Raw genomic sequence first — 72,089 nt, 5'->3', positions numbered from 1 at the left:
TTGAACAGAACAAGGCTATGACAATAACTCTCCATATGTTATCACTGCACTTTCAACCACTTAAAAGCACAACAGTTCAAATGGGAATACAATGTCAGCTTTTTGTTGTATGTATACAACTGCTTCAATCATTATCAATGTGCTTCATCTAATAGCACAACCGAATGACCTGGATTGTATTTGTATTACATTAAAAGTACATAGTGATCAATGCTGTTTCAGATTTTGAACAGATATTTATATTGTGAAGATCTCCACAGAGCTGGGATCTTGAACATGCATGCTTTCTATGATTACATAATGAGACTTTTATAGTCACAGTAACCTCAACATGTGGCCATGGATGTGTTACTCATTTTAAGGTTGAATAAAAACTGTTACATTAGTTTGTAAGATGGCCTTCATTTTAGGCTATTTACTATATTACACAAGTCATATTGAATTGTGTTAGGTTGGCAAGCAACCAAATATCAACATTTATAGGAGACATATCTAATGCTGGGATAGTTTCAACTGAGCCACTGGCTTAATCATATTCTTTCACTTTATTTTTGGTTTAGTTGGAGATGTGAATTCAACATATATTTGTTAACAAGTTAATATGCTATTTACTGTATTGTAAAAGTGATATTGAATTGTTTGGTTGTGAACACAACCAAATAACATTTGAAGGAGATGCATATTTTGTGCCACTGACTTAGTCTGACTAATTAATTCCAGTTGGTTTACAAATTAATAATGAATATGTTGGATTCATGACACCATCTCTACCAAAAATCTAAGTTAAAGAATAGGACTAAATCAAATTAAACTTTACATGCACTTTAAAACAGATTTGATCCTAGTCTTTAAGTTAGATTTTTGGTTGAAATGGAGAAGTGAATCCAACATATTCATTATTAACTTCAAGATTCAATTTGACAACAACCAAAGCTTTAAATCCTAGGCCTATTTATTGTCTATTTTTAGTTGAACCCTGTGTTGAATTGAAACAATAGCTGTTGATGACTTCACAAATGCTATATAGGCCTAAATAGTTTCATTGATGATGTATGACTTATAGAAAGTATGGTTACATTTAATTTGCTCTAATTACCATTCAGAATGACTTCAATAGCAACAGTTTCTATATTTAGTTAAGATACATCTCAATAATCATTATCACTATAGCACATTGGTAGTAGTCAGTGCCAAATATAAATATGGATTTGGTTAAAACCCTGGATGGGAGAACAAAGGAATAGTTGTAGATCAACTCTCCAGTAGGAGGTGCTGCCCAGCCTACAGTTTCTTTCTGATAGTGGATATAATGTTGAAGATCTAATGTTGTTTCAAAAGGTACAAATTCAACATATTTTATACAAGGTTTGTCTATGTTGAAAATTGGTTACCATGATGACAATTATGGTAACCCGGTAACCCCTTTATATAGCCTCGTTATTGTTATGTTATTGTGTTACTTCTTATTCTTTTTTACTTTAGTTTATTTGGTAAATATTTCTTTAACTCTTCTTGAACTGCACTGTTGGTTAAGGGCTTGTAAGTAATCATTTCACGGTAAGGTTTACCCTTCTTGTATTCTGTGCATGTGACAAATAAAGTTGATTTGAATTATGTGGTTGAAATTTCACTCTCAAATCAACTGTTTATGTTCATGACTTTTTGCAAATCCAATGTATTTTCCAGGTAGATTCAACGTCACAATATGTTGACAAATGACTTTGAAACAAAGTTGACTCAACCAGTTTGAGCCCAGTGGGATATGGTGAATTCGTTTTCTTCATGGTAGATGTGTGCGCGTCCTGTTTTAGCCTATATACCGTGGGTAGTGTCCTCGGTATCGTGGGACATTGGAGTTACATCGCCAAAAGGACTCCCCTCTCCCTCGCCTTCACTCACACCCGCGCGCGCCTTGGAGGTCCAGCAGCGAGATCTTGCCAAGTAAATTAAAAAGTCGTAGAACGCGATTCTATAGTGCTGTTGATTGCATAAAAGGGTGGGGCCCCTCAACTATACCGTTCAGATCAATGTAGCGGCCCAATGAGCGCAATCAGCGGTCTGCTAGCAATCCAGTCCTTTCTCATTCACATAAACACCAGTTGAACAAAAATATACACGGCCACCTACCGCGCCAGAGAAAGTGGTGAGGGGGGTGCACACACCTCGACATTATACTGTTTTCAATTAAAACGACAACGCTAGATGGCCTAAGCGACGCATGAGACAGAGATCTCTAGTTTCAGACCATTGGAAATGGAAATCTGCACTAATGTATATACTGATGATGCATTGTTCCGAAAATAGTCAAGAGTGTAAAAGGGAATCAACATTGTTTGTGTTATTGGGACAATGACAGGTGAAATGTCCTCCAAAATTGCTTAAAATTCAACTTTACATTCATATGTATATTTTATATTGTGTATCGTCCATTAAAGTAGATCAGAATATTACTGAAATGACAAATTGTTGTTGATATTACAACGATTTTCTTAAATTTGGCTAGTCATAAAACAAAAGGGGGAAAAAACAAATGATGCATACCTTTGCAGATTTCGTTGTTGGATTTCAAATGGTACATTAACAAATAGGCTACACGTGTGCACGGAAAGTGTGAATTAGTATTTTCATTGTAATGTATCAAGATATCTGCACTCGTTCTTAAACGAAATACTTATAGGCCTTGGCCAAATGATGCATTGTATAATGCTTGTTTTAAAAGGCATGTGCTGGGAACAAAGACATGATTTTCAATTGTTGAACTGTTTTCCATACAGTGCATTACAGCAACATAATGTGCATGTTATATGTACCCTCCACGTATCCTCCTGGTATTGTACACGGGATGCTCCTGTACGTAATTAGGCTACATATGCGCTCAGTCAGGTAATACCGTTATGTGCATCTTTTTCCTCTCTTTGTTACCATGTTTCCCTTTAACTGCTTAAGAAATATATCAAATGTAAAAATAGGACAAAAGTATATTTACCCATAGGTCTACATATTTTGACAATATGGATAGCCAGGTTTAAAACATGTATTTGCCTTGGCATTCTCACATGACGCCCTGAGTTACATAACATGCACAATATGTGTATTATTATACATATTACAAATATGTGTATTATTTCTTGTAAGATACAATATATTGGTTTCAGGATTTCAGACCACAATTTTACCAAACTATTCTTTCCATTGTTGTTCAAATTGAGATACTGTATTCATTTAATAACCTTTTTTACTCAGAACAATTTTGAGAGTGGTATATCTACATTTAGTGGTGCCTTCAGAAAGTATTCACGTCTTCCCCTTTTCCACATTTTGTTGTATTACAGCCTGAATTTAAAATGGATTAAATATAGATTTTTTGGTTTGTTACTGGCCTATACACACACACACACACACACAATACCGCATAACATCAAAGTGGAATTATGTTTTGGAAGTTTTTGGAAATGAACTAAACATAAAAAACTGAAATATCTTGAGTCAATAAGTATTCAACCCCTTTGTTATGGCAAGCCTAAATAAGTTCATCAGTAAAAATGTGCTTAATAAATTGCATGGACAGTGTGCAATAATAGTGTTTAACAAGATTTTGACTACCTCCTTGCTGCACCCCACATATAGAATTATCTATAAGGCCCCTCAGTCAAGCAGTGAATTTCAAACACAGATTCAACTACAAAGACCAGGGAGGTTTTCCAATGACTTACAAAGAAGGGCACCTATTGGTAGATGGGTAAAAAAAAAACATGGTGAAGTTAATAATTACACGTTGGATGGTGTACCAATACACCCAGTCACTACAAAGACACAGGTGTCCTTCCTTACTCAGTTGCCAGAGAGGAAAGAAATCGCTCAGGGATTTCACCATGAGGCCAATGGTGACTTTAGAACAGTTAGAGTTTTATGGCTCTGACAGGAGAAAACTGAGGATGGATCAACAACATTGTCGTTATTTCACAATACTAACCTAAATGACAGAGTGAAAAGAAGGAAGCCTGTACAGAATAAAAATATTCCAAAAGATGCACCCTGTTTGCCACAAGGCACTAAACTAATACTGAAAAAAATGTGGCTAAGCAATTAACTTTATGTCAGGAATACAGTGTTATGTTTAGGGAAAATCTAATACCACACTGAGTACCACTCTCCATATTTGCAAGCATAGTGGTGACTGCATCATGTTATGGGTATGGTTGTCATCGTTAAGGACTGGGCAGTTTTTCAGGATAACAAAAGAAACGGAATGGAACTAAGCATAGGACAAGAACCTAAAACACAAATCTACACGAGTTGCTTACCAAGACAGTGAATGTTCCTGAGTTGCAAAGTTAGTTTTGATATAGGGTTTTTCTTTATTTTGACTATTTTCTACATTGTTGAATAATAGAAAAAGTTTACACACCTACTCATTCAAGGGTTTTTCTTTATTTTTTACTATTATTCTACCTCGTAGAATAATAGTGAAGATATCAAAACTATGAAATAACACATATGGAATCATGTAGTAAGAAATAGATTCAAATAGAGACTCTTCAAAGTAGCCACCCTTTGCCTTGATGACAGCTTTGCACACTCTTGGCATTCTCTCAACCCGCTTCATGAGGTAGTCACCTGGAATGCATTTCAATTAACAGGTGTGCCTTGTTAGAAGTTAATTTGTGGAATGTTGTTCCTTCTTAATGCGTTTGAGCCAATCAGTTGTGTTGTGACAAGGTAGAGGTGGTATACAGAAGATAGCCCTATTTGGTAAAAGACCAAGTCCATATAATGGCAAGAACAGCTTAAATAAGCAAAGAGAAATTACACACCATCATTACTTTAAGACATGAAGGTCAGTCAATTTGGAACATTTCAAGAACTTTGAAAGTTTCTTCAAGTGCAGACGCAAAAACCATCAAGCGCTATGATGAAACTGGCTCTCACGAGGACCGCCAAAGGAAAGGAAGATCCAGAGTTACCTCTGCTGCAGAGGATACATTAATTAGAGTTAACAGCACCTCAGATTGCAGCCCAAATAAATGATTCACAGAGTTCAAGTAACAGACATCCCAACATCAACTGTTCAGAGGAGACTGCGTGAATCAGGCCTTCATGGTCGAATTGCTGAAAAGAAACCACCACTAAAGGAGCGTGATGGAGTGCTGCATCAGATGACCTGGCCTCCACATTCACCCAACCTCAACCCAAATGAGATGGTTTGGGATGAAAAAAAAAATGCATAGTGAAGGAAAAGCAGCCAACAAGGGCTCAGCATATGTGGGAACTCCTTCAAGACTGTTGGAAAAGCATTCCAGGTAAAGCTGTTTGAGAGAATGCCAAGAATGTGCAAAGCTGTCATCAAGGCAAAGGTTGGCTACTTTGAAGAATCTAAAATATATTTAGATTTGTTTAATACTTATTGGGTTATTACATGATACCATATGTACTATTTCATAGTTTTGATATCTTCACTATTACTCTACAATGTAGAAAATAGTAACAAAAAAATAAATAAGCCTTGAATGAGTAGGTGTGTCCAAAATTGACTGGTACTGGATGTATATATATATATATATATATATATATATAATATAACATTTTACAAATGTTAGAATTTTTCTTCCACTTTGACAGAGTATTTTGTGTAGATTGTTGACAAAAAATTACAATTACATCAATTTTAATCTAACTTTGTAACAACAAAATGTGGAAAAAGTCAAGGGGTGTGAATACTTTCTGAAGGTACTGTAATGACATTTGCATAGTACTAGCATTATGGGCTTTACATTAGGTTATTTTGTGTGATAACGTTGGTTAATTGACCAAGATGCAAGAGCCCATAGCCCAGAAATGGGTCAAATAAGAGAAAGAACAGAATTGCAAAGCGTAATTGACATTCTGCAGTAAATCATTGAATAATATTTAGGCATGGCACAACTATACACTAATATTTTTTTGAAGCTTTATCCTATATTTAGCACCAAAACAAATTCATCTCTTGACTTTTAGAAAATGCTTTACTAAGTAAACAAAGCATAATTCCAAATCATGCACTCAAGGTTCTCTTCTAAAATCCTGAGGCGTGCAAAGAAGCGAGTTCAAGTGCATCCAGGTCCAATGAACTTGCGGCTCCAAGGTGCAGTTATACATTTGATCGATCAATCCGTCACAAAGCTCTCCAAACAACTCTGCTGCAGCCTTTTGGTGACCCTCCCCGTCTCCACTCCAACACTGAAGCGGGTAACACACTGATTTCTCAGTGTCGAGACCGTCATTTCAGTTTCTAAACAAACTCGAGACTAATTTTGTTTATCAATTATATATTCCCAAATGGCCTATAAGACTAATTACAACAGTAGTTTGTTAAACGTCCAGTAGCCTATACAGTTTTTTTTAAATGGCCCCTTAATCAAAAACAATTAATTTATGTTCTGGAGTCTCATTTTCCCATCACCAAGTTTTCTGAATGGTAATGGCAGCTGCAAAAAAAACTAAAAATAAAGTTTAAATAAATAATCTTTATATCTAAAAATATTTTATCAGATTTGGCATTCAATGGTTGTGGTGGGTAAAACACTATGTGACATGCTGAGGTTTCTCTCTTATAGCATTGTTGAGGAATCACCTCACAGTCGCATTAACTAAAGACAGTAGCAGTTCTAATGTAGAACTGGGTGAGTCTTGGACAAGCTATGATAGGCTATATGATATAAAGTAAGTAGGCTAATTCAAGGTTTAGGCTGAATTACAATCTCCCTCGCAGTGAATGCAAGATAAATAGACTCAGAGTGTATCACTGTACGGTGCACAGCTTCAGCAGTATGCCTATCACCGTTGATTGAAATGTCCAGGCACAGTGTGTTGTAGTTGTACAACAAAAATTGCTAAAATAAAGGCCATGTGTTTAAAATTAAAATGTGTGTTTGGGTAGGTGCAAGCTTATAAGACGGGGAAAGACGATCTTGGGATGGTATATCCTCGTCTTCGCTGAGATCTGTTGCAAAAGGGATATCTAATGTATATAATCTATATTCATGGTCATTTCAACATACAGACAAAAACTCAATACCACCCTCAACAATATAACGCATAATTAGGTCCATGTAAAAGAAAAAAGAAAATAAGCCTTTGGGTCAAATTTTGTCGATTGGATAACAATGAGACCATTTGGAGAGGCTTTCTGTTGAGACAAAAACGCATACTGCTGGGCTGGCCGAATGATGTGGGATTCCTCCACCTAAGTGGTTGAACATTCCTGAGGATGCAACGCTGTCAAATATTTCATTGGAGGACGTCATGGAAAAAGTACATGAAATAAACTAGGAGGGGCAAGTGGGAAGTGGTGACCTCGGATTGCGGTAAAATGACGACAAACACAATCCTGCAACAGTAACATTACCAGAGTAAATCTATACCATTGGAGTTAACCCTTTCCTCAATATGTCCATGTAACATTTAGGCTGCCTAACATTGGTAAGGCGGTAAAGCATGTTAACTAAGAAACATATATTCCATAGAAGATACAAATGGCCAATGTGACTTCAGCCAATGTTTTATAATAACTTAATTATGCAATGTACTATGGAAATAAATCAATAGAATTTAGAGGACACAATAACTTAACCATAAAACAACACAGTAACAATAATTTGACTGACGGAAAATCGTCTATAATATCAACTGAGAATCCAGAGGGACCATTAATAATTATGCGTAGCTGTCAACAGCTTTATGCGGAGGGGTTTAACAACGCGCCAGTCATCGGCGCGTCCCCCTTCAAAGATCAATGGAGCAACTCGCGTCCCACTAGTTTGGGTAAACATTTAGGGATCAATTAGCCGTGGACATTAGTTTTTCAAAGTGCATGTCAAAGACGAGTGGCGGGGTTAAAGTGTGTGAGAGGGCCATTCGGCGTGGGGACGGGCACGACGTGTTGAAACAAGGCGTGATTCTCGGAATGAAGTCATCAACGGTAATTAAATGCAGGGGGAAAGAGAGAATGCAAGCGCGCCTGCCCCCTCTCTCTGCGCGCTGGGTGGTCCGCTCCCCTGATAAATGCGTGGGCCTCATTCCAAGCGAGCGCCCGGTGTAGGGACCGGTTAAAACAATACTACTACCTATATACATTTCTTTACTTAGGTTTCAAACTCAGCCGCAACAGCAAATCCCACCATTGTACCTCTCGCATGCCCTGTGTAGTTGACAACGGAGATTTGTATATTTTCTTATTTGCTTTACCCTTTGGCAAAAACGTCACGAAGGAGCCAAGCCAACAACGGCATTTACGGGGTTTTGTTGAAACACAGGCTGTCCTTCAAATACATGTAGGCCTATACACAATTCAGAATATCACCTTACGGTTTAATAGATAAATCATGTCATTTTGATGTGGCCTTAGTTTTCGAAGTTTTATAAAATGAGTAGGCCTAAATAGCCTACAGTATCCTCCTGTAGACGCATATTTGTAGGACCACTACATTTATTTGTAATATATAATTCCAAAGACATAAAAAAATCTTAGACACCCAAAATGTATTAAGACATTTTTTATTTACAATTTGCCAAAGTATCTGTGACTGATTTGCGTTATTGCATATTCAATATGTGCATTACAAGATTGCAAAAGCATATAATAAAATTGTCTAACAACCCGGCAAACCAAAAGAGCAGAACCACCGCGAGCCAGCCCGGAGAGTGAACCGGCGCACCAGGAGCGCCTGACTGAGGGTTGAGGGGCTGAGAGCTTTTGCGCTCTCCGGGGAACAATGAACAGTCTACTATCAACAGATTTAGTCTATGGACCGGCGGCTCTCCACTACACACACACACACACATACATACATACATATATCCTAGCGGTTCAAGGCTTAAATGAATGACCAGAAACTGGTTACGTTTAGAATGGTGGATGAGGTGTAATGAAGCGCTTGAAGACCTAGTGGAAAAAGTGCTGCTCAAAAACAATACATTTTCTAAATGTAGCCTAATTAATTATTTACTTATTCTAATTTTCCAAATGATAAGCCTGAAAATGATGAACCTAAGACAGTTCTTTGTTAATAAGGAATGCGCTTCCAACTTTTCAAAAAGGAAAATAAAGTAGACCTATCTATGTGCTACATCGCTTAACTTTGTAACTCAAATGATATTTGTTAGTATTTTTCTGTGACACTATAGTCTGGTTAGGCTGCCCACAACATTAATCACATTTTATTTTATCTTTATTTAACTAGGCAAGTCAGTTAAGAAAAAAATCTTATTTTCAATGACGGCCTAGGAACAGTGGGTTAACTGCCTTGTTCAGGGGCAGAACGACAGATTTTTACCTTGTCAGCTCCGGGATTCAATCTTGCAACCTTTCAACAAGTCAAACGCTCTAACCACTAGGCTACCTGCCGAAATGACTAATGAGACCATCATATGGCGTCCCATCTAATTCGCATTTCTACCTGCACAACAGGTCTAGTAAATGTCGATTGGAACTAAATTGAGAAGAAGGCCCGCAGCCATATCACTGTCTTGTTTTAACTGACAAAAGTTGAAAGTGACTTACCTTGATTCGAGCACCATTCTGAGGGGAGAGAGTTTGGTGGGCGTCGATCTAAAGTCCTCAGCCGAGTTTCAGTGCCCAGTATTCGGCTAGGCTCAGAGCGCTCTTCCCCTCAGTTCTCCTGTGTGAACATAATTATACATGATTGAAATCCCTTTCTGCATTTACGTTGAAAAGTCCTATCCATACACAAGGAGCTGTCTAAAACGGACATAATGCATCAGATTGAGTATGAGCTGATCTAGCGGGGCTTTTTGCTTGATTTTTTATTTAAAGAAGGCCAGGGAAAATGTTTACATTTTGCTGTATAAACATCCTGCCCATGTTCCTGTCTATCTTTTAAAGAAATCAGCTGCGTGGTCTTGAATAGAGGCATTTTCTTTCAAATAAGCGTATTTTAAGCAACATTTTAAACATACTTCACACTTTAATAAGTCAAAGTCAGTGAAATGTGCCATGGTGAGGTTGGCCTGCTGTATCTAACAAGTGGAAAACCAGTTTTGTATATCACGGTGGTTGTGCATACAAGCTCAGGAAAAACATACATTTTCAAAAACACTTTTGAAGAAATATTGTCGTTGCGGAAATAAAGACTATTCAACGTTGCAAAGTTGTAGCATAGGCCTCTGTGGGCTGTTGTATTAGGCTACCATTTACATTCTGAAAACAGATATTCTAGTAGGCTATGTCCTATATTTGAAATTCCTGTTTCACGCCATGCAATTAAAAAAATAATACTTTTCTGTTCATTAAAATGTAATTTTGAGTGTTAAGAAAGATCCACTTCACTGATTCTGAGTTGGGGGGAAAAAACTGCTCCCAGACAAACTAAAGCCAGGCAGATGTGTGAGTGGGAGGGGACTGGGCGGGCCCGGTGCGCCGATGACGTCCTGATGGTCAACAACTCGAGCTAGCAAGGCGCTGATGGCAACGGATAAGTAAAAGGCGAGCTCCTCCGGACGCACCGACAGAAGTTGAAGTAGCTCCCGTTTCTCCCCCACTTCAATTTGGACACTCGTTACGGGTTTCAGGGTTCACATTGGCTAAGGAATTTAGGCACCAAAAGGAAGAGCGCAATAACGCACGGTTTACAGAAATCCAGCTTTGCATTTGACCGTGCGTAGTTCAACAGCATTGAGATTATTGGTAACCATCTTAAACTTTTCTTTGATTATTTATACGAAGTTTCTAGTACTACTTCAAAACGAGGTCGTGGATATTTTTGTCATTGCGCTGATAGTCTAACTAATGACGGCAGAGGTCCAGCAGCCCCCAGCGCAGACTCCTGCCCAGAGCAGCCCGATGTCTGCCCCGGAGAAGCCCCACGGACAGACCACTGTGATGGAAACCGCCTCCTCCACCACCAAAACCAAAAAGACCAACGCGGGGATCCGCCGCCCAGAGAAACCCCCCTACTCTTACATTGCGCTGATAGTCATGGCTATCCAGAGCTCTCCCACCAAACGCCTGACGCTCAGTGAAATTTACCAGTTCCTCCAGAGCCGCTTCCCGTTTTTCAGAGGCTCTTACCAAGGATGGAAGAATTCCGTGCGTCACAACTTGTCCCTGAATGAGTGCTTCATAAAGCTGCCCAAGGGGCTCGGGCGGCCCGGGAAGGGCCACTACTGGACTATCGACCCAGCCAGTGAGTTCATGTTCGAGGAGGGATCCTTCCGCAGGAGGCCGCGGGGCTTCAGGCGTAAATGCCAGGCGTTGAAGCCCATGTACAGCATGATGAACGGCCTGGGATTCAACCACCTCCCCGAGTCCTATAACTTCCAGGGGAGCGGCGGGGGCCTGTCCTGTCCGCCCAACGGCTTGTCTCTGGACAGCGGGATTGGGATGATGAACGGACACTTGTCAGGCAACATGGACGGGATGGGTCTGGCCGGGCACTCCATGTCCCACTTGTCGGCCAACAGTGGACATTCTTACATGGGGAGCTGCACAGGATCCACGGGGGGCGAGTACCCCCACCACGACAATTCAGGCTCGCCCCTCACCAGCGGGGGAGTGATGGAGCCGCATCCCGTCTACTCAAGCTCGGCCTGGGCTCAAGCGCCTTCATCCTCTCTGAATAACGGAGGTTCTTACATCAAGCAGCAGCCACTGTCTCCCTGCAACCCCGGGGTGAACCCGCTGCAGCCCAGTTTACCCACGCACTCTCTAGACCAGTATAATCTTCATCAGAACGGACACAGTAACACGGATTTGCAAGGTAAACTAACATCGCCAAATGATTACGCATGCCTTTTACAGTCACTCATAGACTAAAATGTGTGCGAAATAAACATTAGGCCTAGGCTATAGCCCACTAATTGCTTTGAACCAAAACTTCTAAAGTAAATTATAAACGAGGTGAAGAAAAATGAAAATATCTAGGCATATAGGGCATTGTTTCGCAGAAAGCAGATACAAATTTAACAAACGAATGTTACATTACTGCTATTGGCCAGGTATATGAAAAGGTCTTTATGCAGCCGTCGCCTACTGCAATCAGTGCAGTGGGCAAAGATAGGGACTGAGCACTGGGCATGCTCAGTGCATTAGTTTTTACATAGGCCTACAACAACTCCAATATGCCACAGTTTTTGGCGGATAATATTGGTAGAAATAATGGTTCTGTTATCTTGGAAATAAGGAAATGAACGCAAGAAACCATCGTCTAATTATCTAACAAGGAAGTTAAGTAAATCAGTTTCCTGTCCTCATTTCACTGGCCAAGGAGTGGGACAACAGCGGGTTTAACAATCACTCCGTTTTCCTAATACATTCCTGGAGGTGGTTTAAGGAAGCACGCGGACGGCACGTCTTCTGGGACACGTGTTTAGAACGGTGTCAATCTAGAGACAAGAACAACAAGCACGAGCCGGAGCCAGCCAGCTCAAGCCCTCGAGGCACCGGGTCCTCCGGGATTTGCGTGCGAGCAGGCCACTGCCAATTAGAACTATCCCACCCTCGAGCTCTCCAGACGGTTCTCAGCCTCAACCGTTCCCTACGACAGTCCCAATCAGAGGGGTAGACAGACCGGGCTTTTCCCAAATTAATCTTTCATTTATCTACCCAAATTACAATGAATTGTTCTTGAAAGGCAATTTAGGATGAATTTATCCTCTTTAACAATATTCTGAAAAGATTTAGGCAATACTAGTCCTACTTCAATCGACGTTTATATCATAGTATAACTATAATAATATTACAATATAGGCTAAATAATGCAATGCACAATATTACAATTCACCCTATAAATAAATTATGCCAACATCAAAAAGCTCAGTAGTCGCTTTTGAAAATATACTTTTTTAAAAACATTTTCTTTCTATAGACAAAGGTAAATGATTATTATTATGTATAATTTAGGGCTATATGCAATCACCCAGTGGCAATACTAGTTTCTTAATTTTCCTTGTACCCACATATGTATTTCTAACTAATTTGCTACCACCTTTTCTTTATTCAAAAGGCACTCGCACGTCTGAGCAATCTTTTTTGCAGGTGCATGGTAACAGTTGGACAAGATGAGGGGAAAAGGACACCGCACACTGCTCTTGATAGTATCACTGATCTTTAATAAGTTTACGTATCGGCCTCACGGCCTTCGTCAGAGCTTTTGAGTTTTTTTTAAATTTCCACGCATCGAAAGGGGTTGGAGGCGAAGGAAAAACAAGTGCTACCAAATATAGCAATATGCATTTCATAAATATTCGAATAAAGTGTGTAAATAAGACGTATTAAACACGTCTGTAAAACCACAATGAGGACATAGCCGAGCAAGTTTTCATAAATCCTTGGGTACCGTGAGGCCGATACTTAAGCTTATTAAAGTTCAGTGATACTATCAAGAGCAGTGTCCTTTTCCCCTCAACTACCACCTCTTCTTTAAAATGCTGGCCTATATCCTTCTCGACTTGTGGTTCTTACTAGCCCATTCAAAAAGACAGCCATACTGTTTTTGACAATTGACAGCAACACATTCGCATTGGCATGCTATATGGCATAAGGTGAACTAAAATATTCTTTACTCTTGTATCTGTATTCTTAGGTATTCCACGGTACCATTCTCAGTCTCCCAGTATGTGTGACCGGAAAGAGTTCGTCTTCTCCTTCAACGCGATGACGTCCTCAACGATGCATTCGCCCAGCAGCAGTTCCTACTACCACCACCAACAGGTCGCCTACCAGGACATCAAGCCCTGCGTCATGTAACAGCACTTACAGTGAATAACGGACATCACTGACTTGAGCCACTAAAGCCAAAGCGGCTGCAGGGCTGAGATGAGGGAGCAACCCAACCCTTGGAGGTAGGAGAGAAGGCAGGCCCTGGAGCGCGCTGTAATAGAAGCAACAGTAACCCTAGAGAACCCATAAACTAAAACAACTTTTCACACAAAAAAAGGATTTGGTACAGAGACATAAATACTGCAAATACAGATTTTGTTAAACTTCAATGTTTATCTCTCTCAGAAACCAAAAATGGAGTGGAAATATCACAGAACAGCCTTGTGGTGTAGGCCTAAGCTGTGGGCTATTTTCAAGAAATGTCTGTGTGCCACACAAGAGGTAAAGCAGAGACTGGTTGACACTCACCTCATGCATCTCAACCCCAGCTGCCGCTTGGTACTAGAACTCTGCGGGCGGATGACTACCACTTGAGAATATTTTACAATGTACAATAATGTGTATTATTTTTGTTATGCATTCAAAAGATATACTGCGGGGACAATTTCATTGCTCATTTATCCGGGTTAGGCTACTCGGCTCCATCGAAATTATAGTTTGATTTTCGGAGAAGTTTAAACTAAGCTATAGGCTACACCATGCATTAACATTTTAAAAATCAACAAGACGATCTGAATTAAGGAAAGATGAAGGCACTTTTTTTTAATAGCAAAGCGCAACTTCTTATTTATTCTGTGCATATTTTTAATTGTACACTTATAGCCACAATATTAAAGTATGCTTTATTGGCAATATTTGCCATGACGCGTTCTTATTTGTTTTAAAACGGAAATTGAAGATATAGATGTAAGCACTGTTAGTTACATGTCTATTTAGGTGTATATATCCGTGTAGACACCCGTAATTTTTCAGCACTGTATAAATTGTAAATTATGTTATGCTGAGTATTGGCATACTCGAGTGTCTTTAGATTAGTCTGTATATTACTACACACGATCTGTATACAATTAAACGTATTGGCATGCAGTTTAACTGGCTGAAACACCTATACAATTTTCTGTTTCCATTATTTTGACACTTCTCGAATGTTCTTTTTCCCCCTGTGTTAAAGTATTTTTTTTTAGGGACAATTATACATGCAGATACAGTTCAGTCTATTCCACTGTGGTGCAACAGGAAGGCCTTTCAATATTTTGGGGGGTGTTCTATTTTAGTTGTCTTCAAACTCAAAACTATTCGTCATAAGTCCTTAATATTCAGATAATCAACCAAATATTTTTATGTGAAAATAGGCCACACATTTAGGAATTGATTCAGGTTTAGACAAGAATAGGCCTATAGGTGAACACAATTCATTAGTATAGGCTACATCCATTAGCTAATTCCTTTAACATGAGCGTCAATAGGCTAACACCACAATAGCCTATGGTTGTATATAAAATAAGACAAATCTGTTGGAGGTCGAAAACTCCTGTCCAATGTATAACTGTGTAATCGGAGTGTATGTTGCAATTAACCCGTAACAAATCAAAACCAGCAGTTACGGGGAGGGCGAATTCGCCTCGGATACGGTTTCAAAGAGAGGGAGGAAACTGCGTGCCCACCGGCCGAGAAACATTTATCCTTCTCTTATAAAGGCACGACGGGCTCAGACTGCCTTTTGTCAAATACAGCATTCTGGATGTGAGGTTGTTTTTACTGGAATATATAGGCTGTAGCAAGTATAGCCATTGCTAAATAACATTTAAAACGGGAGTTTTTATTATTTTGATGTGTGGGTTATGTATTTTTTTTTCAACCTTGAGATTATGGGCTTATTCTCATTGATAACGTAATGTTTTATCTGGTTTGTTTGTTGCTGTAGATGCTTATATGTTTTTCCTACTTAGCGCTACATCGCATGACATCTGCCCCCCCCCAAAATACATAGCATGACATCTGCCCCCCAAAAATACATAGCATGACATCTGCCCCCCAAAAATACATAGCATGACATCTGCCCCCCAAAAATACATAGCATGACATCTGCCCCCCAAAAATACATAGCAAATCACACAAGGCTTAAATCAGTATAAAGACATCTACAATAATATAGGCCTAAGCATTTCTCGTGCATTATAAGACACCGTGGTTTTATTTCCATTGTATGAATCTAAAGGCTAGACTGCAGAAGACATTTACAATCTGAAATGCCATTTTCACATGAAAACATGTTGATGCAATCTTTCAATTTGTTACTTTGGAAATGTCATATTGGACAGAACGCAGACTTGTTTCGGCGCCGAATCTAACTTGAAATCTTTACGCTTCATTTGACTTAAATACGTGCAAATAGAAGTGCACTGAATTCCCAAATAACTTCCTTAAGTGTCACAAGCTATAAAGAGCACTTCAACACTATACTAGAACTAGTTAAGTAAAACATATATTCGAATGAAACAAAACAAATGTTGCTTTCACGATCAAAACGTTTTGACTATAATATTGAAATACTACCTGTTCAAATGTTTAAACCATTAGTGTAATTAGAAAGATGTAGGCCTACTCATTCTAGAAGTAGCCCTATTATATCAGTGTCTGAAAAAACGCCTAAAATTGCAAAGGAACAAATTAAATCACACACACTATATTCTGCATTTCAATAGTCACTTCAACTTGATGTTAGTGTTTATTATATTAAAGTAACCACTTTAGTTGCACTATAACGTTTTTACCTACAAGAACAAATACAGTAATAAAACTTCATTGTTTTGGAAGTGAAGTATTGTTATAATAGCTTATTCTCAGTGATATTCTCACATTGGGCCCCATGCCCTGCTGTGTATATGTAGGAGTTTCTGTGTGAGGCTGTGTGTGACTATGCATGTATGGAGCTGTGTTATCTCACGAGGTGGTGACCACTCTCTGAACTCCAGTGAAATTCCCTTGTATGAGCAGAGCACACAGGGGCAGCAGGCCCAGTCGCTCCACACTGCAGCGGAGGGACCACACATTAGCATGCTGATGACGTGAGCCGGGGCGCTGCACCTCTACAGGGCTGGGATTCCTGCTGGGGCGCCACAGCTGTTCCTGGGCTGGATGACAGCTCCATAAAAAGCCTGCCTGTGTTCTGGTCTGGAGAAGCAGACATGCTATGTGCTCGTCCCTCAGCCTGTCTAAACTACTTTGAACTGTAGGACACCTCTTTGGCCAAGCCGAACATTAGCACAGCAGCTATAAGTCACTGTTAGGCCAACCAAATGCACACAGGTTGTCACGGGGTTAGGGCACTGCAGGTAGCTGCAGATAGAACCTCAAACGTTGGCCAAAGTAGGTTCAAATAAGCCATCAGACATGTCATGCCGGCCATAATGTTTACCTGCTGGTTATGCAACATATCTTTAGCAATAGATAGCTCAGAGGTTAGCACATCCAGTATACTACAGCTAGTCCTCAACGCCTGCGCCCCACATACCACCCTCAGTCAGACTAATTGGACTTGTCAGGCCCTCTGATAGGCTATACCATGTGTTATGCCATTAGCGAGAGGAGCGCTGGAAAACAGCCCTATACTGCCAAAAGACATAAACAAGGTCCCATGAGAGGATAGGACACTTGATAAAAAGTTAACACACCAGATCACCATCCACCTTGCTATACTATTTCCCTCATCTGTTTTAGATTTAGCTTCATATTTTACTCAGATTGTTCATCAGTAGGATAACTTGCAACAATAGCAACACACAGTACTGACAGACTAGCAGTGTATGGTGTGTACACAGATCATCATTTGACAGTCATAGGTTGTTCAGTCCTGGGTTTTGAGTTATAAAGAAGACAAAAATGGTTAAAACTATGAACTCAAAGTATGGTTTATTTAGTACACAAAATATCCTGTGAATTGTGATGGCATTACATGTAGGGCATTAAACATTGCCCCTGCACAAAGAGACTAACAGGGAAAACTCCAACCTCTCCTTCCTTTGTGACTGACAGACAGGCCTGCCAGTGTGGATTAAACTTCTGTAGAAGAACATTTCAAACGGAAACGGGGTTACGTTATCAATACCAACACTAAAAACCATGACGACAAACCAAACTGCTTAAGGCATTAAACAGATTTTCACACTTCACATTGGTACAGTGAAGGTAGCATCATTCCCTTTCATGAAACACAGCCTTTTCTTTCTTTCTGCTGGCTTGGCTTCTGTTACGGAGATGGACAGAGAAGCAGGCAGTTACTCGTTATGGTTGAGCTCCTGCTTGGGGGAATCTGCCTCTGCTTCACTCGTACTCTCTCTACTTTCTCTAGCTGTATTTTTGGGGCCTGTATTTGGTCTGGGCCTCCGGTTGCTTGGACCTGGCCTCCTGCCTCCCCTCTGGCTCTTGGCCAGCTCAGCCTGCAGGTCGTGGCCGTTCAGAGAGAGCCCCTCCAGGGCGGCCAGGGCCTGGTCTGCAGCCTGGGGGTCTAAGTAGTCCAGGAAGGCCCGGTGCTGAGCACCCTGCCACGTGAGACGGATGGGGGCTGCCTCCCTCTCCCGGAGAGCAGTCTTCAGCTCGCTGACACGCAGCCCGGCAGGGATGCCCCCCAGGTACACTGTGGTCACGGTCAGGGGGGGCCTGCGCTCACGGGGCTCGCCACCTTCATCCCTGCTCTCTTGCCTGACCACATCCCTGTCCCCCTCTCTTCCCCTCCCCCTGGCCCCCTCACGGCCTCCTCCTCTGCCTCTCCCCCTGCTTCCATCTCTGCCCCCCTCACGGAAGCCCCCCTCGCGGAATCCCCTGACCCTCCTACCCCCCTCTCTGCCTCCCTCCTGGCCTCCCTCCCCGTCACCATCCCTACCCCCCTCTCTGTCCCCCTCCCTCCTCACTCTTGGTGGGCGTCGTCTGGGTTTCTGCTCAGTCTCCTCCCTGGACTCCCCGTTGGGGTCCCTCTCAGAGTCCTCTTGGGTGTTCCGTCTAGGCCTGCGCCTGGGCTCACGCCGGGGTCTATCACCCTCTGACCTGGGCTCTCTGTCCCTCCGGGGCTCCCTCCTGGCCCTCTCCCTGGGCTGCTGGGGAGGGTGGGTCCCCAGGGTCACGTCCTTCCCTTGCTCCTCCTCCAAGGCCCGGAGCTTCTTCAGCACAGGGATCTTCTCCAGCATCTCAGCGTTCAGCTGCAGGTATACAACAGGACAGGCTCAGGACCGCTAAGGTAATTTCACAGCAGGGCTGCTCAAGGTCAGCAAAGGCACTGGGTTAAGGGCAGCCCAGCTCTGGGTCATGCCAAGAAGAATGGGGTTTAGTAAAGTGATGGGGTACAAACACAATCAAGAAAGCTGATGTTTGGTGCCTGCTCATGCCGTTCTAGGTGACCATGCAAATGTTTAGTGCATGCTAGATTGCTTATGAACTACACCAAAACCCATGCATGACTAGACTACTCGACAAACCTCAAAGGGCACAACAACCAACACAACAGTACTCCATAACAACACATCCATGCTTACAGTACATGAATGCAGAGGAAACAGACTGACAGAGTCTTCAGGAGCGCTGATAACCTCTCTGACCGTATCATCTTTATTATGGGGGGATGTTCCACTTCCCTGGTAAGCTATATAAAGACAGCTCTCTGATTTCCCAGGGCAGAGTGTGTCTGCTAAGGCCGTGATGGCGGCTGCTCCTGTACAGGATATAATGGGCTATTGTTTTACCTTGGCCCCGGTGCCCTCTCTTTAACTGGGCCCTGCACAGCCAGGCTGGCCCGGTGGAGAGGCCTTTGATGATCAGACATGGCCTTCCTGTCTACGAGGTCAGCATGGGTCCTCAGGACGGGCATGGTGGTCTTAAGGGACCACAGAGGTAGCGTGCGTGTGTGTGTAATGGGTATACTTCTACGGGAAGGTGAGCAAACAAAGCTCAAGCAACACGGTTTGAGGTGCAGCCAAAAGTCACTGGAAAACTACAGAAGATGGGAGCAACTTTAGAAAACAGCTTTCAAAATGAGGCTCTCTCAAATCATTGAGGTTTCAGCCACTCAGCAACATACAGCAACTAATAGCAGTCGTATGAGTAAAACCAGCAGCTGTAGCTAGCAGCAGCAACAGTAGTTAGAACTTCATAAGCAATGGAATGAATCATATTGAGCGACAGTAAACTGGGTGAGATTTAGTGTTGTACCTTAGTCCAGATGACACCCTGGGGCTTGGAGCGTTGGCAGTCTGTCTTGATGACTCTGGTCGGGGTGAGGATGTAGTCCACAGTGATGTCATGGCTCTCAATCAGATCCTCTGGGATGTCAACAACCTGCAGAAATACACAGACATCAAGCACAGACACACATTGCAAAATAACAGGAATCTGGAGCATGAAGCAACACTCCAGGTTAAGACCAAACACAGTGTTTGACAACAGGCTAACCTGGCAGTCATGGACGATGGTAACCACCACAGTGGATTCCGTCACAGCCCCCATGCAGAGCATCATGGCATACTCCATGTCAGCAAAGCCCTCTCCTTTACCTATCCGGTAACCTGAGGAGAAAGGAGAGGTGAGATTAATCCTAACAGCATGGGTGTTGGTGCTGAGCCGGAACTTTCCTGGACCAGGGTAGGTGTCCACTGCCCACAGAGTTCTTTCTGCGGGCTCTCACCTTTCTCAGACACGGCCACAGAGCCAACCACCAGAAGATCCACCTGAACCTTGGAATCCAGACCCACAGGGACACTGAACTCCTTCACTCCCTGGAGAAGAAACAAAGAAAAGAAAGAAAAAAGTAAGAAAGAAAAAAAGGTGAGAACAGGTGCACCAGATCACAAGAAACAATGGATTCAAACATTTTACATTTGAAACCTGACACTCCAACTAGTCTGGGAACAAAGCATTTGGTCTTCTATGGCGGATTCACCAAGTTGTACAGAGTGACAGCATGTTTATGGGATAATGAATGGGAAGTGGTGAAGGAGGTAAAGTGAAATGTTGAATCTGTTAAGTTCATGTTTTAAGTATCCCTATATTTCTGTTATTACGGGGCTATCACTCAGTCAAGAGTGTGCCTGCGCAGGAAGTCTGTTCGTTGATGGACCTAGCCGAGAGTGCAATGGCTACCTTGTAGTGTGTTCATACGGTATAGTAAACTTTGTTAAACTGGAACCTTGTCGTTGTGTCATTTCGAGTTAACATTGGTAGCAGAGGATGGCTAATAACTACAATGTGCCACCTCGCTTCGACGAGAAGAGGTCGTACGAAAGTTGGAAAAATGAACTTGGAATCTGTACATGGGTTACTTATCTGGACGCGAAAAAGCAAGCACTAGCGGTGTTATTATCGCTCGAGGGAAGAGCGAGAGATACAGCACTGGAAATATCCGTTGAGGATTTGAACAATGATGATGGTATGGGAACTCTGATCAGAGCACTGGATTCTGTATTTCTTAAAGAAGAGAAAGACCGTGCCTACGAGGCATATTCAAACTTTGACAGTGTTACGAGAGATATTTCGGTTGCAATGACGGACTACATCATTGATTTCGAACAGAGGTACAATAGGATGCGCAAGTACGACATGGTTCTCCCGGATGCAGTGTTAGCTTTCAAGTTGCTAGATACTGTCTGTCTAGATGGTAGGGAGAAACAGTTAGCTTTGACTGCTTGTACTGTACTGACTTTTGCATCAATGAAGTCGGCACTAAAAATAATTTTTGGTGAAGACCTCTGTCGCGCCGTTAAAACCTCTTACATCTAGGCGTTCCGTTAGCGGAACCCCTAGCCAACAGCCAATGGGATCGCATGGCGCGAAATACAAAAACCTCAAAAATCCAATAATTTCAATTTTTCAAAAATATGACTATTTTACACCATTTGAAAGATAAACCTCTCCTGAATCCAACCACGTTGTCCGATTTCAAAAAGGTTTTACAGCGAAAGCAAAACATTAGATTGTTAGGAGAGTACATAGACAAAAATAATCACAGCCATTTTCCAAGCAAGCATATATGTCAATAAAATCCAAAACACAGCTAAATGAAGCACTAACCTTTGATGATCTTCATCAGATGACACTCCTAGGACATTATGTTATACAATACATGTATGTTTTGTTCAATCAAGTTCATATTTATATCCAAAAACAGCTTTTTACATTGGTGCGTGATGTTCAGAAAATGTATTCCCACCAAAAACTTCCGGTGAATTTACAAAAATACTCATCATAAACGTTGACAAAATACATAAATTATTTTAAGAATTATAAATACAGAACTTCTTTATGCAATCGCTGTGTCAGATTTTAAAATAGCTTTCGGTGAAAGCACATTTTTCAATATTCTGAGTACATAGCTCGCCATCACGGCGAGCTATTCAGACACCCGCCAAGTTCGGGGCAAACTAAACTCAGAATTAGTATTAGAAATATTGTATTACCTTTGCTGATCTTCATCAGAATGCACTCCCAGGACAGCTACTTCCACAAGAAATGTTGTTTTTGTTCGAAATAATCCATAGTTATGTCCAAATACCTCCGTTTTGTTCGTGCGTTCAGGTCACTATCCAAAGGGTAACGTGCGAGCGCATTTCGAGACACAAAAAGTCTAAATGTTCCATTACCGTACTTAGAAGCATGTCAAACGCTGTTTAAAATCATTTTTATGGTATTTTTAAACGTAAAATTGCGATAATATTCCAACCGAACAATAGTGTATTCATTCAAGGAGGAAAACGAAAAAACAGCGCGCTCGCGGGAACGCGCATATCCAACCTCTTTGTCCCCAGGCAGTCCACTCAGAAACTGAGCTACTATACTCTGCCCAGTGACAGGGGAATGCTCAAAACACTTTGAAGGCTTTAGACAGCCAATGGAAGCCTTAGAAAGTGCAACGTGACAGCACAGATACTGTAGTTTCGAAAGGGACTAGAAAGAAGAACTACATTTCTCAGATCCTACACTTCCTGGTTGAATTTCTCTCAGGTTTTTGCCTGCCATATGAGTTCTGTTATACTCACAGACACCATTCAAACAGTTTTAGAAACTTTAGGGTGTTTTCTATCCAAATCAAACTATATGCATATTCTAGTTTCTGGGCAGGAGTAATAACCAGATTAAATCGGGTACGTTTTTTATCCGGCCGTGAAAATACTGCCCCCTATCCATATCAGGTTAACAGATGGAATGCAAGTAAGTGACGGAGCATATTACACTGAGCAGCAGAGAAAAGGCGCCAAAAAGTCACGTTCTCAAGACAACCAGAAGAGGGCGCCATTTCCCGGCACAAATCCACTGGACAAATATGGAAGGAGATCAAAATGTGCTGTTTGTCAAAGCACTTACCATTGGGTTAAAGACTGTCCTCATAAAAATGAACAAGTTAAACTAACAGAGGAAAATGTAAACACAGAGAGAGCAGTGTAACATTACACTGTTTTCAAATGAATCTGCTTCTGATACTGAGATTTTTATAGTTGAATCCTTAGGATCTGCTGTGATTGATACTGCATGTACACGGACAGTGTGTGGTGCAAAATGGCTTGATAGCTATGTCAGTGAATTAAATATGAAAGAAGTACAAAATATGATTGACACACCAAGCAACAGAGCTTTCAAATTTGGAGATGGGAGAATTGTCCATTCTACCAAGCGAGTTAAGATACCAGCAAAAAAAATGGTCAGACTAAGTGTCACATTGAAACAGAGATGGTCCCTACAGATATCCCCTTCCCTCAAGAAGGCAGGGGCTGTACTAGACATAAAAAATGACAAGGCAGTGATGTTTAAACAACCAGTGACTCTTGAACTTACTACCTCAGGCCACTATTGTGTAAACATTTTAGACAAAGACATCACACAGAGCCCATGCAAAAATGAGATTCTGACGGACACAGAGCACATGGAGATTCTGACAGTCACAGAGAACATGAACACAAAAGAAAAACAAAGTATTGTTAAAGCTTCACAAACAGTTTGGACATGCTACAGTTGACAGACTTCAGAAGTTACTCAGCAGTTCAGGGAATAATGATGAGAGTATTTCCATTCTACAGCAGATAGTTAACAGTTGTGAGACATGTCAAAAATACAGTAAACCTAAGCCCAAACCAGCTGTTGGTTTGCCACTGGCTTCCAAATACAATGAAACAGTGGCTGTAGATCTACATGAGTTAGCACCAAGTGTGTGGTACCTTCACATAATCGACCACTTCACACGCTTCAGCGCTGGAAGCATTGTGAATACAAAGAAACCCAGTGACATCGTCAAGCACTTCATTCATTCCTGGGTAAGTGTGCATGGCCGTCCCCAGAAATTGTACAGTGACAATGGAGGAGAATTCAATAATAATGAAATAAGAGAAATTCAACATGGAAGTAAAGACAACTGCTGCATACAGTCCATGGAGCAATGGACTTCTGGAGAGACACAATCAAACACTTACAGAGATCATGTTGAAAGTTAAGCAAGACAATGGATGTGACTGGAACACAGCCCTAGATTGGGCTTTGATGGCAAAAAACTCAATGCACAATGTTCATGGTTACAGCCCATACCAACTAGTGTTCGGGCAGAACCCTAATCTTCCCTCTGTACTGGTTGACAAGCCACCAGCACTAGAAGGGGCCAGTGTGAGTGCATGGGTGGGACAGCACCTGTCAGCACTACATGCAGCGAGAAAAGCGTTCACTGAAGCAGAGTGCTCAGAAAGAATTCGCAGGGCTCTGCGTAAACAGCTACGACCCACCGACGAGAAGTACGAAACTGGAAACAAAGTGTACTACAAACGAGTTGACTGTCAAGAGTGGAAGGGACCGGGAGTAGTCATTGGCCAAGATGGTGTGGTGATATTTGTGAGGCACGGAGGCATCATTGTCAGGGTGCATCACTCAAGATTGCGGAAAGTAAATGATCAACAAGATACAGGGGCTGTTGCTGAGAATCATCCTAATGAAAAGGAGACAGTAACAGACACAAACCTACCAGATGTCACATCCAATGATATGGACAAAGGAAATGAAGCAGAGACCTTCAAACATGCCACAGATAATACTGTTGAGCGTTCAAATGAGGAAAACATTCAACAACAGCCACATGTGTTAAGAGAACATGGATGTTCCAATCTGAAAACTGGACAAACTGTTAAATACATGGACAGAGAAAGTGGTATTTCACATACAGCAACCATCATTGGACGAGCAGGAAAAGCCAAAGGAAAACACCAGAACTGGTACAACTTGCAGTACTCTGAACCAGTTACACTTTCTGGTACAACAGGGTCAGCTGACCTGTCACTTGTAGATAATCTCAGAATTGAACCAATGGAAAATCGAGAAAAACAGAATGACATTCAAAATGATGATGTACTTGAAATAAAGGACGTGTCATTTGACTCAGCTAAGCTAGATGAGCTCAGTAATTGGAGGAAAAATTGAGTGTTTGAGGAAGTCAAAGACATTGGCCAAAAATGTGTCTCAACAAGGTGGGTTTGTACCCTTAAAGAATCCTTAACTGGAATAGTGCCTAAAGCACGTCTAGTGGCTAGAGGTTTTGAGGAGCTGGCTGCTAAACAACTCCCAAAAGACTCACCGACATGTCCTCAGAGTCACTCAGATTGCTGATGTCAGTGATATGCCAGAAAAAATGGAAACTTAATTCCATAGACATCAAATCTGCATTTTTGCAGGGAACAGAGTTGTCAAGGCACATTCACATTCAACCTCCGCCTGAAGCTAAATACGAAGGAAAACTGTGGAAACTAAAGAAGTGTGTGTATGGACTGGCAGATGCATCACTCTACTGGTACAATAAAGTCAAGGCAACAATGCTGAATACAGGTGGGAAACTGTCACATGTGGATCCTGCAGTCTTCTATTGGCTTGATCAAGACTGTAATGTGACTGGAGTACTTGCCTGTCATGTTGATGACTATCTGGGGTGGCTCACAGACCTTTGCTACAACTGTGATTCCAAACCTCAAAGCTGTTTTCCAGGTCGGCCGTGAGGAGCATGATCATTTGTTATGTTGGCATAGAGTTTATTACAGTTGATGGGACAATACTGATGCAACAGGAGAGCTATATCAAGAATCTTCAACCCATTCACATGGATTCTTCACGAGCCGTACAAAGGAATTCCCCTCTGTGGAATTGAAGCTGATCAATTGAGGTCAAAGATAGGACAAATTTTATGGGTTACTAGACAGAGTAGACCTGATGTAATGTTTGATGGTTGCAACTTGGCATCTAACACAAAACACGCCACTGTACAAACCATTCATGAGGCAAACAAAGTTGTTCGTAAACTGAAATCACAACAAGTGACTTTAAAGTTTCAGCATGTTGGAAAAGATGACTCTTTGAAACTAGTTGTCTTCAGTGATGCTTCGCTAGGGAACCGTACAGATGGAGGCACACAAGGTGGACATCTAATCGTGTTAATGGGTGAAGGAGGAAGATTCTCACCTATCTGTTGGCAGTCAAAAAGGATCAGAAGGGTTGTCCGAAGCACACTTGCTGGAGAAAAACTTGCTCTTGCGGATGGAATTGACAATGCGATCTTTCTTGCAACTCTGTTCTCAGAGCTTACCACTGGTGAGACAAAACGGCACGTTCTACCTGTAGTTTGTGTCACTGACAACTACTCATTAGTTGATGCTTTGAAGTCAACCAAGTCTGTCACAGAGAAAAGACTTCGTCTTGAGATTAGCAGCATCAAGGAACTTATTCAAGCACAGAGAATCCAGCGGATTCTGTGGTCGACCACAAAGGAACAGCTTGCTGACTGTCTGACTAAAAAAGGAGCATCCGGTCTTGTGCTCCTACAGGCTCTCAGTAATGGAAAGTGGCAGCTTGAGTAATACAAATAAAAACTGTCACACAACCCATTTGTAATGGGGAACTTGAATAATACCTGGACATTTAATTATGTTGTTGATGTTTAATTTGTCTTTAAAGAAAAGGGGAAGATTGTTAAGTTCATGTTTTAAGTATCCCTATATTTCTGTTATTACGGGGCTATCACTCAGTCAAGAGTGTGCCTGCGCAGGAAGTCTGTTCGTTGATGGACCTAGCCGAGAGTGCAATGGCTACCTTGTAGTGTGTTCATACGGTATAGTAAACTTTGTTAAACTGGAACCTTGTCGTTGTGTAATTTCTAGTTAACAGAATCCATGTGCACCGAGGCTGGATGGGTGAGAAGTAGTGTTGAGCGATGAGTGCTTTTTGAGGTTGGTTCAGTTTATTACTACAAAATGACCACAATTTTGGATTTAGGTTTTAATCTTTTTTTTTTTTTAAACATGAAATGCACTATGCATTATGTGCGTTGAATGCTGTAACAAAATACAACTAATAAAAGTCCCATGATGGTAGTGACTGCTTATCACTTATTAACCAGCAGTTCACATAACTTTAATAAAATACTTCAGTTGTGTATATTACATTTGTTTTATTTGATGACTTTATTATTTAATTCCAAGTCATTCTCTCATCTCCATAGAGCTGCTGCCTATGCTGTCTGACAAAATCTATCTCAGAAGGTCTTCAAAGTTAATAAAGCACGAAGCAACTGCTCTCTATGTATCCCCTCTTGGTCGCGCATTCCTCTATGTATCCCCTCTTGGTCGCGCATTCCTCTATGTATCCCCTCTTGGTCGCGCATTCCTCTATGTATCCCCTCTTGGTCGCGCATTCCTCTATGTATCCCCTCTTGGTCGCGCATTCCTCTATGTATCCCCTCTTGGTCGCGCATTCCTCTATGTATCCCCTCTTGGTCGCGCATTCCTCTATGTATCCCCTCTTGGTCGCGCATTCCTCTATGTATCCCCTCTTGGTCGCGCATTCCTCTATGTATCCCCTCTTGGTCGCGCATTCCTCTATGTATCCCCTCTTGGTCGCGCATTCCTCTATGTATCCCCTCTTGGTCGCGCATTCTTCTCTCTCTATGTATCCCCTCTTGGTCGCGCATTCTTCGATCTCTATGTATCCCCTCTTGGTCGCGCATTCTTCGATCTCTATGTATCCCCTCTTGGTCGCGCATTCTTCGATCTCTATGTATCCCCTCTTGGTCGCGCATTCTTCGATCTCTATGTATCCCCTCTTGGTCGCGCATTCTTCGATCTCTATGTATCCCCTCTTGGTCGCGCATTCTTCGATCTCTATGTATCCCCTCTTGGTCGCGCATTCTTCGATCTCTATGTATCCCCTCTTGGTCGCGCATTCTTCTATCTCTATGTATCCCCTCTTGGTCGCGCATTCTTCTCTCTCTATGTATCCCCTCTTGGTCGCGCATTCTTCTCTCTCTATGTATCCCCTCTTGGTCGCGCATTCTTCTATCTCTATGTATCCCCTCTTGGTCGTGCATTCTTCTATCTCTTACGTAGCAGGCATAAAAGAAACAGACCGGACAAGTAGCCGCACAATGGATTATGTTGATTGTATTTAATTATCAAGTTTTCTGTACTAAACTATGTAGAACTTTGGCCTGTTGGAAACTACAACGTCGCACAGTTCAGGCATGATCTGATTTATCTCTAGAGAAACTGCAGCGCAATGAGCTCACAGAAGAAAAAAAAGGAATGAAATGGAATTCAAATAATTTAACTGAAGTCAATTAGTTGTTTAAAAAAACAAAAAATAACTGACATTTCATTTAATTGCTCAGCACTAGTGAGAAGGGACCGACTCACCTGCGAGGTGGAGCACACTCTCAGTTCTTCTTTGCTTGCTCCCTCAGGCGGGACAATCTTATTGAAGAGTCCTGTGCGAAGGCGAGGGGTCGGCACCAGCAGGGTTTTCCTCGCCTAGAAGCAAGAGGCCAGAGTTTAGTAAGCTAAGAGAATATAACCATAGACAGATGAGTAAAGGCTGTCTAATACAAATAACCTAATTCCAGCACTCCATGGTTATGATCTGGTGATGAGACAACACTACTGAACCAATGGCTCAGGCTCATGGTGGCATGTGACCCAGGGCTACCTGCAGCACGGCCAGCCTCGCCCCCTCCAACGGCTTGTCAGGGTCCACCTTCACCTCGTCAGTCTCATTGAATACCTGCAGCTCCGACACCTTGGCGCAGGCAGTGTGGGCACCCTGGGGGCAGAGAGGGGGAGAGGGGGTAAGGAGAGAGGATGTGAGTGCACACTTACATCCAGGGTGATGTAGCGTGCCTGCTGCTGGGGTCGGTCCGGGTTCACTTTGACCGTCTGGCTGGACTTGAACTCCTGCAGGGCTGAGAGACGGTCACAAGCCGGGACCGCACCCTGACCGCATAGACAACCACATACAGCAAGACAAGCACGCACACACACAGGACAAGTGGTTCAAAAGCATGTGTGTGCCACTATTAACCTATTGTGACCAGTAGACTTTCCTAAATTAGAGATTTTACCACAGGTCAAAGACAAAGGTACTTTGATAGCTACTAGCTTACAATATGACATATCTAATAAGGTAGTTAGGCTAGCTATAGCCTGAAGAACCCAAGTTAAATTGCATAGAATTCTACTTCGGCAGAAATGAGCATTTGGATCAGGAAAGTTTCCTCTCACAACTCTACATACCAGTTGTCTATCTGGTTGGTCCTTTCCAGGTAGGAATGTGAGACAAAACATCTACAAAGTAGCGTTATCAACCTGATCTTCCGTGTGCTAGTCGTCTGTATGTCGTTTGTATTTTCAATACTGATGCAATTTGCACGTGACAAAACACTTGTACAATATGGCCGAGCGTAACCAAACTACAAACACTTACAGATAATTGTGAGAAAACGTGCTTGAGTTGAAATAGGTCTGGCAGCACAACCGATTAGAAAACATACTGAACATTTAGAAATTATGTGACTAAACAGAATAAAAAGGAGGAACTACACTATGAAACAAAATAATGATGGTAAAAAGCTTTGGAGCACCTTAAATGAAATTTTGGGCAGAAAGGCAGACTCGGCTCCATCATTTATTGAATCAGATGGCTCATTCATCACACAAAACTCACTAATATTGCCAACTTTTTTTTTTTCATTGGCAAGATTAGCAAATGCTACATATCCAAGTATAACTGACCAAATTATGAAAGACAAGCATTGGCGCCGGAAGAAATGGCAGCAGTTATTTTGTACATAATGTTTCTGCCACCGTATCTTACGGCAAAAAAAAGAGCTTCTGGATATCAGGACAGCGATCACTCACCTCGGATTAGATGAAGACTTTTTCTTCAACAAACAAGACGCACAAGACATTCTCCAAACACCCAGCAGAGCCGACATCCACGTTATTTGCAAGAGGAAGCGACGGTACAGAGGACAAAGAGCCGGATGCCTGTTCAGGACCCGAAAAAGGCGAGTGGGAAAGCTGCCATTACTGTCAATACTACTCGCCAACGTGCAATCATTGGACAATAAACTAGACGAGGTACGATCACAAATATCCTACCAACGGGACATCAAAAACTAATATCCTATGTTTCACAGAATCGTGGCAGAATGACAACATGGATATTCAGCTAGCGGGATACACGCTGCACTGGCAAGATAGAACAGCACCCTCCGGTAAGACGAGGGGGGGGCGGTCTGTGCATATTTGTAAACAACAGCTGGTGCACGAAATCTAAGGAAGTCTAGATTTTGCTCGCCGGAAGTAGAATATATTGGGATAAATTGTAGGCCACACTACTTGCCTAGAGTTATCAGCTATACTTTTCGTGGCTGTTTATTTACCACCACAGACAGATGCTGGCACTAAGACCGCACTCAGTCAGCTGTATAAGGAAATAAGCAAACAGGAAACCACTCACCCAGAGGCGGCGCTCCTAGTGGCCGGAGACTTTAACGCAGGAAAACATATCAGTTCTACCAAATTTCCATGAACATGTTAAATGTGACACCAGAGGGGGAAAAAAATTATAGATCACCTGTACTCCACACACAGAGACGCATACAAAGTTCTCCCTCGCCCTCCATTTGGTAAATCCGACCACAACTCTATCCTCCAGATTCCAGCTTACAAGCAAAAATTAAAGCAGGAAGCACCAGTGGCTCGGTCTATAAAAAGTGGTAAGATGAAGCAGATGCTAAACTACAGGACTGTTTAGCTATCACAGACTGGAACATGTTCCGGGATTCTTCTGATGGCATTGAGGAGTACACCACATCAGTCACTGGCTTTATCAATAAGTGCATCGAGGACGTCGTCCCCACAGTGACTGTACGTACATACCCAAACCAGAAGCCATGGATTACAGGCAACATTCGCACTGAGCTAAAGGGTAGAGCTGCTGCTTTCAAGGTGCGGGACACTAACCCGGAAGCTTACAAGAAATCTTGCTATGCCCTGTGACGAACCATCAAACAGGCAAAGTGTCAATACAGGGCTAAGATTGAATCATACTACACCGGCTCCGACGCTCGTCTTATGTGGCAGGGCTTGCAAACTATTACAGACTACAAAGGGAAGCACAGTCGCGAGCTGCCCTGTGACACGAGCCTACCAGACGAGCTAAATCACTTCTATGCTCACTTCGAGGCAAGCAACACTGAGGCATGCATGAGAGCATCAGCTGTTCCAGGTGACTGTGTGATCACACTCTCCGTAGCTGACATGAGTAAGACCTTTAAACAGGTCAACATACACAAGGCTGCAGGGCCAGATGGATTACCAGGACGTGTGCTCCGGGCATGTGCTGACCAACTGGCAGGTGTCTTCACTGACATTTTCAACATGTCCCTGATTAAGTCTGTAATACCAACATGTTTCAAGCAGACCACCATGTTGCCTTTGTGCTCTTGGGCACAGGGACTCAGCCTAAATGACTACAGACCCGTAGCACTCACGTCTGTAGCCATGAAATACTTATTTCCCTCATTAAAATGCAAATCAATTTATAACATTTCTGGCATGCGTTGTTCTGGATATTTTTGTTGTTATTCTGTCTCTCACTGTTCAAATAAACCTACCATTAAAATTATAGACTGATCCTTTCTTTGTCAGTGGGCAAACGTACAAAATCAGCAGGGGATCAAATACTTTTTCCCCCCACTGTATCTACATGTACATACTACCTCAATCAGCCTGACTAACCGGTGTCTGTATGTAGCCTCACTCCTTTTATAGATTCGCTACTGTATATAGCCTTTCTTTTTACTGTTTTATTTCTTTACCTACCTATTGTTCACCTAATACCTTTTTGCATTATTGGTTAGAGCCCGTAAGTAAGCATTTCACTGTAAGGTCTACAGCTGTTGTATTCAGCGCACGTGACAAATAAACTTGGATTTGATTTGTAATTTTCAATTCTGTAAAGTGAGTGTTGAAGAGGTGAAAAACGTATTGTTGTCCATCAACAATGACAAGCCACCGGGGTCTGACAACTTGGATGGAAAATGACTGAGGATAATAGCGGACACTATTGCCACTCCTCCTGGACAGAAGCAAAAGTAATTCAGCTACCCAAGAATAGTAAAGCCCCTTTACTGGCTCAAATAGCCAATCAATCAGCCTGTTACCAACCCTTAGTAAACTTTGGGAAAAAATGGTGTTTGAACAGATACAATGCTATTTTACAGGAAACAATTGACAGCAGACTTTCAGCAAGATTATAGGGAATGACATTCAACAAGCACAGCACTTACACAAATGACGGATGACTGGCTGAGAAAAATTGATATAAAGATTGTGGGGGCTGTTTTGTTAGACTTCAGTGCGGCTTTTGATATTATCGATCAGTCTGCTGCTAGAAACTACTACAGCGACTGAAATGACTGCAACACTTAAAGAGCTGTGGATAGTTTCAGAATGGGTAGCAAGGAATAAGTTAGTCCTAAATATTTCAAAAACTAAAAGCATTGTATTTGGGACAAATCATTCAGTAAACCCTAAACCTCATCTAAATCTTGTAATGAATAATATGTAAATTGAGCAGGTTGAGTTGACTAAACTGCTTGGAGTAACCCTGGATTGTATTTTGGTTGGCGGTCATCAGCTATCCCTTAGCTCGAAAAGCTATCGCCAGTTTTGTACAATGCGACTCAGACCAGAGCATACCAGACCTATTTTATCTCCATATCCCCGGATTTCTACCGCAAGCTCTGGACATTTACACCTGGATCTTGCAGCTAGCTAGCTGCTATCCGAATGACTATTGGCTAACGTCGGTCCCGGAGCTAACATCAATTATTCCGGAGCTAGCCAGCTGAAGAGTTCCATCAGCCACTCCTGGGCTACAATCACCTATCCGGACCCGTTTTACTGCCGATGCGGAGCCCCACCGGGCCTTCACGACTGGACTACCGACGTTATCTGGAGTTATCCAACTGGCCCCTCCGTCGTGACGTAACCTGAACGCCCATCTGCGGCCAGCTAATCGTTAGCCGTCTTATCGGCTGCTATCTGAAAAGGTCTATCGGCCAATTTTCTTGGAACACTATAACTATTTTGCCAATTGGATTGGTCCCTTCTACCACACGGAACCCCACTAATCTACCGACAGAAACGCACGAGGTGGCAAATAACAGACCATCTTCTGCCAACTTGCTACCCATGGCCCGGCTAGCTGTCTGAATCGCCGTGACCGCAACCGACCTCACTGGACCCCTTTGATCACTTGGCTAAGCATGCCTCTCCTTAAATTCTCTAGGGTAGGGGGCAGTATTTTGACGTCCGGATGAAAGGCGTGCCCAAATTAAACTGCCTGCTACTCAGGCTCAGAAGGTAGGATATGCATATTATTAGTAGATTTGGATAGAAAACACAGAAGTTTCTAAAACTGTTTGAATTAGAGGTCGACCGATTAATCGGAATGGCCGATTAATTAGGGCCGATTTCAAATCGGTATTTTTGGCCACCGATTTGCCGAATTATTATTATTTTTTTCCTTATGTTTATTTTTTTATTTTTTGAAACCTTTATTTAACTAGGCAAGTCAGTTAAAGAACACATTCTTATTTTCAATGACGGCCTAGGAACGGTGGGTTAACTGCCTGGTTCAGGGGCAGAACGACAGATTTTTACCTTGTCAGCTTGGGGATGCAACCTTACGTTAACTAGCCCAACGCTCTAACCACCTGCTTTACGTTGCCAAGGTAAGTTGCTAGCTAGCATTAAACTTATCTTATAAAAAACAATCAATCAATCATAAACACTAGTTAACTACACATGGTTGATGATATTACTAGTTTATCTAGCCTGTCCTGCTTTGCATATAATCGATGTGGTGCGCATTCGCGAAAAAGGACTGTCTTTGCTCCGACGTGTACCTAACCATAAACATCAATGTCTTTCTTAAAATCAATACACAAGTATATATTTTTAAACCTGCATATTTAGTTAATATTGCCTGCTAACATTAATTTATTTGAACTAGGGAAAATGTGTCACTTCTCTTGCAAACAGAGTCAGGGTATATGCAGCAGTTTGGGCCGCCTAGCTTGTTGCGAACTGTGAAGACTATTCTTCCTAACAAAGACAGCCAAATTCGCCAAACGGGGGATGATTTAACAAAAGCGCATTTGCGAAAAAAAGCACAATCGTTGCACGACTGTACCTAACCATAAACATCAATGCCTTTCTTAAAATCAATACACAGAAGTATATTTTTAAACCTGCATATTTAGCTAAAAGAAATCCAGGTTAGCAGGTAATATTAACCAGGTGAAATTGTGTCAGTTCTCTTGCGTTCGTTGCACGCAGAATCAGAGTATACAGAATCTTGCTCGTTGCGAACTAATTTGCCAGAATTTTACGGAACTATGAAATAACATTGTAGGTTGTGCGATGTAACAGGAATATTTAGACTTATGGATGCCACCCGTTAGATAAAATACGGAACGGTTCCGTATGTCACTGAAAGAATAATGTTTGAGATGATAGTTTCCAGATTTGACCATATTAATGACCTAAGGTTTATTATATTATAGTTAAGTCTATGATTTGATATTTGATAGAGCAGTCTGACTGAGCGGTGATAGGCAGCAGCAGGCTCGTAATAGTCAAAGGTATATGGTTTAGAGAGAAATAGTCGACGCGTCATAATTCCTGTAATAACTTGCGGCTGAACTTGAAAGGGGTTCCTTCGTTATTTTACCGTTCATGTCTTCCATGGAGAATGTCTTGATCTACTTCAAATAAGGTCTGTTTTGTGCTTAAACCGCCTCGGCGTTTTGATACCCGTGTAAATCTCACTAGGTAACATTTGTCAACATATTTTCATAAATCCACTCTACAAAAAAAATTCTTAGCTTATATTGATCAGAGTTATATCCTATGGATATCTACACAGTTATAAAATTGGCAAGGTGGTGTAAGCCTAAACCAAACACAGACCTTATTTTAAGTTAATCTAAAAATATCCTATGGAATAAATGAAGGAACCACTTTTCAGATTTTGCTAGAAGGTGTCATGGGAATTATGACTCGCACTTTGGTAGTCAATTCTTACCATGCCCATTATTAAAATAGGATTTCCTGCATATAGAAATTACAGTTTTTGTTTTCAGCATTCATCACAGGTAACTTAAACTCTATTTTTATTATTCAAACAGTTGAGAGTATTTGTCTCCTAAGCAGACTCTTCAGTATCGTTGTCACTTCAGAGCTGTGTGTGTGTGTGTGTGTGTGTATGTGTATGTATATAAAAAAAATCATAATAAATCGGCCGATTAATCAGGATCTTTTGGGCCTCCAATAATCGGTATCGGCGCTGAAAAATCATATTCGGTCGACCACTAGTTTGAATGATGTCTGTGTATAACAGAACTCACATGGCAGGCAAAAACCTGAGAAAAATCCAACCAGGAAGTGTGGACCTTTTCTTTTCTGAAGACATTGGAATTGTCCGGTTGGAATATTACTGAAGATTTATGTTAAAAACATCCTAAAGAATGATGCTATACATCGTGACATATTTCTACGAACGTAAATATAACGGTTTTTTTAAACTTTTTGTCGCGACAAAAAGGAGGTATTTGGACATAAATGATTGACTTTATCTAACAAAACAAACATTTATTGTGGACCTGGGATTCCTGGGAGTGCATTCTGATGAAGTTCAAAGGTAAGTGAATATTTATAATATTATTTCTTAGTTTTATTGACTCCACAAAATGGCGGGTTTGGTTTCGTGTCTGAACGCTGTACTAAGATTATTGCAACGTTTTTTAGAAATCTGACACAGGGGTTGCATTATGGAAAAGTGTATTTATAATTCTTTGAATAACAGTTTAATATTTTATCAACGTTTATGAGTATTTCTGTAAATTGATGTGCTCATTCACCAGAAGTTTTGGGAGGCAAAACATTTCTGAACATTACACGCCAATGTAAAATGGGGTTTTTGGATATAAATATGAACTTTATCGAGCAAAACATACATGTATTGTGTAACATGAAGTCCTATGAGTGCCATCTGATGAAGATCATCAAAGGTTAGTGATTCATTTTAGCTGTATTTCTGGTTTTTGTGACGCCTCTCCTTGCTTGGAAAATGGCTGTGTGGTTTTTCTTGTCTAGGTGCTGTCCTAACATAATCTAATGCTATGCTTTCGCCGTAAAGCCTTTTTGAAATCGGACAATGTGGTTGGATTAACGAGAAGTTCATCTTTAAAATGGTGTAAAATAGTTGTATGTTTGAGAAATTTGAATTATGAGATTTTTGTTGTTTTGAATTTGGCGCCCTGCTATTTCACTGGCTGTTGAATAGTGTGTCCCGCAGGTGGGATGGTCACGTCCCACATACCCAAGAGAGGTTAATGTCAATATGCCTTGTCCATTGCTGTTCTAGTTAGTGTTTATTGGCTTAATTCACTGTAGAGCCTCTAGCCCTGCTCATTATACCTTATCCAACCTCTCAGTTCCACCACCCACACATGCGGTTTCAATTATGTTTCTAGAGACACTCCCTCTCTCATCATCACTCAATGCCTAGGTTTACCTCCACTGTATTCACATCCTACCATACCTTTGTCTGTACATTATACCTTGAAGCTATTTTATCGCCCCCAGAAACCTGCTCCTTTTACTCTCTTTTCCGGACGTCCTAGACGACGAATTCTCATAGCTTTTAGCCGTACCCTTATCCTACTCCTCCTCTGGCGATGTAGAGGTGAATCCAGGCCCTGCAGTGCCTAGCTCCACTCCTATTCCCCAGGCGCTCTCTTTTGATGACTTCTGTAACTGTAATAGCATTGGTTTCATGCATGTTAACATTAGAAGCCTCCTCCCTAAGTTTGTTTTATTCACTGCTTTGGCACACTCTGCCAACCCGGATGTCCTAGCCGTGTCTGAATCCTGGCTAAGGAAGACACCAAAAACTCTGAAATCTCCATCCCTAACTACAACATTTTCAGACAAGACAGAACGGCCAAAGGGGGCAGTGTTGCAATGTACTGCAGAGATAGCCTGCAGAGTTCTGTCCAACTATTCAGGTCTGTACCCAAACAATTTGAACTTCTTTTAAAAATCCACCTCTCTAAAAACAAGTCTCTCACCGTTGCCGCCTGCTATAGACCACCCTCTGCCCCCAGCTGTGCTCTGGACACCATATGTGAACGGACTGCCCCCCCATCTATCCTCAGAGCTCGTGCTGCTAGGCGACCTAAACTGGGACATGCTTAACCTGTTGGGGCTAGGTGGCAGTATTTGCACGGCCAGATAAAAAACTTACCCGATTTAATCTGGTTACTACTCCTGCCCAGTAACTAGAATATGCATTGGCTTTGGATAGAAAACACCCTAAAGTTTCTAAAACTGTTTGAATGGTGTCTGTGAGTATAACAGAACTCATTTGGCAGGCCAAAACCTGAGAAGATTCCTTGCAGGAAGTGGCCTGTCTGACCATTTCTTGCCCTCCTTGTTCATCTCTAACAAAAACAGGGGATCTCTGGCATGACGTGACACTTCCTACGGCTCCCATAGGCTCTCAGAACCCGGGAAAAAGCTGAATGACGTAATTCCAGGCCCAGGCTGAAACACACTAGCGCGTTTGGCAAGTGCTCTATCAGAGGGCCATCAGACTGAGGCTCGTGCATGAGGGGATAGCATGCTTTTACTTTCACTCTCTTTGTAATAAAAAAACGATTTCCCAGTCGGAATATTATCGCTTTTTTACGAGAAAAATGGCATAAAAATTGATTTTAAACAGCGGTTGACATGCTTCGAAGTACGGTAATGGAATATTTAGAAATGTTTTGTCACGAAATGCGTCGTGCTCGTAACCCTTATTTACCCTTTCGGATAGTGTCTTGAACGCACGAACAAAACGCCGCTATTTGGATATAACAATGGATTATTTGGGACCAAACCAACATTTGTTATTGAAGTAGAAGTCCTGGGAGTGCATTCTGACGAAGACAGCAAAGGTAATAACATTTTTCTTATAGTAAATCTGACTTTGGTGAGTGCTAAACTTGCTGGGTGTCTAAATAGCTAGCCCTGTGATGCCGGGCTATCTACTTAGAATATTGCAAAATGTGCTTTAACCGAAAAGCTATTTTAAAATCGGACATATCGAGTGCATAGAGGAGTTCTGTATCTATAATTCTTAAAATAATTATGTTTTTTGTGAACTTTTATCGTGAGTAATTTAGTAAATTCACCGGAAGTGTTCGGTGGGAATGCTAGTCACCTGCTAATGTAAAAAGCTGTTTTTTGATATAAATATGAACTTGATTGAACAGACATGCATGTATTGTATAACATAAATGTCCTATGATTGTCATCTGATGAAGATCATCAAAGGTTAGTGCTGCATTTAGCTGTGGTTTGGGTTTATGTGACATTATATGCTAGCTTGAAAAATGGGTGTCTGATTATTTCTGGCTGGGTACTCTGCTGACATAATCTAATGTTTTGCTTTCGTTGTAAAGCCTTTTTGAAATCGGACAGTGTGGTTAGATTAACGAGAGTCTCGTCTTTAAAATTGTGTAAAATAGTAATATGTTTGAGAAATTGAAGTAATAGCATTTCTAAGGTATTTGAATAACGCGCCACGGGATTCAACTGGCTGTTGAGTAGGTGGGACGGTTGTAGCCCAGAGAGGTTAACACCCCAGCCATCCTACAATCTAAGCTTGATGCCCTCAATCTTACACAAATTATCAATGAACCTACCAGGTACCACCCCAAAGCTGTAAACACAGGCACCCTCATAGATATCAGCCTAACCAACTTGCCCTCTAAATACACCTCTGCTGTTTTCAATCAAGATCTCAGCAATCACTGCCTCATTGCCTGCATCCATAATGGGTCAGCGGTCAAATGACCTCCACTCATCACTGTCAAACGCTCCCTGAAACACTTCAGCGAGCAGGCCTTTCTAATCGACCATGGCCGGGTATCCTGGAAGGATATTGACCTCATCCCTTCAGTAGAGGATGCCTGTTTTTTTTTTAAATGCCTTCCTCACCATCTTAAATAAGCATGCCCCATTCAAGAAATTTAGAACCAGGAACAGATATAGCCCTTGGTTCTCTCCAGACCTGACTGCCCTTAACCAACACAAAACCATCCTGTGGTGTTCTGCATTAGCATCGAACAGCCCCCGTGATATGCAACTTTTCAGGGAAGTTAGAAACCAATATACACAGGCAGTTAGAAAAGCCAAGGCTAGCTTTTTCAAGCAGAAATTTGCTTCCTGCAACAAACTCAAATTCTGGGACACTGTAAAGTCCTTGGAGAACAAGAGCACCTCCTCCCAGCTGCCCACTGCACTGAGGATAGGAAACTGTCACCACCGATAAATCCACTATAATTGAGAATTTCAATAAGCATTTTTCTACGGCTGGCCATGCTTTCCAACTGGCTACCCCTACCCCGGTCAACAGCACTGCACCCCCCACAGCAACTCGCCCAAGCCTTCCCCATTTCTCTTTCTCCCAAATCCAGTCAGCTGATGTTCTGAAAGAGCTGCAAAATCTGGACCCCTACAAATCAGCCAGGCTAGACAATCTGGACCCTTTCTTTCTAAAATGATCTGCCGAAATTGTTGCAACCCCTATTACTAGCCTGTTCAACCTCTCGTGTCGTCTGAGATTACCAAAGATCGGAAAGCAGCCGCGGTCATCCCCCTCTTCAAAGGGGGACACACTCTTGACCCAAACTGCTACAGACCTATATCTATCCTACCCTGCCTCTCTAAAGTCTTTGAAAGCCAAGTCATCAAACAGATTACCGATCATTTCGAATCCCACCGCACCTTCTCCGCTATGCAATCTGGTTTCAGAGCAGGTCATGGGTGCACCTCAGCCACGCTCAAGGTCCTAAACGATATCTTAACCGCCATCGATAAGAAACAATACTGTGCAGCCGTATTCACTGACCTGGCCAAGGCTTTCGACTCGGTCAATCACCACATCCTCATCAGCAGACTCAACAGCCTTGGTTTCTCAAATGATTGCCTCGCCTGGTTCACCAACTACTTTGCTGATAGAGTTCAGTGTGTCAAATCGGAGGGCCTGTTGTCCGGGCCTCTGGCAGTCTATGGGGGTGCCACAGGGTTCAATTCTTGGGCCGACTCTTTTCTCTGTATACATCAATGTCGCTCTTGCTGCTGGTGAGTCTCTGATCCACCTCTACGCAGACGACACCATTCTGTATACTTCTGGCCCTTCTTTGGACACTTAACAACCCTCCAGACAGGCTTCAATCCCATACAACTCTCCTTCCGTGGCCTCCAACTGCTCTCAAATACAAGTAAAACTAAATGCATGCTCTTCAACCGATCGCTGCCTGCACCTGCCCGTCCATCCAGCATCACTATTCTGGACGGTTCTGACTTAAAATATGTGGACAACTACAAATACCTAGGTGTCTGGTTAGACTGTAAACTCTCCTTCCAGACTCACATCAAACATCTCCAATCCAAAGTTAAATCTAGAATTGGCTTCCTATTTCGCAACAAAGCATCTTTCACTCATGCGGCCAAACATACCCTCGTAAAACTGACCATCATACCAATCCTCGACTTCGGCGATGTCATTTACAAAATAGCCTCCAACATTCTACTCAGCAAATTGGATGCAATCTATTACAGTGCCATCCGTTTTGTCACCAAAGCCCCATATACTACCCACCACTGCAACCTGTACGCTCTCGTTGGCTGGCCCTCGCTTCATACTCGTCGCCAAACCCACTGGCTACAGGTTATCTACAAGTCTCTGCTAGGTAAAGCCCTGCCTTATCTCAGCTCGCTGGTCACCATAGCAGCACCCACCTGTAGCACGCGCTCCAGCAGGTATATCTCTCTGGACACCCCAAAGCCAATTCCTCCTTCTGCCGCCTCTCCTTCCAGTTCTCTGCTGCCAATGACTAGAACGAACTACAAAAACACTTATCTCCCTCACTAGCTTTAAGCACCAGCTGTCAGAGCAGCTCGCAGATCACTGCACCTGTACATAGCCCATCTATAATTTAGCCCAAACAACGACCTCTTCCCCTACTGTATTTATTTATTTTGCTCCTTTGCACCCCATTATTTCTACTTTGCACTTTCTTCCACTGCAAATCTACCATTCCAGTGTTTTACTTGCTATATTGTATTTACTTCGCCACCATGGCCTTTTTTGCCTGTATCTCCCTTCATTTGCTCACTTTGTATATAGACTTATTTTTCTACTACATTATTGACTGTATGTTTGTTTTACTCCATCTGTAACTCTGTGTTGTTGTATGTGTCAAACTGCTTACTTTATCTTGGCCAGGTCAAAATTGTAAATGAGAACTTGTTCTCAACTTGCCTACCTGGTTAAATAAAGGTGAAATAAATAAATAGTAAACCGTCATGGTCAAAACATGTTGATACAACAGTTGCTAAAATTCTTAACACTATCAAAAAGGCAGGTCCTACAGGTCCTAATTCTGTTGCCCCTGGACTACTGCGCAGTCATGTGGTCAGGTGACAATAACATGCATGTCAATCTCTCCTGGCTCAAAGTGGAGGAGAGATTGGCTTCATCACTACTTGTTTTTATAAGTATTGACAATCTGAATGCACCGAGCTGTCTGTTTAAACTACTAGCACACAGCTCGGACACCCATGCATACCTCACAAGACATGCCACCAGAGGTCTCTTCACAATCCCCAAGTCCAGAACAGACTATGGGAGGCACACAGTACTACATAGAGCCATGACTACATGAAACTCTATTCCACATTAGGTAACTGATGCAAGCAGCAGAATCAGATTTAAAAAAACATAAAAATACACCTTATGAAACAGCGGGTACTGTGAAGAGACTCACAGTTACAGACATGCATACACACACACAAATGCTAGCACACGCACTCTACACACACATAGTAATATGGTTGTATGGTGGTATTAAACATTTTGTATTGTAGATATGTAGTGGTGTAATAATGTTATATAAAACCCTTAGGCCCCCCCATCTGAGATATGTACTGCAGCCCTCATCCTCCACATACAACACCTGTTCTGCCTTTCACATTCTGTTAAAGGTCCCCAAAGTACACACATCCCTGGGTTGCTTGTCTTTTCAGTTTGCTGCAGCTAGCGACTGGAACGAGCTGCAACAAACACTAAAACTGGACCGTTTTATCTCAATCTCTTCATTCAAAGACTCAATCATGGACACTCTTACTATCAGTTGTGGCTGCTTTGCGTGATGCATTGTTGACTAACTTCTTGCCCTTTGTGCTGTTGTCTGTGCCCAATAATGTTTGTACCCTTTTTGTGCTGCTACCATGTGTTGTCATGTGTGGCTGCCATGCTATGTTGTCGGCTGCCATGCTATGTTGTCGGCTGCCATGCTATGTTGTCGGCCTCTGATGTAGTGTTGTGTTCTCTCTTGTCCTGATGTGTGTTTTGTCCTATATTTTTAATCCCAGCTGCTGTCTCCGCAGGAGGCCTTATGCCTTTTGGTAGGCCATCATTGTAAATAAGAACTTGTTCTTAACTGACTTGCCTAGTTAAAAAAAAGTTTTAAAAATAATGTACTGTTTTATCTTTTGTTTTGTGCGAGATGTAAGTGCCTTAATGTGTTTGGACCCCAGGAAGAGCAACTGCTGCCTTGGCAGAAGCGAATGGGGATCCCTAATAAATACAAATGGTTACATTCGGCTATTGTTAACATATTATGCAAAAAGTCGGGTAAACACTTTTCCTGTTGATACCTTCTCAACCTCCAACAGCCAAAAGGAGAAACAGCATGTACAACCGGTAAAGTGTAAATATTATTTTCTTCAACACTATGTCTTGTAGAGACTACTGAGTCTTTTTTACAGCTACTTTCAGACTGGTGTCATGGAGTAACCATGGTAGCAGTCTGATGTTTAGGTAAGGCTAGCTAGAGACATTTATTAGAGCAGATCAATTGCTATGGATAGCGCACAATTAACATTTTACTAGACTTTTCAAAATGGCTATGTGGGACCTTACCAGCAGCACATGCAAAATACAAATTGAAACTACTAACAAGAGGGTTCAAACATATTTTGACAAATACTAATAGGGTTAGGTTTAGGAATAGTTCAATCAAATTGCAGTATACTGAACCTCCAGAAATGCCCTACCTTGAAATTGGGGATTCTGTTGTGCACAGGCCTTGGAAAGTTTGCAAGATTCTTAGCTTCAATGTAATCCCAAACTTTCTCTCGGATGTCCCATTTCGTGGCCCCTAAACAGAAAACAATTCATATGCTTGATGAAATGACAGTTTTGAAGAAAGGGTCACGTAAATCGCAACTTCATAGCGGCAACGGCTAGGCTACCATCCATTGGCATGCGTTAGCATTAGTGACTTTACGCTAAACACGCAGCAATCATTTACCGGGATTAATTGTAATAACGGCCTCCATTGTCCTCTCGTCGAAGATGCAGAAAATTCTCACAAATCACTGACAATTAGTCAAACTATCACAAAGTGACCACAGATTGATTTGCGCACGTGGGAGTTCTGTAACATTGTAGCAACAGCTGCTTGTCAGGGATGTTTTTTTCCTGTATGGTAGCTCGGAAAGACCAAACCTTACACGATCAAAAGCAAACATGGAATGCATTCATTAAGCCGATTGTTACAAAACGTTTAACGCAAACAACCGTAACTGACGGGGAAGGACATTCCTAAATTTGTCCAATAGAAACTCGTTTTAGAACGTTTTGCAATTGTTTGGACTACTGATTGCACATGTCGGCTCTCAATTGACAAATCGCACACTGCACACAGTGCTCGAGACATTTATTTAGCCTATCAGATAAGTGTCTAAATGTTTTATTACTAAGCAGAAGGACAATCATCAAATCAGTCACACTTACTTTATGGATTGTATGGCTTTAATGGACATATGAACACAGCAAGATAAAAATAGGCTACATAATTAAAAAAAAATATTATCTATAAAATAAAAATAGAAGAGCAAACCACTACAGAAAATCTGGAATATTAAAATGGCCAAAATATGATACTAAATAAGGAAAAGGCAAAGAAAGCCTCATATACTGTAACCTAATAGCAGACTGCCATCACAGGAGTGGAGGGAAACAACATGGACACTCCTTGAACAGCATTTTGACACAGTGAACATTCAGTTCTACAGGTCATTGTGTGCATCTTTGTGTCTAGCAGTCTGCAGTGCTTTGGGGAAGTCTTCTGTCCAGAACTGGACTCTCTTCTTCTCTGAGACACTGCCCAGCCCGAGGTTGGCCTGGATCAGTAGACACTGTTCTTCTGTGGTGAATGTCGGCCAATCAAACATATTCTCTCCGTTAGGGTTACTACAGGAACAGAGGGAGAGACAGGGACACACCCATTGGCATCATATGAGCGGCTGCACTTATGACTACTTCCTTTTGCATACAATGCATTCAGAAAGTATTCAGACCGCTTGACCCACAATTGTTACATTACAGCCTTATTCTAAATAGATTTAAGAAAACAAAACCTCAAATCTACACACAATACCCCATAATGGCAAGGCAAAAACAGAAGTAGAAATTTTTGCAAATGTATTAAAAATAAACGGAAATACCTTATTTACAAAAGTATTCAGACTCTTCGCTATGAGACTCGAAATGTAGCTCAGGTGAATCCTGTCTCCATTGATCAGCCTCGAAATGTTTCTACAACTTGGAGTCCACCTGTGGTAAATTCAATTGATTGGACATGATTTGGAAAGATACACACCTGTCTATATAAAAAGGTCCCACAGTTGCCAGTGCATGTCAGAGCAAAAACCAAGCCATGAGGTCGAAGGAATTGTCCGCAGAGCTCCAAGACAGGACTGTGTTAAGGTACAGATCAAGGGAAGGGTACCAAAAAGTCTGCAGCATTGAAGGTCCCCAAGAACACAGTGGCCTCCAGCATTCTTAAATGGAAGTTTGAACCACCAAGACTCTTCCTAGAGCTGGCCACCCGGCCAAACAGCAATCGGGGAAGAAGGGCCTTGGTCAGGGAGGTGACCAAGAACCCGATGGTCACTCTGACAGAGCTCCAGAGTTCCTCTGTGGATATGGGAGAACCTTCCAGAAGCCAACCATCTCTGCAGAACCACCAGTCAGTATTTTATGGTAGTGGCCAGACGGAAGCCACTCCTCAGTAAAAAGGCACATGTCAGCCCGCTTGGTGTTTGCCAAAAGGCACATAAAAGGATTCAGACCATGAGAAAAAAATATTCTCTGGTCTGATGAAACCAAGATTGAACTCTTTGGCCTGAAAGCCAAGCATCACGTCAGGAGGAAACCTGGCACCATCCTTATGGTGAAGCATGGTGGTGGTAGCATCATGCTGTGGGGATGTTCTTTAGCAGCAGGGACTGGGAGACTAGTCAGGATCGAGGGAAAGAAAAATGGAGCAAAGTGCTGAGAGATCCTTGATGAAAACCTGCTCCAGAGAGCTCAGGACCTCAGACTGGGGTGAAGGTTCACCTTGCAACAGGACAACAACCCGAAGCACACAGCCAAGACAAGGAGTCGCTTCGGGACAAGTCTCTGAATGATCTAGAGTGGCCCAGCCAGAGGCCGGACTTGACCCGATCGTACATCTCTGGAGAGAAATGAAAATAGCTGGGAAATCCCCCTCAAACCTACAGAGCTTGAGAGGATCTGCAGAGAAGGATGGGAGAAACTTCCCAAGTACAGGTGGGCCAAGCTTGTAGCGTCATACCCAAGAAGACTCAAGGCTGTAATCGCTGCCAAAGGCGCTTCAACAAAGTACTGAGTAAAGGGTCTGAATACTTATGCAAATGTAATATTTCTTTTTTATATACATTTGCAAAAATATCTAAAAACCTGTTTTTGCTTTGTCATTATGGGGTATTGTGTGTAGATTGATGGGGAAAAAAAGATAATACATTTTATAATAAGGCTGTAACGTAGCAAAATGTGGAAAAAGTCAAGGGGTCTGAATACTTTCCGAATGCACTGTATGTACAGTACTACTATGATCCAATGCAATTAATTGGTGGTTGATCTACTATAATGTACTATATTGAGTAACCACTAAGTAGATATGAAAAACAGACTTGGTATATAGTAGCAATTCTTATTTTTTTCATACAGTAGGGAGTCTTAAACTGTCCTTAGTTCATACGAGACAATCTTCTGTATCTTATTTAGAAATCAACCCTCAGAACTTCTGGCGGAATGAAAACTTGACTACATCATGACAGAAATCTGGTTCTTGTTACATGTCATATCTGTGCTGAAGCTTCTCCAACTGAATGCACAGAGAGAGAGAGAGAGAGAGAGAGAGCGACAGAGAGACAGAGACAGACACAGAGAGACAGAGAGCGAACAAGAAAGGGATCTCTCACCCTGTTCTGGCAAAGTTAGTCCAGTATTTCATCATGGTCCTGCTAAGCTGTCGTTCCTCGTCTGTCGTGTTATCTATGAGTGGAAAACTTTTTTAGTTTCTGTCGTTTCCAAGAAAAGCTGCAGAGATACAGTGCAGGCTCAACAGAATGAGCTTGTCCAAAATATAATCTCCCTCAGTCTTTTGTCACTTAACAGTATTAACATCTGATTATGTTGACTTCACAGTAACTTGTTACTCATGTTATTGTTATGGACAGTTCCTCCAGAATTTGATATAAAAACAAGGTTTTCAAATATATTTAGCCTGCAATTTCTCCAGAACCAAAAAAAAAAATTGTACCTAACATCACTATGTCATCTGTCCAAAAGGGGGCGCCAAACACAAAGCCAACCTCATCAAAGTGGTCTGCTTTCACAAAGCCTGGCCTGATGGACATGAACATGGAGGGGCGCTGCTGGAACTCATAGTAGTAGATCAAGCAACCAGAATCTTGTATAGACAGACAGATACATTACACACAACTGTGAATACCAACACAACATGTCTGTCAACTACAAAATGTCTCAATCATTTAGATATTAAACCGTCTTAAAATAATTTATTCATAATAATTATTAAATAATGTCTTCCAGGAGGTTTCTAAAGAAAAATCAGACATCTGATTGGTATAGTTCCCGGTGTATTCTTCACCTCTACACCTCCTGGCTCCCTGGATCCCAGGGATCACAATCAGTAGATCTCCCATAAGCTCCAAGAAGGCATCTCTGATCCCCACGGGGTCCTTCATGTCACCAAAGTACTCCTCTACGATGATCCCCAGGGCAGAGTCTGGCATACGCTACCAGGGAGATACAGGGTTTAAAATACAGCTCATGGACCAGACTGCTTGATGCATTATTATAAAGCTGCCACCAGGGTTGGGGAGAAACTGATAAAATATATATATTTTTTAACTGTATTAAGTGTCAGAAGTGGATTTTTAATATAATATACCATGTATGCATGTATGTAAATATAGTGTATATACAGTACCAGTCAAAAGTTTGGACCAATCTACTCATTCAAGGGTGTTTATTTTTACTATTTTCTACATTGTAGGATAATAGTGGACATCAAAAACTATGAAATAACACATATGGAATCATGTAGTAACCAACAAGGTGTTAAACAAATCAAAATATATTTTATATTCTTCAAAGTAGCCACCCCTTTGCCTTGATGACAGCTATGCACACTTTTGGCATTTTCTCAAACCAGCTTCATGAGGAATGCTTTTCCAACAGTCTTGAAGGAGTTCCCACATATGCTGAGCACTTGTTGGCTGTTTTTCCTTCACTTCGCGGTCCAACTCATCCCAAACCATCTCAATTGGGTTGAGGTCGGGTAATTGTGGAGGCCAGGTCATCTGATGCAGCACTCCATCACTGTCTTTCCTGGTCAAATAGCCCTTACACAGCCTGGAGGTGTGTTTTGGGTCATATTCCTATTGAAAAACAAAATGATAGTCCCACTAAGCACAAACCAGATGGGATGGCGTATCGCTGCAGAATGCTTTGGTGGCCATGCTGGTTAAGTGTGCCTTGAATTCTAAATAAATCACAGACAATGTCACCAGCAAAGCACCCCCACACCATCACACCTCCTCCTCCATGCTTCACGGTGGGAACCACACATGGAGATCATCCGTTCACCTACTCTGCGTCTCACAAAGACACGGGGTTTTTAATCAACAATCTCACATTTGGACTCATCAGACCAAAGAACAGATTTCCACCGGTCTAATGTCCATTGCTTGTGTTTCTTGGCCCAAGCAAGTCTTCTTATTACTGGTGTCCTTTAGTAGTGGTTTCTTTGCAGAAATTCGACCATGAAGGCCTGATTCACACAGTCTCCTCTGAACAGGGGCGGCAGGTAGCCTAGTGGTTAGAGCGTTAGACTAGTAACCGAATGGTTGCAAGATCAAATCCCTGAGCTGACAAGGTAAAAATCTGTCGTTCTGCCCTGAACTGTTCCTAGGCCGTCATTTAAAATAAGAATTTGTTCTTAACTGACTTGCCTAGTTAAATAAAGGTACAATAAAAAACTGTTGATGTTGAGATGTGTCTGTTACTTGAACTCTACAGCAGAGGTAACTCTGGGTCTTCCTTTCCTGTTGTGGTCCTCATGAGAGCCAGTTTCATAATAGCTCTTAATGTTTTTTGTGACTGCACTTGAAGAAATGTTCAAAGTTCTTGAAATGTTCCGGATTGACTGACCTTCATGTCTTAAAGTAATAATGGACTGTCGTTTCTCGTTGCTCATTTGAGCTGTTCTTGCCATAATATGTTAATTGACATGCATTCCAGGTGACTACCTCATGAAGCTGGTTGAAAGAATGCCAACAGTGTGCAAATCTGTCATCATGGCAAAGGGTGGCTACTTTGAAGAATCTCAAATATAACATATTTTGATTTGTTTAACACTTTTTTGGCTACTACATGATTCCATGTGTGTTATTTCATAGATTTGATCTCTTCACTATTATTATTGAATGTTGAAAATAGTAAAAATAAAGAAAAACCCTTGAATGGGTAGATGTGTCCAAACTTTTGACTGGTACTGTATATTTCCCAGTGCGTACAGACTTGTTTTGTCGATCATTTAGAATACTCTATTTTTCATTTTCAAGCAGCTGCAAAGCTTGTTTTCATCTTAAAAAAAATCAACAAATCCCAGTCTTTAGCCTGCATATTATCAGATAAGCGTTGATCATATTTTGCATAAAGCCTACCCACCGTTCTATATTAACCGATCAAGTAGCAGTCTTGTGTGACAATCAAAGAAGGAACTCTAGGATCTCCTCTTCAGTCTACAGGATTATAATACTCTGTTATCATCATCCCAGTGTGTACTTTCCTGCATACATCATGGTATTAAAGAAGTTGAAGTGAAGTTCTGATTGTTCTTTCACCAGCAAAAATATACTTTTTAAAAGCTAGATGATTACTTCGTGGAATACTTTTAAATTCAGAAAGGATGTTTGCAGAAAAAAATATATGTCACCTTTCTGATTTCTCAATGAAATTCAATTCAGCATTGCAAAAAGGCGCAAGTTTAAGTTTGTTCCACCTTAGTGATTCTGACCACAAGTCAGAGACCACTATGACGACACACAAAATGTGTTTGACGGATCCTTTTTGTCTCCTTCTAATGCCTCTTAAGGAGAAAGTAATCAAAAAGAAACGGAAAGTAATCCGATTACATTACTGAGTTTGTGCAATCCAAAAGTTACATTACTGATTACAATTTTGGACAGGAAACTAGTAACTCTAAAAAATTACATTTAGAAAGTAACCTACCCAACCCTGGCTGCCACCATAGTTCACTAACCAGTTTCTGAAGCATAAACGCCAGGATCATCATCATGTTTTCACGGGTCATTCCAAGATCCCATCCAGGAAACAGGAAAAACTGGTGGAACACATAAGGTCTTACAACAACAACAAAAAATGATAAAAGTACATTTACCTGTAAAATATATGACAGACAGTTTTCATATCTTCATGCAAGGACATACATACATACATACATGTGGGAGCATCCATCCATACTCATGGTTGTTGACCCCTATGATGCTGGGGAAGCCCAGGAAGCTCTTGGTCTGCAGGACTTCCTCCAGGTTGGTAGGGATGACTGTCCCATCCCTGTGCACAGACAGAACCATCTCCCCCTGTGGAGAGAGAGGATGGGCCCCAGGATGGAAGTCAAACAACAGCCATGTTGTTGCATTCAACAGCGGTATATAGTTTAAAACCTCTTAGGGCTAGGGGGCAGTATTTACACGGCCGGATAAAAACGTACCCGATTTAAATCTGGTTATTACTACTGCCCAGAAAATAGAATATGCATATAATTATTGGCTTTGGATAGAAAACACCCTAAAGTTTCTAAAAATGTTTGAATGGTGTCTGTGAGTATAACAGAACTCATATGGCAGGCAAAAACCTGAGAAGATTCTGTACAGGAAGTGCCCTCTCTGACCATTCCTTGAGCTTCTCGACTCTGTTAATTGAAAACTTAGGATCTTTGCTGTAACGTGACACTTCCTACGGCTCCCATAGGCTCTCAGAACCCGAGAAAAAGCTGAATGATGTAATTCCAGCCCCTGGCTGAAAAACATTAGCGCCTTTGGTAAGTGGTCTATCAGAGGACAATGAGCTGAGGCGCGTGCACGAGGCGACCCCATGTTCTTATTTTCTCTCTCTTTGTACTAAAACACGGTTTCCCGGTCGGAATATTATCGCTTTTTTACGAGAAAAATGGCATAAAATTGATTTTAAACAGCGGTTGACATGCTTCGAAGTACGGTAATGGAATATTTAGAATTTTTTTGTCACGAAACGCGTCGGGCGCGTCACCCTTATTTACCCTTCGGATAGTGTCTTGAACGCACGAACAAAACAGAAGATATTTGAACATAACTATGGATTATTTTGAACCAAACCAACATTTGTTATTGAAGTAGAAGTCCTGGGAGTGCAGAACAGCAAAGGTAATAACATTTTTCTTATAGTAAATCTGACTTTGGTGAGGGCTAAACTTGGTGGGTGTCTAAATAGCTAGCCCTGTGATGCCGGGCTATCTACTTAGAATATTGCAAAATGTGCTTTCACCGAAAAGCTATTTTAAAGTCGGACATAGCGAGTGCATAGAGGAGTTCTGTATCTATAATTCTTAAAATGATTGTTATGTTTTTTGTGAACGTTTATCGTGAGTAATTTAGTAAATTCACCGGAAGTTTGCGGGGGGTATGCTAGTTCTGAACGTCACATGCTAATGTAAAAAGCTGGTTTTTGATATAAATATGAACTTGATTGAACAAAACATGCATGTATTGTATAACATAATGTCCTAGGGGTGTCATCTGATGAAGATCATCAAAGGTTAGTGCTGCATTTAGCTGTGGTTTTGTTTTTTGTGACATTATATGCTAGCTTGAAAAATGGGTGTCTGATTATTTCTGGCTGGGTACTCTGCTGACATAATCTAATGTTTTGCTTTCATTGTAAAGCCTTTTTGAAATCGGACAGTGTGGTTAGATTAACGAGAGTCTCGTCTTTAAAATTGTGTAAAATAGTAATATGTTTGAGAAATTGAAGTAATAGCATTTCTAAGGTATTTAAATAACGCATCACAGGATTCCACTGGCTGTTACGTAGGTGGGACGATTTCGTCCCACCTACCCTAGAGAGGATAAGTTAGCTAAAGCAGAAACAGCCTGGCATTCAGATACATACACCCCACATTCTGTAGTGTGAGTGTGAGGCTCAGAACAAACCTACCAGCGCAGGTGTAGCCGCCTCTATGTCCTGTGGGCTGAGGGTACTGAGGCAGGTCATGAGCTCTGCAGAGTCATCACAGGGACATCCTGCTCTCTGTGCCACCAGCTGGAGGAAGGCGAGATTGAAACCAGAGCATTTGAATGATGGTAATTACAACACGTTACATTGTACCAGAATAATAACGACAGTAATAAGACCACTGAAGGTTTTATTGCATATGAACCAATGTATGGGATCCTTGAGACTTGCTGTTATGATCAGCACACAGTGAAACAGCAGATCACCTGTGCAGCAGGTTTGGGGTCATCCTGGATGAACATAGAGATGAGGGGTACTCCACTCTGACTGATGGCCTTGTGGAACAGTCCTGATGACAGAGGGGACATCATCTGGACAGACAGAACCATGGATCAGTGCCCAAAGTAAGCCTACATACAGACAGCCAGTGCATCTTTCTGTATCAGCAGGTATCTGTTTTCCTAGATACACAGTACACACATGTAAAAAGACGGCAACACCACCAGCAGACTCTCCGAAAATGGTGACAGATCCTGGGTCTCCCCCGAAACTGGTGATGGTCTCCTGCACCCAGCGCAGGGCACACACCTGGTCCAGAATACCCACGTTCCCGGGGTACTGGCCATCCCCAGTGCTGGACAGTCACACAGATATTAGATCAGATATGCCAGGGTTGTGTTCAGTAGACACCAAACAGCAGAAGATGTTACTGACTCGAATTTGTGCATTGATCATATTGACCAAAATCAGTACCAATAGAAGTGTACCTGAGGAACCCTGGGATACCCAGACGGTATTGAAGGATGACCACCACAACGTCCCCGAAGGCAGCCAATGAGGAGCCATCATAGAGTGAAGCCCCTCCCATGAGGAAGCCTCCACCATGGATCCAAACCATCACCTGCAGACAGACTTTTTTTTAGACTAGACCACCAAACAAAAGACATCTAACTCAGAGTAGACAAGCATATGAGTACATTCTCATGTCTCTCCTCACTGGTAGTTTCCTTGGGTCCCCAGGTTTGACTGGTGTGTAGATGTTCAGGTAAAGGCAGTCCTCTGAGGTGGTTAGGACAGGGAACCGACCTCTGTACAGGTCCCCCATCTGTCTAGTGTGGTTTATGTTCTGCAGACACCTGTGTGTTATAGGACAAGAAAGGTGACATTTTCTTATACTATGAATAAAAACATGGCAGAATGTTAATGTTCATCAGAATAAGCATGATTCAGAGTTCCCCATAAAACAGTATAGGCTGTTTGTCTCCCTGCCTGTCTCTCTGAGACATTACTGCTTAGGCTCATACAGAGGGGGGTAAGCCTTGGCGTCTCTCAGTCCCTGCCACACCCGGGGAGGCTGGGGGGCCTGGAACCTCAGGGGTCCGACAGGGGGCTCAGCGAAGGGGATCCCCAGGTAGGCAGCCACCTTCCTCTGGCTCTCTCTCACTCTGACCAGCCTGCCCTCCAGCTGACCATAACTAGTATGAAGCTGGAAGAGGCTCTCTCTGTCACCTGGAAAATATTTAAAAAAGTTATAGAAAAGGCAGGTGAGGACCTGTCTTACAACATGCCTACAAGCCCTCAGTCCAGCCTCTCTCAGCCTATTGCGGACAGTCTGAGCACTGATGGAGGGATTGTGTGTTCCTGGTGTAACTCGGGCAGTTGTTGCTGCCATCCTGTACCTGTCCCGCAGGTGTGATGTTCAGATGTACCGATCCTGTGCAGGTGTTGTTACACATGGTCTGCCACTACGAGGACAATCATCTGTCCGTCCTGTCTCCCTGTAGCGCTGTCTTAGGCGTCTCACAGTACAGACATTGCAATTTATTGCCCTGGCCACATCTGCAGTCCTCATGCCTCCTTGCAGCATGCCTAAAGCACGTTCACGTAGCTGAGCAGGGACCCTGGGCATCTTTCTTTTGGTGTTTTTCAGAGTCAGTAGACAGGCTTCTTTAGTGTCCTAAGTTTTCATAACTGTGACCTTAATTGCCTACCGTCTGTAAGCTGTTAGTGTCTTAACGACCGTTCCACAGGTGCATGTTTATAAATGTTTTATGGTTCATTGAACAAGCATGGTAAACAGTGTTTAAACCCTTTACAATGAAGATCTGTGAAGTTATTTGGATTTTTACGAATTATCTTTGAAAGACAGAATCCTGAAAACGGGACGTTTCTTTTTTTGCTGAGTTTACATTCTTACCTGCGACTGTATGGAAAATCACAAACAGGCTCAGACTTATCCATGCGAGCAGGATGCTTCTGCCCTGACCCATCATAGTGGTGCCAGATAGATTATCCATTCACGTCTGTAGAATATCAAACCACATGAACATCTATTTCAGCAGTTGCCGATTTACATAATCTCTATACATTAATGCACATTACATCCATATCCAGTGAGTAACCAAATATCAATACATTAGAGAGAAAAGTATGCCGTCCAGCTAAAGGAATATGAACCGTATGGAGCCCCAATTCAGTTAAATGACTTCAGTAAATCTGTGGGAGACTGAGGATTGAGCTGCTCTTTATATCACAGGCTGGCATTGGAAACTCCAATGCAACCTGTTATGGATTTTCTAAAAAGCCAGCAGAGTTGATTCAGTCCTGATCGAATGTCAAACAGCAGTTTGAAAAGGGGGAGTCCTCTGAAAGAACATCCTGGTTTGTTTTAATCTGCTATAGCTGCCTGGTCATACACTATGAAATTAGATGTCATGCTACCAACTCCACTTGTTTATCTTGGGTCTACATTTCTGCCAAGTTCAGAGTGTGCAGAACACCAACAATGACATGATATCAGGAAATTAACTATGAGTAAATTACCTACAGCTTGGCTCAGGACAGGAGTGGACTAGACCTTGAGCTAACCTGGATAGAGATTACATTGGACTAACAGCTACATCATTGGCCATACAGTAAACTAAAATGCTGAAGTTACAGCAGGCTGTAACATCAAAGTCCCTGGTGTCACGTATGCTCCCTCTCTGACGCGCTAGGTCACCAGGCTGCTCATTATTACACACACCTATCACCATCGTACACCGAACCCAAACTGGCCATCGTGCATAAATGTATTTCCCCCCTACACCAAACGCAGGTTAAAATATCAAAACAAACTGAACCAATTACATTCATTTGGTGACAGGTCGAAAAGCATTAAACCTTTATGGCAATTTAGCTAGCTAGTTTGCACTTGCTAGCTAATTTGTCCCATTTCGCTAGCTTGCTGTTCAACTAGTAAACTAGTTACCTGCGACTGTAAACTACTTGAACCCAATCAACCCACAATAAAATACAGTTTATAGGCTAGGCTATAAGTATTATAAGTCAATTTACATTTTCAACTATCATGCATTACAGTAAAAGCAGGACTAGAGGCAGCTACTTCAAATAATTTGCAAAAGAAAATAAGTATCTTGGCTCACCAGTGAAAACTGCTCTCCGATAACTCGGTGTAATATCAGGGATTGACATTAAAGGCCGCTGTTTAGAAATGCCATAACCTGACAATCTTTCAATACGAAGGAACCGGAAATCAGTTTTAGTGTACCGGTACTGACATTTTGTGCAGTAAAAAAAAAAAAAAAACGTGCCTGCCCAATGAGGCAATTTGACTGATTTTAAGTAAATCCCTGACTGGCACCTAGCGATAGTCACTTGTGTCCACTAGAGTTTCCTGCTCCCAGATGGCGTTACCATGGAGGTAGGAAAGCTTGAGGCAGTTGTGCTGACCTCCCTAAAGAGCTTGTTGCTGAATGGAAGCAAGTCCCCGCAGCAATGTTCCAACATCTAGTGGGCAGCCTTCCAAGAAGAGTGGAGGCTGTTATAGTAGCAAAGGGGGGGACCAATTTCATATTAATTAGCATGATTTTGGAATGAGATGTTCGACGAGCAGGTTCCCACGTACTTTTGGTCGTGTAGTGTATTTTACTGGTTTGTGACTCACTGACACTGCCCCCAGTTTGAGGGGAATAAAGCAGCCCAAGAGTTAACACACACAGGAGAAGATTGAACATGGGTATGGTTGTGTAAAGGTAAAGAAACAGAGAATGAATGTACAGATGGAATGCGATGAATAGAGCAGGATGAATGTATGCATATCAAATCTGGGTCAGATGATTTAGACCCTTTCTTTTTTAAGGTTGCTGCCCCTATCGTCACCAAGCCTCTCTCTCCTTTCTGGGGAGGTTCCTATTGCTTGGAAGGCAATCACGGTTCGTACTTCATTTAAAGGGGGAGATCAAGCTGACCCTAACTGTTATAGGCCTAATTATGTTGCCCTGTTTATCAAGTGTTGGAAATACTTGTCAATAATCAACCAACTGGCTTTCTTGATGTCTATGATATTCTCTCTGGTACACAATCTGGTTTTCACTCAGGTTATGGATGTGTCACTGCAGCCTTAAAAGGTCCTCAATGATGTCACCATTGCCCTTGATTCTAAGAAATGTTGTGCTGATATTTTTGACTTAGCCAACGCTTTTGATACGTTAGACCATTCCATTCTTGTGGGCGGGCTAAGGAGTATTGGTGCCTGAGGAGTCTTTGGCCTAGTTTGCTAACTACCTCTCTCAAAGAGTGCAGTGTATAAAGTCAGAAATTCTGCTGTCTCAGCCACTGCCTGCCACCAAGGGAGTACCCCAAGACTCAATCCTAGGCCCCACGCTCTTCTCAATTTACACCAACAACATAGCTCAGGCAGTAGGAAGCTCTCTCGTCCAGTTATATGCAGATGATACAGTCTTATACTCAGCTGGCCCCTCCCTGGAGTTTGTGTTAAATGCTCTACAACAAAGCTTTCTTAGTGTCCAACAAGCTTTCTCTACCCTTAACCTTGTTCTGAACACCTCCAAAACAAAGGTCATGTGGTTTGGTAAGAAGAATGCCCCTCTTCCCACATGTGTTATTACTCTGAGGGTTTAGAGCTTGAAGTAGTCACCTCATACAAGTACTTGGGAGTATGGCTAGACAATACACTGTCCTTCTCTCAGCACATATCAAAGCTGCAGGCTAAAGTTAAATCTAGACTTGGTTGCTCCTCTTTCACCCAGCTGCCAAACTAACCCTGATTCAGATTACCATGCTACCCATGCTAGATTACGGAGACATAATTTATAGATCGGCAGGTAAGGGTGCTCTAGAGCGGCTAAATGTTGTTTACCATTCGGCCATCAGATTTGCCACCAATGCACTTCACAAAATAGATGGCATCATGAGGGAGGAAAATTATGTGGATATATTGAAGCAACATCTCAAGACAGTCAGAAAGTTAAAGCTTGGTCACAAATGAGTCTTCCAAATGGACAATGACCCCAAGCATACTTCCAAAGTTGTGGCAAAATGGCTTAAGGACAACAAAGTCAAGGTTTTGGAGTGGCCATCACAAAGCCCTGACCTCAATCCTATAGAAAATGTAGGCCTCCTTGCTCGCGCACACAAACCTGACTCAGTTACACATACCTGCTGGAGCGCGTGCTACGGGTGGGTGTTATGGTGACCAGTGAGATATACCTGCTGGAGCGCCTGCTACGGGTGGGTGTTATGGTGACCAGTGAGATATACCTGCTGGAGCGTGTGCTACGGGTGGGTGTTATGGTGACCAGTGAGATATACCTGCTGGAGCGCGTGCTACGGGTGGATGTTATAGTGACCAGTGAGATATACCTGCTGGAGCGCGTGCTACGGGTGGGTGTCATGGTGACCAGTGAGATATACCTGCTGGAGCGCGTGCTACGGGTGGATGTTATGGTGACCAGTGAGATATACCTGCTGGAGCGCGTGCTACGGGTGGATGTAATGGTGATCAGTGAGATATACCTGCTGGAGCGCGTGCTACGGGTGGATGTTATGGTGACCAGTGAGATATACCTGCTGGAGCGTGTGCTACGGGTGGATGTTATGGTGACCAGTGAGATATACCTGCTGGAGCGCGTGCTACGGGTGGATGTTATGGTGACCAGAGAGATATACCTGCTGGAGCGCGTGCTACGGGTGGGTGTTATGGTGACCAGTGAGATATACCTGCTGGAGCGCGTGCTACGGGTGGATGTTATGGTGACCAGAGAGATATACCTGCTGGAGCGCGTGCTACGTGTGGGTGTTATGGTGACCAGTGAGATATACCTGCTGGAGCGCGTGGTACGGGTGGGTGTTATGGTGACCAGTGAGATATACCTGCTGGAGCGTGTGCTACGGGTGGATGTTATGGTGACCAGTGAGATATACATGCTGGAGCGCGTGTTACGGGTGGGTGTTATGGTGACCAGTGAGATATACCTGCTGGAGCGCGTGCTACGGGTGGGTGTTATGGTGACCAGTGAGATCTACCTGCTGGAGCGCGTGCTACGGGTGGATGTTATGGTGACCAGTGAGATATACCTGCTGGAGCGCGTGCTACGGGTGGGTGTTATGGAGACCAGTGAGCTATACCTGCTGGATTGCGTGCTACGGGTGGGTGTTATGGTGACCAGTGAGATATACCTGCTGGAGCGCGTGCTACGGGTGGGTGTTATGGTGACCAGTGAGATATACCTGCTGGAGCGCGTGCTACGGGTGGGTGTTATGGTGACCAGTGAGATATACCTGCTGGAGCGCGTGCTACGGGTGGGTGTTATGGTGACCAGTGAGATATACCTGCTGGAGCGCGTGCTACGGGTGGGTGTTATGGTGACCAGTGAGATATACCTGCTGGAGCGCGTGCTACGGGTGGGTGTTATGGTGACCAGTGAGATATACCTGCTGGAGCGCGTGCTACGGGTGGGTGTTATGGTGACCAGTGAGATATACCTGCTGGAGCGCGTGCTACGGGTGGATGTTATGGTGACCAGTGAGATATACCTGCTGGAGCGCGTGCTACGGGTGGGTGTTGTTATGATGACCAGTGAGATATACCTGCTGGAGCGTGTGCTACGGGTGGATGTTATGGTGACCAGTTAGATATACCTGCTGGAGCGCGTGCTACGGGTGGGTGTTATGGTGACCAGTGAGATATACCTGCTGGAGCGCGTGCTACGGGTGGGTGTTATGGTGACCAGTGAGATATACCTGCTGGAGCGCGTGCTACGGGTGGGTGTTAGTGGTGACCAGTGAGATATACCTGCTGGAGCGCGTGCTACGGGTGGGTGTTATGGTGACCAGTGAGATATACCTGCTGGAGCGCGTGCTACGGTGGGTGTTATGGTGACCAGTGAGATATACCTGCTGGAGCGCGTGCTACGAGGTGGGTGTTATGGTGACCAGTGAGATATACCTGCTGGAGCGCGTGCTACGGGTGGGTGTTATGGTGACCAGTGAGATATACCTGCTGGAGCGCGTGCTACGGGTGGGTGTTATGGTGACCAGTGAGATATACCTGCTGGAGCGCGTGCTACGGGTGGGTGTTATGGGTGACCAGTGAGATATACCTGCTGGAGCGCGTGCTACGGGTGGGTGTTATGGTGACCAGTGAGATATACCTGCTGGAGCGCGTGCTACGGGTGGGTGTTATGGTGACCAGTGAGATATACCTGCTGGAGCGCGTGCTACGGGTGGGTGTTGTTATGATGACCAGTGAGATATACCTGCTGGAGCGCGTGCTACGGGTGGGTGTTATGGTGACCAGTGAGATATACCTGCTGGAGCGCGTGCTACGGGTGGGTGTTATCGTGACCAGTGAGATATACCTGCTGGAGCGCGTGCTACGGGTGGATGTTATGGTGACCAGTGAGATATAACTGCTGGAGCGCGTGCTACGGGTGGGTGTTATGGTGACCAGTGAGATATACCTGCTGGAGCGCGTGCTACGGGTGGATGTTATGGTGACCAGTGAGATATACCTGCTGGAGCACGTGCTACGGGTGGGTGTTATGGTGACCAGTGAGATATACCTGCTGGAGCGCGTGCTACGGGTGGGTGTTATGGTGACCAGTGAGATATACCTGCTGGAGCGCGTGCTACGGGTGGGTGTTGTTATGATGACCAGTGAGATATACCTGCTGGAGCGTGTGCTACGGGTGGATGTTATGGTGACCAGTGAGATATACCTGCTGGAGCGCGTGTTACGGGTGGGTGTTATGGTGACCAGTGAGATATACCTGCTGGAGCGCGTGCTACGGGTGGGTGTTATGGTGACCAGTGAGATATACCTGCTGGAGCGCGTGCTACGGGTGGATGTTATGGTGACCAGTGAGATATACCTGCTGGAGCGCGTGCTACGAGTGGGTGTTATGGTGACCAGTGAGATATACCTGCTGGAGCGTGTGCTACGGGTGGGTGTAATGGTGACCAGTGAGATATACCTGCTGGAGCACGTGCTACGGGTGGGTGTTATGGTGACCAGTGAGATATACCTGCTGGAGCGCATGCTACGGGTGTATGTTATGGTGACCAGTGAGATATACCTGCTGGAGCGTGCGCTACGGGTGGGTGTTATGGTGACCAGTGAGATATACCTGCTGGAGCGCGTGCTACGGGTGGGTGTTATGGTGACCAGTGAGATATACCTGCTGGAGCGCGTGCTACGGATGGGTGTTATGGTGACCAGTGAGATATACCTGCTGGAGCACGTGCTACAGGTGGGTGTTATGGTGACCAGTGAGATATACCTGCTGGAGCGTGTGCTACGGGTGGATGTTATGGTGACCAGTGAGATATACCTGCTGGAGCGCGTGCTACGGGTGGGTGTTATGGTGACCAGTGAGATATACCTGCTGGAGCAAGTGCTACAGGTGGGTGTTATGGTGACCAGAGAGATATACCTGCTGGAGCGTGTGCTACGGGTGGGTGTTATGGTGACCAGTGAGATATACCTGCTGTAGCGCGTGCTACGGGTGGATGTTATGGTGACCAGTGAGATATACCTGCTGGAGCGTGTGCTACAGGTGGGTGTTATGGTGACCAGTGAGATATACCTGCTGGAGCGCTTGCTACGGGTGGAAGTTATGGTGACCAGTGAGATATACCTGCTGGAGCGTGTGCTACGGGTGGGTGTTATGGTGACCAGTGAGATATACCTGCTGGAGCGTGTGCTACGGGTGGGGTGTTATGGTGACCAGTGAGATATACCTGCTGGAGCGCGTGCTACGGGCGGGTGTTATGTGACCAGTGAGATATACCTGCTGGAGCGCGTGCTACGGGTGGATGTTATGGTGACCAGTGAGATATACCTGCTGGAGCGCGTGCTACGGGTGGGTGTTATGGTGACCAGTGAGATATACCTGCTGGAGCGCGTGCTACGGGTGGGTGTTATGGTGACCAGTGAGATATACCTGCTGGAGCGCGTGCTACGGGTGGGTGTTATGGTGACCAGTGAGATATACCTGCTGGAGCGCGTGCTACGGGTGGTGTTATGGTGACCAGTGAGATATACCTGCTGGAGCGCGTGCTACGGGTGGGTGTTATGGTGACCAGTGAGATATACCTGCTGGAGCGCGTGCTACGGGTGGGTGTTATGGTGACCAGTGAGATATACCTGCTGGAGCGTGTGCTACGGGTGGATGTTATGGTGACCAGTGAGATATACATGCTGGAGCGCGTGTTACGGGTGGGTGTTATGGTGACCAGTGAGATATACCTGCTGGAGCGCGTGCTACGGGTGGGGTGTTATGGTGACCAGTGAGATATACCTGCTGGAGCGCGTGCTACGGGTGGATGTTATGGTGACCAGTGAGATATACCTGCTGGAGCGCGTGCTACTGGTGGGTGTTATGGAGACCAGTGAGCTATACCTGCTGGAGTGCGTGCTACGGGTGGGTGTTATGGTGACCAGTGAGATATACCTGCTGGAGCGCGTGCTACGGGTGGGTGTTATGGTGACCAGTGATATATACCTGCTGGAGCGCGTGCTACGGGTGGGTGTTATGGTGACCAGTGAGATATACTGCTGGAGCGCGTGCTAACGGGTGGGTGTTATGGTGACCAGTGAGATATACCTGCTGGAGCGCGTGCTACGGGTGGGTGTTATGGTGACCAGTGAGATATACCTGCTGGAGCGCGTGCTACGGGTGGGTGTTATGGTGACCAGTGAGATATACCTGCTGGAGCGCGTGCTACGGGTGGGTGTTATGGTGACCAGTGAGATATACCTGCTGGAGCGCGTGCTACGGGTGGTGTTATGGTGACCAGTGAGATATACTGCTGGAGCGCGTGCTACGGGTGGGTGGTTATGATGACCAGTGAGATATACCTGCTGGAGCGTGTGCTACGGGTGGATGTTATTGGTGACCAGTAGATATACCTGCTGGAGCGCGTGCTACGGGTGGGTGTTATGGTGACCAGTGAGATATACCTGCTGGAGCGCGTGCTACGGGTGGGTGTTATGGTGACCAGTGAGATATACCTGCTGGAGCGCGTGCTACGGGTGGGTGTTATGGTGACCAGTGAGAATATACCTGCTGGAGCGCGTGCTACGGGTGGGTGTTATGGTGACCAGTGAGATATACCTGCTGGAGCGCGTGCTACGGGTGGGTGTTATGGTGACCAGTGAGATATACCTGCTGTAGCGCGTGCTACGAGTGGGTGTTATGGTGACCAGTGAGATATACCTGCTGGAGCGCGTGCTACGGGTGGGTGTTATGGTGAACACTGAGATATACCTGCTGGAGCGCGTGCTACGGGTGGGTGTTATGGTGACCAGTGAGATATACCTGCTGGAGCGCGTGCTACGGGTGGGTGTTATGGTGACCAGTGAGATATACCTGCTGGAGCGCGTGCTACGGGTGGGTGTTATGGTGACCAGTGAGATATACCTGCTGGAGCGCGTGCTACGGGTGGGTGTTATGGTGACCAGTGAGATATACCTGCTGGAGCGCGTTCTACGGGTGGGTGTTGTTATGATGACCAGTGAGATATACCTGCTGGAGCGCGTGCTACGGGTGGGTGTTATGGGTGACCAGTGAGATATTACCTGCTGGAGCGCGTGCTACGGGTGGTGTTATCGTGACCAGTGAGATATACCTGCTGAGCCGTGCCTACGGGTGGATGTTATGGTGACCAGTGAGATATAACTGCTGGAGCGCGTGCTTACGGGTGGGTGTTAATGGTGACCAGTGAGATATACCTCTGCTGGAGGCGCGTGCTACGGGTGGGATGTTATGGGACCAGTGAGATATACCTGCTGGAGCAGCGTGCTACACGGGGGGAGTGTTATGGGTGACCAGTGAGATATACCTGCTGGAGCCGCGTGCTACGGGTGGGTGTTAATGGTGACCAGTGAGATATACCTGCTGGAGGCGTCGTGCTACGGGTGGGTGTTATGTGTGACCAGGTGAGATATAGCCTGCTGGAGCAACGTGCTACGGGTGGGATGTTATGGTGACCAGTGAGATAATACCTGCTTGGAGCGCGTGCTACGGGTGTGAGTTATGGTGGACCAGTGAGATTATAACTGCTGGAGCGCGTGCTAAACGGGTGGGTGTTATGGTGACCAGTGAGATATCCTGCTGGAGCGCGTGCTTACCGGGTGGATGTTATGGTGACCAGTTGAGATTATACCTGCTGTGAGCGCAGTGCTACGTGATGGGTGTTATGGTGACCCAGTGAGGATATACCTGCTTGGAGCACGTGTGCTACGGGTGGTTGTATGTGACCAGTAGAGATATACCTGCTGGAGCGCGTGCTACGGTTGGGTGTTATGGTGACCAGTGAGATATACCTGCTGGAGCGCGTGCTACGGGTGGATGTTATGGTGACCAGTGAGATATACCTGCTGGAGCGTGTGCTACGGGTGGGTGTTATGGTGACCAGTGAGATATACCTGCTGGAGCGCGTGCTACGGTGGTGTTATGGTGACCAGTGAGATATACCTGCTGGAGCGCGTGCTACGGATGGGTGTTATGGTGACCAGTGAGATATACCTGCTGGAGCACGTGCTACAGGTGGGTGTTATGGTGACCAGTGAGATATACCTGCTGGAGCGTGTGCTACGGGTGGATGTTATGGTGACCAGTGAGATATACCTGCTGGAGCGTGTGCTACGGGTGGGTGTTATGGTGACCAGTGAGATATACCTGCTGGAGCGCGTGCTACGGTGGGATGTTATGGTGACCAGTGAGATATACCTGCTGGAGCGGTGCTACTGGTGGGTGTTATTGTGACCAGTGAGATATACCTGCTGATAGCGCGTGCTACGGGTGGATGTTATGGTGACCAGTGAGATATACCTGCTGGGAGCCGTGTGCTACGTGTGGGTGTTATGGTGACCAGTGAGATATACCTGCTGGAGCGCGTGCTACAGGGTGGAGGTTATGGTGGACCAGTGAGATATACCTGCTGAGCGCGTGCTACGGGTGGGTGTTATGGGTGTACCAGTGAGATATACCTGCTGGAGCGCGTGCTACGGGTGGGTGTGTTGAGTGCACAGTGAGATATACCTGCTGGAGCGCTGTGATTGCTACTGTAGGGGGGTGTATTGTGACCGTGGAGATATACCTGCTGGAGCGCGTAGCTACGATGTGGGTGTTTGGGTGACCAGTGAGATATACCTGCTGGATGCGCGTGCTCGGGTGGGTGTTATGGTGAACCAGTGAGATATACCTCTGGAGCGCGTGCTACTGGGTGGGTGTTAATGGTGAACAGTGAGATATACCTGCTGGAGCCGCGTGCTACGGGTGGGATGTTATGGGGACCCAGTGAGATATATCCTGCTGGAGTGCGGGCTACGGGTGGGTGTTTATGGGACCAGTGAGATAGACCTGCTAGGAGCGGCGTGGCTACGGTGGGTGATTGTTTATGGATGACACAGTGAGGATATACCTGCTGGAGCGCGTTCTACCGGGTGGGTGTTATGGTGACCAGTGAGATATACCTGCTGGAGCGCGTGCTACGGGTGGGTGTTATGGTGACCAGTGAGATATACCTGCTGGAGCGCGTGCTACGGGTGGGTCTTATGGTGACCAGTGAGATATACCTGCTGGAGCGCGTGCTACGGGTGGGTGTCGTATGATGACCAGTGAGATATACCTGCTGGAGCGCGTGCTACGGGTGGGTGTTATGGTGACCAGTGAGATATACCTGCTGGAGCGCGTGCTACGGGTGGATGTTATGGTGACCAGTGAGATATACCTGCTGGAGCGTGTGCTACGTGTGGGTGTTATGGTGACCAGTGAGATATACCTGCTGGAGCGTGCTACGGGTGGATGTTATGGTGACCAGTGAGATATACCTGCTGAGCGCGTGCTACGTGTGGGTGTTATGGTGACCAGTGAGATATACCTGCTGGAGCGCGTGCTACGGGTGGGTGTTATGGTGACCAGTGAGATATACCTGCTGGAGCGCGTGCTAACGGGTGGGTGTTATGGTGACCAGTGAGATATACCTGCTGGAGCGCGTGCTACGGGTGGGTGTTATGGTGACCATTGAGATATACCTGCTGGAGCGCGTGCTACGGGTGGGTGTTATGGTGACCAGTGAGATATACCTGCTGGAGCGCGTGCTACGGGTGGGTGTTATGGTGACCAGTGAGATATACCTGCTGGAGCGCGTGCTACGGGTGGATGGTTATGGTGACCAGTGAGATATACCTGCTGGAGTGCGTGCTACGGGTGGGTGTTATGGTGACCATTGAGATATACCTGCTGGAGCGCGTGCTACGGGTGGGTGTTGTTATGATGACCAGTGAGAATATACCTGCTGGAGCGCGTGTTACAGGTGGTGTTATGGTGACCAGAGAGATATACCTGCTGGAGCGTGTGCTACGGGTGGATGTTATGGTGACCAGTGAGATATACCTGCTGGAGCGTGTGCTACAGGTGGGTGTTATGGTGACCAGTGAGATTATACCTGCTGGACGCGCGTGCTACGGGTGGAAGTTATGGTGACCAGTGAGATATACCTGCTGGAGCGCGTGCTACGGGTGGATGTTATGGTGACCAGTGAGATATAACCTACTGGAAGTGACGGTGCTACTGGTGGGTGTTATGGTGACCAGTGAGACTATACCTGCTGGAGGCGCGTGCTACGGGTGGGGTTTATGGTGCCAGTGAGATATACCTGCTGGAGCGCGTGCTACGGGTGGGTGTTATGGTGACCAGTGAGATATACCTGCTGGAGCGCGTGCTACGGGTGGAAGTTATGGTGACCAGTGAGATATACCTGCTGGAGAGCGTGCTACGGGTGGATGTTATGGTGACCAGTGAGATATACCTACTGGAGTGCGTGCTAGTGGGTGGGTGTTATGGTGACCAGTGAGATATACCTGCTGGAGCGCGTGCTACGGGTGGGTGTTATGGTGACCAGTGAGATATACCTGCTGGAGCGCGTGCTACGGGTGGGTGTTATGGTGACCAGTGAGATTATACCTGCTGGAGCGCGTGCTACGGGTGGGTGTTTATGATGACCAGTGAGATATACCTGCTGGAGCGCGTGCTACGGGTGGGTGTTATGGTGACCAGTGAGATATACCTGCTGGAGCGCGTGCTACGGGTGGATGTTATGGTGACCAGTGAGATATACCTGCTGGAGCGCGTGCTACATGTGGGGTTATGGTGAACAGGAGATATACCTGCTGGGAGCGCGTGCCTAAGGGTGGGTGTTTATGGTGACCAGTGAGATATACCTGCTGAGCGCGTGCTACGGGTGGGTGTTACGGTGCCAGTGGAGATATACCCTGCTGGCGCTGGTGCTTACGGGTGGGTGTTATGGTGACCAGAGAGATATACCTGCTGGAGCGTGTGCTACGGGTGGATGTTATGGTGACCAGTGAGATATACCTGCTGTAGCGCGTGCTACGGTTTGGATGTTATGGTGACCAGTGAGATATACTGCTGGAGCGTGTGCTACGGGTGGGTGTTATGGTGACCAGTGAGATATACCTGCTGGAGCGCGTGCTACGGGTGGAAGTTATGGTGACCAGTGAGATATACCTGCTGGAGCGCGTGCTACGGGTGGATTGTTATGGTGACCAGTGAGATATACCTGCTGGAGCGCGTGCTACGGGTGGGTGTTATGGTGACCAGTGAGATATACCTGCTGGAGCGCGTGCTACGGGTGGGCGTTATGGTGACCAGTGAGATATACCTGCTGGAGCGCGTGCTACGGGTGGGTGTTATGGTGACCAGTGAGATATACCTGCTGGAGCGCGTGCTACGGGTGGATGTTATGGTGACCAGTGAGATATACCTGCTGGAGCGTGTGCTACGTGTGGGTGTTATGGTGACCAGTGAGATATACCTGCTGGAGCGCGTGCTACGGGTGGATGTTATGGTGACCAGTGAGATATACCTGCTGGAGCGCGTGCTACGTGTGGGTGTTATGGTGACCAGTGAGATATACCTGCTGGAGCGCGTGCTACGGGTGGGTGTTATGGTGACCAGTGAGATATACCTGCTGGAGCGCGTGCTACGGGTGGGTGTTATGGTGACCAGTGAGATATACCTGCTGGAGCGCGTGCTACGTGTGGGTGTTATGGTGACCAGTGAGATATACCTGCTGGAGCGCGTGCTACGGGGGGGTGTTATGGTGACCAGTGAGATATACCTGCTGAAGCGCGTGCTACGGGTGGGTGTTATGGTGACCAGTGAGATATACCTGCTGGAGCGCGGTGCTACGGGTGGATGTTATGGTGACCAGTGAGATATACCTGCTGGAGTGCGTGCTACGGGTGGTGTTATGGTGACCAGTGAGATATACCTGCTGGAGCGCGTGCTACGGGTGGGTGTTGTTATGATGACCAGTGAGATATACCTGCTGGAGCGCGTGTTACAGGTGGGGTGTTATGGTGACCAGAGAGATATACCTGCTGGAGCGTGTGCTACGGGTGGGTGTTATGGTGACCAGTGAGATATACCTGCTGTAGCGCTTGCTACGGGTGGATGTTATGGTGACCAGTGAGATATACCTGCTGGAGCGTGTGCTACAGGTGGGTGTTATGGTGACCAGTGAGATATACCTGCTGGAGCGCGTGCTACGGGTGGAAGTTATGGTGACCAGTGAGATATACCTGCTGGAGCGCGTGCTACGGGTGGATGTTATGGTGACCAGTGAGATATACCTACTGGAGTGCGTGCTACTGGTGGGTGTTATGGTGACCAGTGAGATATACCTGCTGGAGCGCGTGCTACGGGTGGGTGTTATGGTGACCAGTGAGATATACCTGCTGGAGCGCGTGCTACGGGTGGGTGTTATGGTGACCAGTGAGATATACCTGCTGGAGCGCGTGCTACGGGTGGGTGTTATGGTGACCAGTGAGATATACCTGCTGGAGCGCGTGCTACGGGTGGGTGTTATGGTGACCAGTGAGATATACCTGCTGGAGCGCGTGCTACGGGTGGGTGTTATTTTGACCAGTGAGATATACCTGCTGGAGCGCGTGCTACGGGTGGATGTTATGGTGACCAGTGAGATATACCTGCTGTAGCGCGTGCTACGTGTGGGTGTTATGGTGACCAGTGAGATATACCTGCTGGAGCGCGTGCTACGGGTGGGTGTTATGGTGACCAGTGAGATATACCTGCTGGAGCGCGTGCTACGGGTGGGTGTTATGGTGACCAGTGAGATATACCTGCTGGAGCGCGTGCTACGGGTGGGTGTTATGGTGACCAGAGAGATATACCTGCTGGAGCGTGTGCTACGGGTGGATGTTATGGTGACCAGTGAGATATACCTGCTGTAGCGCGTGCTACGGGTGGATGTTATGGTGACCAGTGAGATATACCTGCTGGAGCGTGTGCTACGGGTGGGTGTTGTTATGATGACCAGTGAGATATACCTGCTGGAGCGCGTGCTACGGGTGGAAGTTATGGTGACCAGTGAGATATACCTGCTGGAGCGCGTGCTACGGGTGGATGTTATGGTGACCAGTGAGATATACCTGCTGGAGCGCGTGCTACGGGTGGGTGTTATGGTGACCAGTGAGATATACCTGCTGGAGCGCGTGCTACGGGTGGGCGTTATGGTGACCAGTGAGATATACCTGCTGGAGCGTGTGCTACGGGTGGGTGTTATGGTGACCAGTGAGATATACCTGCTGGAGCGTGTGCTACGGGTGGGTGTTGTTATGATGACCAGTGAGATATACCTGCTGGAGCACGTGCTACTGGTGGGTGTTATGGTGACCAGTGAGATATACCTGCTGGAGCGGGTGTTATGGTTGACCAGTGAGATATACCTGCTGGAGCGCGTGCTACGGGTGGGTGTTATGGTGACCAGTGAGATATACCTGCTGGAGCGCGTGCTACGGGTGGGTGTTATGGTGACCAGCGAGATATACCTGCTGGAGCGCGTGCTACGGGTGGATGTTATGGTGACCAGTGAGATATACTGCTGGAGCGCGTGCTACGGGTGGGTGTTATGGTGACCAGTGAGATATACCTGCTGGAGCGCGTGCTACGGGTGGGTGTTAAGGTGACCAGTGAGATATACCTGCTGGAGCGCGTGCTACGGGTGGGTGTTATGGTGACCAGTGAGATATACCTGCTGGAGCGCGTGCTACGGGTGGGTGTTGTTATGATGACCAGTGAGATATACCTGCTGGAGCACGTGCTACGGGTGGGGTGTTATGGTGACCAGTGAGATATACCTGCTGGAGCGTGTGCTACGGGTGGATGTTATGGTGACCAGTGACATATACCTGCTGGAGCGCGTGCTACGGGTGGGTGTTATGGTGACCAGTGAGATATACCTGCTGGAGCGCGTGCTACGGGTGGGTGTTATGGTGACCAGTGAGATATACCTGCTGGAGCGCGTGCTACGGGTGGGCGTTATGGTGACCAGTGAGATATACCTGCTGGAGCGCGTGCTACGGGTGGGTGTTATGGTGACCAGTGAGATATACCTGCTGGAGCGCGTGCTACGGGTGGATGTTATGGTGACCAGTGAGATATACCTGCTGGAGCGTGTGCTACGTGTGGGTGTTATGGTGACCAGTGAGATATACCTGCTGGAGCGCGTGCTACGGGTGGATGTTATGGTGACCAGTGAGATATACCTGCTGGAGCGCGTGCTACGTGTGGGTGTTATGGTGACCAGTGAGATATACCTGCTGGAGCGCGTGCTACGGGTGGGTGTTATGGTGACCAGTGAGATATACCTGCTGGAGCGCGTGCTACGGGTGGGTGTTATGGTGACCAGTGAGATATACCTGCTGGAGCGCGTGCTACGTGTGGGTGTTATGGTGACCAGTGAGATATACCTGCTGGAGCGCGTGCTACGGGGGGGTGTTATGGTGACCAGTGAGATATACCTGCTGAAGCGCGTGCTACGGGTGGGTGTTATGGTGACCAGTGAGATATACCTGCTGGAGCGCGTGCTACGGGTGGATGTTATGGTGACCAGTGAGATATACCTGCTGGAGTGCGTGCTACGGGTGGGTGTTATGGTGACCAGTGAGATATACCTGCTGGAGCGCGTGCTACGGGTGGGTGTTGTTATGATGACCAGTGAGATATACCTGCTGGAGCGCGTGTTACAGGTGGGTGTTATGGTGACCAGAGAGATATACCTGCTGGAGCGTGTGCTACGGGTGGGTGTTATGGTGACCAGTGAGATATACCTGCTGTAGCGCTTGCTACGGGTGGATGTTATGGTGACCAGTGAGATATACCTGCTGGAGCGTGTGCTACAGGTGGGTGTTATGGTGACCAGTGAGATATACCTGCTGGAGCGCGTGCTACGGGTGGAAGTTATGGTGACCAGTGAGATATACCTGCTGGAGCGCGTGCTACGGGTGGATGTTATGGTGACCAGTGAGATATACCTACTGGAGTGCGTGCTACTGGTGGGTGTTATGGTGACCAGTGAGATATACCTGCTGGAGCGCGTGCTACGGGTTGGTGTTATGGTGACCAGTGAGATATACCTGCTGGAGCGCGTGCTACGGGTGGGTGTTATGGTGACCAGTGAGATATACCTGCTGGAGCGCGTGCTACGGGTGGGTGTTATGGTGACCAGTGAGATATACCTGCTGGAGCGCGTGCTACGGGTGGGTGTTATGGTGACCAGTGAGATATACCTGCTGGAGCGCGTGCTACGGGTGGGTGTTATGGTGACCAGTGAGATATACCTGCTGGAGCGCGTGCTACGGGTGGATGTTATGGTGACCAGTGAGATATACCTGCTGTAGCGCGTGCTACGTGTGGGTGTTATGGTGACCAGTGAGATATACCTGCTGGAGCGCGTGCTACGGGTGGGTGTTATGGTGACCAGTGAGATATACCTGCTGGAGCGCGTGCTACGGGTGGGTGTTATGGTGACCAGTGAGATATACCTGCTGGAGCGCGTGCTACGGGTGGGTGTTATGGTGACCAGAGAGATATACCTGCTGGAGCGTGTGCTACGGGTGGATGTTATGGTGACCAGTGAGATATACCTGCTGTAGCGCGTGCTACGGGTGGATGTTATGGTGACCAGTGAGATATACCTGCTGGAGCGTGTGCTACGGGTGGGTGTTATGGTGACCAGTGAGATATACCTGCTGGAGCGCGTGCTACGGGTGGAAGTTATGGTGACCAGTGAGATATACCTGCTGGAGCGCGTGCTACGGGTGGATGTTATGGTGACCAGTGAGATATACCTGCTGGAGCGCGTGCTACGGGTGGGTGTTATGGTGACCAGTGAGATATACCTGCTGGAGCGCGTGCTACGGGTGGGCGTTATGGTGACCAGTGAGATATACCTGCTGGAGCGTGTGCTACGGGTGGGTGTTATGGTGACCAGTGAGATATACCTGCTGGAGCGTGTGCTACGGGTGGGTGTTGTTATGATGACCAGTGAGATATACCTGCTGGAGCACGTGCTACTGGTGGGTGTTATGGTGACCAGTGAGATATACCTGCTGGAGCGGGTGTTATGGTGACCAGTGAGATATACCTGCTGGAGCGCGTGCTACGGGTGGGTGTTATGGTGACCAGTGAGATATACCTGCTGGAGCGCGTGCTACGGGTGGGTGTTATGGTGACCAGCGAGATATACCTGCTGGAGCGCGTGCTACGGGTGGATGTTATGGTGACCAGTGAGATATACCTGCTGGAGCGCGTGCTACGGGTGGGTGTTATGGTGACCAGTGAGATATACCTGCTGGAGCGCGTGCTACGGGTGGGTGTTAAGGTGACCAGTGAGATATACCTGCTGGAGCGCGTGCTACGGGTGGGTGTTATGGTGACCAGTGAGATATACCTGCTGGAGCGCGTGCTACGGGTGGGTGTTGTTATGATGACCAGTGAGATATACCTGCTGGAGCACGTGCTACGGGTGGGTGTTATGGTGACCAGTGAGATATACCTGCTGGAGCGTGTGCTACGGGTGGATGTTATGGTGACCAGTGACATATACCTGCTGGAGCGCGTGCTACGGGTGGGTGTTATGGTGACCAGTGAGATATACCTGCTGGAGCGCGTGCTACGGGTGGGTGTTATGGTGACCAGTGAGATAT

The 72,089-nt window shown here is 44.7% G+C and overlaps 3 protein-coding genes across 4 annotated transcripts; 1 reads left to right on the top strand and 2 right to left on the bottom strand.

Moving 5' to 3' along the window:
* Nucleotides 1-10,107: 10,107 nt before the first annotated feature.
* On the top strand, nt 10,108-14,761 carry LOC115203166 (forkhead box protein F1). Its single transcript, XM_029767591.1, has 2 exons — nt 10,108-11,753; nt 13,578-14,761. Exons 1-2 carry the CDS (start codon nt 10,784-10,786, stop codon nt 13,739-13,741), a joined length of 1,134 nt encoding a protein of 377 aa, XP_029623451.1. The 5' UTR covers nt 10,108-10,783; the 3' UTR covers nt 13,742-14,761.
* Nucleotides 14,762-17,542: 2,781 nt separating this feature from the next.
* On the bottom strand, nt 17,543-43,615 carry LOC115203165 (methenyltetrahydrofolate synthase domain-containing protein). The gene is made up of 8 exons (XM_029767589.1): nt 43,428-43,615; nt 43,171-43,274; nt 28,634-28,747; nt 28,345-28,458; nt 20,328-20,418; nt 20,096-20,208; nt 19,856-19,981; nt 17,543-18,849 (listed from the first exon to the last, which is right to left on the bottom strand). The coding sequence occupies exons 1-8, from the start codon at nt 43,453-43,455 to the stop codon at nt 17,932-17,934; spliced, it is 1,608 nt and encodes a 535-aa protein (XP_029623449.1). The 5' UTR covers nt 43,456-43,615; the 3' UTR covers nt 17,543-17,931.
* A 297-nt stretch (nt 43,616-43,912) lies between these two features.
* LOC115203164 (fatty acyl-CoA hydrolase precursor, medium chain) lies at nt 43,913-55,512 on the bottom strand. 2 transcript variants are annotated; one of them, XM_029767587.1, is made up of 14 exons: nt 55,174-55,512; nt 53,946-54,051; nt 53,038-53,257; nt 52,746-52,884; nt 52,516-52,649; nt 52,229-52,382; nt 52,015-52,119; nt 51,731-51,835; nt 49,978-50,118; nt 49,779-49,859; nt 47,100-47,247; nt 46,749-46,898; nt 46,408-46,480; nt 43,913-44,371 (listed from the first exon to the last, which is right to left on the bottom strand). In XM_029767587.1, the coding sequence occupies exons 2-14, from the start codon at nt 54,043-54,045 to the stop codon at nt 44,188-44,190; spliced, it is 1,734 nt and encodes a 577-aa protein (XP_029623447.1). In that variant the 5' UTR covers nt 54,046-54,051; nt 55,174-55,512; the 3' UTR covers nt 43,913-44,187. The 2 variants fall into 2 exon arrangements, with proteins under 2 accessions (XP_029623447.1, XP_029623448.1); XM_029767588.1 differs by having other exon boundaries at nt 53,053-53,257; nt 55,174-55,511.
* Between the last annotated feature and the right edge of the window lie 16,577 nt (nt 55,513-72,089).

The sequence above is a fragment of the Salmo trutta genome, chromosome 12 (genome assembly GCF_901001165.1).
Source record: "Salmo trutta chromosome 12, fSalTru1.1, whole genome shotgun sequence".
NCBI classification, from domain to species: domain Eukaryota; kingdom Metazoa; phylum Chordata; class Actinopteri; order Salmoniformes; family Salmonidae; genus Salmo; species Salmo trutta.
The sequence above is the reverse complement of the archived record's forward strand: the minus strand, read 5'-3'. Positions and strand labels throughout refer to the sequence as shown.

Bases quoted from the DNA above. Each gene is read 5' to 3' on its own strand.
- LOC115203166 (XM_029767591.1), top strand. From the start codon at position 10,784: ATGACGGCAGAGGTCCAGCAGCCCCCAGCGCAGACTCCTGCCCAGAGC. The intron at 11,754-13,577 runs GTAAACTAACAT...CTGTATTCTTAG, and splicing joins CAGTAACACGGATTTGCAAG to GTATTCCACGGTACCATTCT.
- LOC115203165 (XM_029767589.1), bottom strand. From the start codon at position 43,455: ATGGAGGCCGTTATTACAATTAATCCCG. The intron at 20,209-20,327 runs GTGAGAGCCCGC...CTTTCTCCTCAG, and splicing joins TGTGGCCGTGTCTGAGAAAG to GTTACCGGATAGGTAAAGGA. The intron at 19,982-20,095 runs GTTAGCCTGTTG...GTATTTCTGCAG, and splicing joins CCATCGTCCATGACTGCCAG to GTTGTTGACATCCCAGAGGA.
- LOC115203164 (XM_029767587.1), bottom strand. From the start codon at position 54,045: ATGGATAATCTATCTGGCACCACTATGATGGGTCAGGGCAGAAGCATC. The intron at 46,899-47,099 runs GTGAAGAATACA...TGTCTATACAAG, and splicing joins GGGAGCCAGGAGGTGTAGAG to ATTCTGGTTGCTTGATCTAC. The intron at 44,372-46,407 runs GTGAGAGATCCC...CTGTTCCTGTAG, and splicing joins ACTAACTTTGCCAGAACAGG to TAACCCTAACGGAGAGAATA.